General features: G+C 46.9%; 1 protein-coding gene across 1 annotated transcript; it reads left to right on the top strand.

Moving 5' to 3' along the window:
- The first annotated feature begins 233 nt into the window (after positions 1-233).
- LOC138766243 (protein Wnt-7a-like) lies at positions 234-24,639 on the top strand. Its single transcript, XM_069943687.1, has 5 exons — positions 234-341; positions 582-738; positions 14,277-14,503; positions 20,437-20,708; positions 23,682-24,639. Exons 2-5 carry the CDS (start codon positions 665-667, stop codon positions 24,159-24,161), a joined length of 1,053 nt encoding a protein of 350 aa, XP_069799788.1. The 5' UTR covers positions 234-341; positions 582-664; the 3' UTR covers positions 24,162-24,639.
- Positions 24,640-55,896: the final 31,257 nt, after the last annotated feature.

Consider the following 55,896-nt stretch of genomic DNA (forward strand, 5'->3'; position numbering starts at 1 on the left):
GTATGTCCCACCCAGCGAGCGATCCCCCCCCCCCCCCTTCCTAGTCCTCTAGCTCTTTCTAAAGGAGGGGGCAGGTGCCGCAGGAATGAATAGGAGAGAATATTTTTTGGCAGGAGTAAGTGAATTGTTCCCCCCCCCCCCTTCTCCTTCACACCCCCCACCCTATAACTACCACACGCCTCCAAACATTTAAGGTAAAATCCGTCCGGGGCAGGCAGCAGTGCGAGGTGCCGCTCATCTGAAGGCATGGAGACTGATCCCACCTGTCCGCAGGTGACAGCTTCCACCTATCCATCAATGAGGCTGAAGGACAGATGTGTGCCCGCTGCGCCCAGGAGAAGGTATACAATGGATATTATTACCCTGGTGGAGGTGGGCATGGAGTTCCTTAGAGATTTCGAAGGCGTTCATGAACCCATCGGGGAGGGAAGCAGTGCCAGACACCAGTCGCATTGTGTGGCACTTGGCATCTGGAAGGAACAGTGACAGCTCTGTAGCCTGGCTCCCATTTTCATCCAGAGCCTCCTTGTGCTCCTCCCTATAACACATGCATCTTCTTGTTCTTCTTCCAACTCCTGCAGGTAGAATGAGCTCGGCAACTTGCGAAGAAGCCAAATCTCCTACAGATTGACAAGCGGAGGGTAAGGACCGGCCTGAGAACAGTATGAGACTGAAGCTGAGCGGCCTGGACCTGTGTCACACTGTGCTTTGCATTGGGTTGATGCTCTGCGGAGAAGGGTGAGTGTCTCTTATTATTATGGGATCATGAGAGATTCTTATATGGAGGGGGTCAGCTTAAGGATCCCGATCCAATAGTTAGACTGAAGAGTAAGCTGGCATAGAGCGTGGTAGGGTGTGCCAACGTCTGCTCACAATGGGCACTGTCGCCACAAGTGATGTTTTCGTGACAAAATACCACCTGGCGCCTCCCCCAGAGCGGCCAAACAAACACACCTGTTCCTACAGCAACCTGCACGCTCAGATTTTCCCTTCTTCCTATGTGCTATGAGTCTAGAGCAGATTGTTCTCAAAGAATGCAGCAGTCTGGCAGCTGTAGGGCTCTCCTCCTGGCACTACTGGTCCCCCCACCCTCCCCTGTCCATCACTCCCCCGGCAGGTTCCTTAGGATGATGCGGGGAGGTCCTCTTCCGGGTGCCCCCGTGTGATCTCTGTCTGCGCCCGGGCTATACAGCTCTGCTACATGTGAAATGCCGTCTTCATGCCATGTACAATGCTGATCTATTCATATATAAGATAGGTTCCAGGTGAAGGAGTAATCGTCTGATACCGAAAGGTCAGATTCTTTCAAATCAACTGGTGCCAGAAATTTGTAATTTACTTCTATTAAAAATATTCTTCCAGTAGTTATCAGCTGCTACATGTCCTGCAGGAAGTGGTGTATTCTTTTCAGTTTGGAGAGCAGGAAAGGTTTTCTATGGGGATTTGCTACTGCTCTGGACAGTTCCCGACATGGACAGAGGTGGCAGCAAAGAGCATTGTGTCAGGCTGGAGAGAATACACCACTTCCTGCAGGACATACAGCAGGTGATAAGTACTGGAAGACTGGAGATTTTTTAACAGAAGTAAATTACAAATTTCTGGCACCAGTTGATCACAAAGAATTTTTTTCTTTAAGCAATAAGCAGAAAAGTGCCTCTTGCCGCTAAAGGGGGCTATCACTATAGTAAGATTCATTTAGGGAATTGCAGTGCATGTGAATCTCTGAAATACTGCTGTATGTTCATCCAATAGGTGTGTATGGAGAAAGATGCAGACTGGTAGTAAGGTTATAGAATTAATGTAATGTCCAAAACTCAACTCAAAGGGTTAATACTGAAAACCTTAAAGGGCACTATCGTCAGTCAGTAAAATATATTTTTAGTTGACATTTACTTAAAATAGTGGACGTCCTGTTATTTCCATTTTTCAGACATGAATCTAGTTTTGTAGCAATATTGGAGGGTGGATGATGGCTACAGAGGGTGGATGATGGCTACAGAGGGTGGATGATGGCTACAGAGGGTGGATGATGGCTGAAGAGGATGGATGATGGCTACAGAGGGTGGATGATGGCTACAGAGGATGGATGATGGCTACAGAGGGTGGATGATGACTACAGAGGGTGGATGATGGCTACAGAGGGCAGATGATGGCTACAGAGGATGGATGATGGCTACAGAGGGTGGATGATGGCTGAAGAGGGTGGATGATGACTACAGAGAGTGGATGATGACTACAGAGGGTGGATGATGGCTACAGAGGATGGATGATGGCTACAGAGGGTGGATGATGGCTACAGAGGGTGGATGATGGCTGAAGAGGGGTGATGATGGCTACAGAGAGTGTATGATGGCTACAGAGGATGGATTATGGCTACAGAGGATGGATGATGGCTACAGAGGATGGATTATGGCTACAGAGGATGGATGATGGCTACAGAGGATGGATGAAGTCTACAGAGGGTGGATGATGGCTACAGAGGGTGGATGATGGCTACAGAGAGTGTATGATGGCTACAGAGGGTGGATGATGGCTACAGAGGGTGGATGATGGCTACAGAGGATGGATGATGGCTACAGAGAATGGATGATGGCTACAGAGGGTGGATGATGCTACAGAGGGTGGATGATGCTACAGAGGGTGGATGATGGCTACAGAGGGTGGATGATGGCTACAGAGGGTGGATGATGGCTACAGAGAGTGTATGATGGCTACAGAGGGTGGATGATGGCTACAGAGGGTGGATGATGGCTACAGAGGGTGGATGATGCTACAGAGGGTGGATGATGGCTACAGAGGGTGGATGATGGCTACAGAGGGTGGATGATGGCTACAGAGAGTGTATGATGGCTACAGAGGGTGGATGATGGCTACAGAGGGTGGATGATGGCTATAGAGGGTGGATGATGGCTGAAGAGGATGGATGATGGCTACAGAGGGTGGATGATGGCTACAGAGGGTGGATGATGGCTACAGAGGGTGGATGATGGCTGAAGAGGATGGATGATGGCTACAGAGAGTGTATGATGGCTACAGAGGATGGATGAAGTCTACAGAGGGTGGATGATGGCTACAGAGGATGGATGATGGCTACAGAGGGTGGATGATGGCTACAGAGGATGGATGAAGTCTACAGAGGGTGGATGATGACTACAGAGGGTGGATGATGGCTACAGAGGGTGGATGATGGCTACAGAGAGTGGATGATGACTACAGGGGGTGGATGATGGCTACAGAGGGTGGATGATGGCTACAGAGAGTGGATGATGACTACAGAGGGTGGATGATGGCTACAGAGGGTGGATGATGGCTACAGAGGGTGGATGATGACTACAGAGGGTGGATGATGGCTACAGAGGGTGGATGATGACTACAGAGGGTGGATGATGGCTACAGAGGGTGGATGATGACTACAGAGGGTGGATGATGGCTACAGAGGATGGATGATGGCTGAAGAGGATGGATGATGGCTACAGAGAGTGTATGATGGCTACAGAGGGTGGATGATGGCTACAGAAGGTGAATGATGGCTACAGAGGATGGATGAAGTCTACAGAGGGTGGATGATGACTACAGAGGGTGGATGATGGCTACAGAGGATGGATGATGGCTGAAGAGGATGGATGATGGCTACAGAGAGTGTATGATGGCTACAGAGGGTGGATGATGGCTACAGAAGGTGAATGATGGCTACAGAGGATGGATGATGGCTACAGAGAGTGGATGATGACTAAAGAGGGTGGATGATGGCTACAGAGGATGGATGATGGCTACAGAGAGTGGATGATGGCTACAGAGGGTGGATGATGACTACAGAGGGTGGATGATGGCTACAGAGGGTGGATGATGACTACAGAGGGTGGATGATGGCTACAGAGGGTGGATGATGGCTACAGAAGGTGGATGATGACTACAGAGGGTGGATGATGGCTACAGAGGATGGATGAAGTCTACAGAGGGTGGATGATGGCTACAGAGGATGGATGAAGTCTACAGAGGATGGATGAAGTCTACAGAGGATGGATGATGACTACAGAGGATGGATGAAGTCTACAGAGGATGGATGAAGTCTACAGATGGTGACTTAAAGGAACTTGTCACCATTCCTGACCTGTCTATTTTAGCAAATACATGTAATAACCATTTTAGAACATCTCTTCTTCTAGCTCTGTGATGTGTCATTCCTCTAGATACATATGACTCAATAACCAACCAATAATTATTATTGAACCATAGATATCTAGTAAGAATAATATTAGAACGGACCATCACACAGCTATATGTATTTTATTACTTGGTGAATTTTATTACTTGGCCATAACACATATTTTTAAAGGTGGACAGGTAAGGAGTGGTGACAGGTCAAGGGCGGTGACAGGTCAGGAGTGGTGACAGGTCAGGAGGGGTGACAGGCCAAGTTTAAAGGGAACCCATCACAGTGAAAATGCAGTCCAGTCTTCAGGCACCATATTTTAGAGAAAAATTAGCTAATCAGATTAATAAACATATATGTGGGGAAAATATTCAGTTGAATCGGAAATGTATTCATTGAAATGTCTGCTTAGTCTGAGCTTAGGAGTCCAGTGGGTGGAGCTAATCAGTAGCTGACAGCAATCTCTTTGTGTACACCTATATTGTTAAGGCTGTCAATATAGGTGACCACCCACTGGACTCCTAAGTAGAGATGATCGAAACTTGGAAAATCCTTGGTTCGATAGAACTCGAACATACCCGAACCTTCTGCATTAGATTGCTGATGCCTTTCCGGTCTGTGGGGAAGTAGGAGACAGCCCGGGTACCGGCTGAAATTCCGTGATACAGCCTATTACCTAGGCTGAATCCCAGAATTCCAGGTGGTACCTGGGCTGTCTCCTCCTTCCCCATGGACAGGGAAGGCATCGGGAATCAAATGCGGCAGGTTCGACAAGGTTCGAGTTCTATAGAACCTAAGATTTTCCGCTGTTCGATCATCTCTACTCCTAAGACCCAGACTGAGCAGAGATTTAAATAAATAAATTTTAAATTTATATATATATATCTTACCCTGCTCTATGATATGCTGATTACAGATTAGGTTTTCAATGTGAGGGTACGTGCACACTACGGAATCGTGACGGAAAACTCATTGTGGATCCCGCCGCTCGCACCGCTCAGGGACTCTGTCGGCTGCACGTGTCTCCGCCCGGGTCATTGACTCCATTCTATGCACGGGCGGATTCCAACGTTTGTCCAAAGAATTAACCTGTTCACCCGCCTATAGAATTGAGTTTATGGGACAGGTGAAGTTGTGCGCCACCGCCAGAGTCCGCGACGGAATCCACAATTGGTTTTCCGTTGTGTGCACGTAACCTAAGGAAGCTGCTTCCAGCCTTATGCAATGCACTCACAAAACCTTACGTTTTGTTATGTTGCTCATTGCGGTCAAATGAAATCATCCCCTGAATTCAGGGACTTTCTGCCATTCTTCTCTGCAGATCTTCTCAGCTCTGTCAGGTTGGATGGGGACTATCGGTGGTGGATGCCATTGTCAGGTCTCTCTAGAGATGTTCCATTGAGTTCAGGTCAGGGCTCTGGCTCGGCCACTCAAGGACCTTCACAGAGTTGTCCCTAACCAGGTTCTGTGTTGTCTTGGCTGTGTGCTTAGTCCTTCTCTTGTTGGAAGATGAAGCTTTAGCCCAATCTGAGGTCCAGGGTGCTCTGGCGCTCTTGTTCCTCACAGTCTCAGACTCCTTTAGGTGCTTTATGCAAACTCCCAGCAGCTTTCATGTACCTGTTGCTAAGGAACAACTTCTTTTTGGCGACTGTGCCATAAAGACCAGCTTTGTAGCTGCAGTGATACTGACCTTCTGGAACTTTCTAGAGATGATCGAACAGCGCTAATGTTCAGGTTTGTACAAACTCGAACTATCGGCATTTGACTTCTGCAGTCTTCCAGCCCGAGTCCCGCCTGGAAAACAGGAATACAACCTATGGCCCAGGCTGTATGTTTTCCAGGCGGGACTTGGGCTGTCTCCACCTTCCCCACGGAACGGGAAGACTGTGGGAGTCAAATACCGATGGCTTGAGTTCGTACGAGCCTGAACATCAGCGCTGTTTGATCATCTCTAGGAGTTTCTCCCATCTGCGTACTCAGCCAGAGTGACCATTGGGTTATTGGTCATCTCTCTTACCAAGGTTCTTCTCCACAGATTAATCTGTTTAATGGTTTAGCTGGCTTTTGAAAAAGTCTTGGTTCTTCCATATAAGAATTATAGAGGCTGCTGTTTTCTTGCAGCAGATGTCCGTCCCCCCTTCTCCCAATATGCTTCTCCACACAGTTCTGTCTCTGAGCTCTATAGGCAGTTTTTCCTCCTCCATGCAATCCTGTCTCTGAGCTCTACAGGCAACTCTTTCCTCCTCCATACAATCCTGTCTCTGAGCTCTACAGGCAGTTCTTTCCTCCTCATGACTTGGTGTTTGCTCAAACATACATTGTCAGCTGTGACACCTTATATAGACAGGGGGCGTGTCTCTCCTAATCCTGTCCAATCAGCTGAGTCTACCACATGTGATCAAGAGAAATGGGAGGAGCCAGAGTTAAATATCAAGTGTCATAGTAAAGAGTCTGATTACTTATGTCCATGTAAAATTCTAATGTCTCCATTTTGGTTGCTTTCGTGCTGTAATGTAGTTTATATTATACAATGTAGTTATAGTGGTTATAGGATAGCATTATGATATCAGGCCACATAGCTGCCGCTTATTCATATATTTTGGCAAATGTGCCCAGGACAGACATGGCTGTGATATCTAGACATGTTCCAGACACGTTATACCAGACCAGACAGAAAAGCAAATCAATCTTAATTAAACAAGCGACTACATGGGAGATGGGTGAGGCTATCGCTCCTATTGTTGTGTGAGGGTAGAAGAAGGCAGAGGAGCTGCAGACGTATGGGGCTATATTTATAACCAGTGTAGGAGATGACTACGATCTGTGGCCGACATCCGCTTTATAGATGGTAATAAAGAGGAACAATCCAAATATGCTACGTTTACCCATTTTTTCCAGTATTCATTATATATATCAATTCTTGACTGTTTTCAAGATCTCTGCTTGCTGTCACTATAAGGGATCAGACATGCAATGGACATATAGATGATGCAGGTACACTATAGTTATAGAACATATGTGTATCTCATGTAACCAGGACAGATTCTTATCCTCTGGCTTTTTATAAAGTTAAGGCTTCTATGACAACAAGCAGAGATCTTGAAAGTATTGATATATAACATATATTGGAGGGTCTCATAACTTTTCTGTGTGTGTGTGTGTGTGTGTAAAGTGTAAAAACTTTTACAAATTTTACAGTCCAATTCACTCAAATCAGCCATTGGATTAAGCTAGGATTCTGAATCGGAATTGGCAGTGCCAGTAGAAGAGCAGGTATGGCTATCAAAGGCAGAAGCAGGGATGCCTATCAAAGGCAGGAACAGGGACACCTATTAATGGCAGGAGCAGGAATGCCTTTCAAAGGCAGGAACAGGGACACCTATTAATGGCAGGAGCAGGGATGCCTATCAAAGGCAGGAACAGGGACACCTATCAAAGGCAGGAGCAGGGACTCCTAACAAAGACACTAAACAGCCATACATATTCGCAGAGATAGGTCCATGGTGTCAAGTACAGCAAATGAGGTAAGTGTAAATGACACTGCATACAGCACAGCCACTAGCAGGGACAGGGACGCCTATCAAAGACAGGAGTCCCTGTTGCTGTACTGTACACTAAGCAGCCTACGCATAAACTAAGACTGATTAATAGAGCTTGTGTCAGCAGCAAAGCATGCAGCACAGCCACTAGCCTTCAGGATGCTTTTCATACAGGAGCAGGGACGTCTGCCTATAATAGGCGTCCCTACTCCTAATGTAATGTAAGTGGCGCCCATGCTATTGATGTAGGGCACCAAGGACATCCGACCATTTGCCAGAAATTAATACCAAAAGAATCTAGATTTATTTTTGGGGGGAAATTTGTAATGACCCCCCCCCCCAAGTTCCTGAGCAACAGGGAACATCCCCCCCCTCCCCGCTGTGACATCCCTGTACCCCATCTAAGCTGTAATACTGAATAATAATAAAAGCTATGACTGAGCTATGAGTCAAATGATTTTTATGGGCTTGTTGAGAAATGGCCGCTGATACGTCTGATCTTGCAAGTAGATCTGTGAGCGCTCGGGCCCGAGCTCCCTGCGTTGTGGGGGGTGAAGAGGTAGAAGACACATGTAAATATATCACACTAGGTTATCTATTATGAATATATGCACATGGATGAATTGTAACGCTGGACTCTTCCTTCATTATGGGAGATAACTTTTAGTGTATTTTTGGAATATTTTTCTTTCTTTCTAGACTCCTCCTATGAGGAGACCATTACCGTAAAGTTTATAATACTGCACTGTATAATACTTAATTTTGAAGGGATTATCTGGGATAAGAAAGGGCACAACTACTTTCTGGCAAAAACAGTGCCACCCCTGTCCTCAGGTTGTGTGTGGTATTACAATTCAATGGAACTGAGTTGCAAAATTACACCCAAACTGATGACAGGAAAGGTGGCCAAGTTTTTTCTAAGATTGGGAAATTTCTTTTTAACTATATAACCTAGTTGGGCCTCTAACTATACACACACATATATATATATATATATATATATATATATGTATATATCAGACAGCATTTTCGATCCTCTATCAATGCAATGTGCAGTTTACAGAAAAGCCGCCATGCCTAAGCTGACAGCCCCCTCCCTCCCTGCTGCATCAGTCTCTGGCTCTCACGAGGCGCAGTGAGCATCCCCTTTTATTCCCTGATAAATAAATAAATAACAATGTGACTTTAGTGTTAAGTGACAGAACGCTTGATCTGTTAGCGGGACACACAGGCGTTTTGTTCGGGCAGGCTGGCAGAGAAAGGCCCCTTGTGTTGTTTGGGGCAGTTCAGTTACAGGCTGTGGAGAGATCGATAGAGGATTTCATGACCTGTTATCTGCCACCATTCCCCCCCCCCCTCCCTTCTTCACATCTTTGCCCAGCTTGGCAAAATAGAGAGCAAGGTTCCTCCTGTTAACCCGTTCCTGACCGAACACTGCTGGGTGAAGCTGGTATCAGTACCCACAGCGGATGGTAAGGAGAGGGGTCTTACAAGTCATCAGAATAAGATTATAAAGAAGCCCCCCTCTTAGCTATCACACCTCTCTGTGACACATACACTTAAAGGGGTTGTCCAGTTTGTAAAACATATAGTAGGAGGGGATTCTTAGTTTATTGGGGAGGGTCTCTATTAAGTCACTCATCTTTTGACCAGAATACACAAAAACAGAAACAAAGAGTGTCTCTCACCCTGGAGGACCCGACCTGTCCCACCTTATACAGACAGTCCATTGATTTAAATGAACACTATGTAATGCACAGTTTCCCCTGTGGTGGCGCTGCAAGGAACTTAATCACTTACTGCCGGGATTCATTACAGGTCACAGGAGGTGATGGTCTCATGATCTTTTAAGAGTCTTAGGAAGATATTTGTTTTCTTTACAGTGAATGTACCACTATGCTTACTGAAAAAGATTTTTGTATACTATCTGGTCAGCTCCAGCGCTGACATGTAGATCCCAGGGGCACGGTGGATTTTTTAAATCACCACCTATCTGCACCAGTTTCTTCATCTGCAGTCTGGCCCACTGTATGCACTGGAGGTCGCCCCAGCATCCCCAGTACACAAATATCTCCTCCCCTGGGTGACGCATCTCCATCAGAATCAGTTCTGGCTGCGTCACCCAGGGGAGGGGATATAGGTGAACTGGGGGGCGCGAAACAGGCGCAGATGTTTGCGGTTACCCCCTGCAGTGGTATGGCGGAGGTACGGCCGGTCACTTGCCAAATGATAAAGTGTGACGCCAGTTCTATGGTGGTTGGCCGTGATATAGCCGGGCCCAATGATGTTACGTCGTGACGCCAGTGCAGGTTGGGCACACAGGTATGGTGGCGCACCTGCTTTTAGTTTGAAGGGCCGGTTATACCTTGTTCCCCTGAGGTCAGTTAACTGCCGAGCTGTTGCGGGGTCCCTTGGGCTGTTGTCACGGTGGTCTGGAGTGGAATAATGACCTACCCGGACTATATGCACTACCACCCACAGAAAGGGGAGATGACCCAAGGAATGTTTGTGTGTGTTGGTGTGGGGTGAGGAATCACAGAGTCTCTTTATCATAAATAAGGTCTGCTTTACTTGGAAAATACTGGTGTACAGCAAGTCATACAGCTTTGCTTTGAAATGATACTTCACACTTAATAAGACACTTAATAAGTTAGAATCCAGATCTGTAGTGAGTGGATAGGGAGAAGTACAGTCGTACGGACTAAGTTGCGTGCTGAGAGTAGATGATCAGAAGAAAAGAGAGGAGGATGTCGTGAGAGTCCCAACCCAATTAGTACTGTGCTCTGCCGGGATGTTGGAGGATGAGGTAGAACAATACTTGAGAAGAAAGAGAGAATACCTGTGCCTGTGTTTTGACTCTTGGGTCTTTGCATCACCTATTGCCCTACCAGTGTCAGGGATCCTGTTCTAGTGGGTGACAGAAGCCCCAGGCCTTGTTACCTGGGATGAGCGGAATGCTGAGGGTTCCCTGCTGACACCCGCCCTGTGAGATAGAGTTCATAGACTTCTAGCAACTTTGCTCTATCCGGATCAGTTCCTAACCTTCTGCTTTGTGACTCTCCTAGTCCACGGCGTGGGTTGAGATGATCTCTGACTTGTCCTATACCTCCCAACTTTTGCAAAGAGCAAAGAGGGACATGTGTGCCGCGGCCCCCATAGCCACACCCCCATAGCGACCCTCCATAGCCATGCCCCCATAGCAACCCTCCATAGCCACTACCCTACAGTCACCACATGCTGCTGACTGAATAGTGCCCTATACAGTATCTAATCCCCCCAAAATGCCCTATGTAGTATCCAATCCCCCATTATAGTGCCCCACATAGTATCCAATCCCCCCAATAGTGCCACACATAGTATCCAATCCCCCACATAGTGCCCCACATAGTATCCAATGCCCCCATATAGTGCCCCACATAGTATCCAATGCCCCATATAGTGCCCCACATAGTAGCCAATGCCCCATATAGTGCCCCACATAGTAGCCAATGCCCCCATATAGTGCCCCACATAGTAGCCAATCCCCATATAGTGCCCCACATAGTAGCCAATCCCCCCATATAGTGCCCCACATAGTAGCCAATTCCCATATAGTGCCCCACATAGTAGCCAATCCCCCCATATAGTGCCCCACATAGTAGCCAATCCCCATATAGTGCCCCACATAGTAGCCAATCCCCATATAGTGCCCCACATAGTAGCCAATCCCTCCATATAGTGCCCCACATAGTAGCCAATCCCCCATAGAGTGCCCCACATAATAGCCAATGCCCCCATATATGCCCCACATAGTAGCCAATCCCCCATATAGTGCCCACATAGTAGCCAATGCCCCCATATATGCCCCACATAGTATCCAATCCCCCAATAGTGCCCCACATAGTAGCCAATCACCCCATATAGTGCCCCACATAGTAGCCAATGCCCCCATATAGTGCCCACATAGTAGCCAATGCCTCATATATGCCCCACATAGTAGCCAATGCCCCCATATAGTGCCCCACATAGTAGCCAATCCCCCATATAGTGCCCCACATAGTAGCCAATCCCCCCATATAGTGCCCCACATAATAGCCGATCCCCCATATAGTGCCCACATAGTAGCCAATGCCCCCATATATGCCCCACATAGTAGCCAATCCCTCATATAGTGCCCCACATAGTAGCTAATCCCCCATATAGTGCCCCACATAGTAGCCAATCCCCATATAGTGCCCCACATAGTAGCCAATTCCCCATATAGTGCCCCACATAGTAGCCAATGCCCCCATATAGTACCTACATAGTAGCCAATGCCTCCATATAGTACCCACATAGTAGCCAATGCCCCCATATAGTGCCCCACATAGTAGCCAATGCCCCCATATATGCCCCACATAGTAGCCAATTCCCCCATATAGTGCCCCACATATTATCCAATCCCCCATATAGTGCCCCACATAGTATCCAATGCCCCCATATATGCCCCACATAGTAGCCAATGCCCCCATATAGTGCCCCACATATTATCCAATCCCCCATATATGCCCCACATAGTAGCCAATGCCCCCATATAGTGCCCCACATATTATCCAATGCCCCCATATATGCCCCACATAGTAGCCAATGCCCCCATATATGCCCCACATAGTAGCCAATGCCCCCATATAGTGCCCCACATATTATCCAATCCCCCATATAGTGCCCCACATAGTAGCCAATCCTCCCATTTGTGTGACCCGACCAGAAAAACAATAAACCAGTAACTCACCTGTCCCCCCACAGGTCCCAGCAGCTCCTCTCCCGGCAGAGCGCGCACTTCTGTCATCCTCCGGGGCGGGCAGCGGGGTATACAGACACTGACTGTGCCGGAAGTAATTCATGATAGAGGCTGCAGGTCACTTCCGGCACAGTCAGTGTCTGTATACCCCGCTGCCCGCCCCGGAGGATGATGGGAGTGAGCGCTCTGCCGGGAGAGGAGCTGCTGGGACCGGCGGACAGGTGAGTTACTGGTTTATTGTTTTTTTTGGTGGGGCCACATATAATGTAGGACACTGGGTGCCGTTCCGGGACCGCGGGACAGCGCCCCGAAAAGGGGACTGTCCCACGGAATCCGGGACAGTTGGGAGCTATGCTTGTCCTCTCTAGTGAAGGGTTTAACACTGCATAGTGCTGAGTGGAGTTACTGAAGAAGAACCGGTTAACTTCATGTGCCTGGGTCTGCATCTAGACTGCACACTGAGACTGGGGATCTGGCAGGGGCCAGTGCCCAACTGGACTGCTATAAAAAGTGTTCTGGCTTGTGACCTTTCTCTACAGAGTCTAGTGACAAAAGACTTCCTCTACCCATGTGACTTCCTCTGTACAGCCCCTGTAAGGTGTGCTGTAAATGGGTGAGGAGTGTATATGTGAAAAGAAAAGAGAGAAATGATAGGACAGAAGAAGAAAACACGCTCATTGGTCTACAGATCAATGTGACATACAAACAAACAATAACCCTATCAGTTCTACAGCTGTGCAATACCTAAGGGCATATACTTACAATAGCGACATCTTGTGGCGAAACTTTATCACTACTAAATAACCACTTACATACAAAAGTACAGGCTTTTGCGAGGTGTGTAACCAATAGCAAAACCCATGGTGGGACATCACATGTTGGGATGCGGTCGGCGGCAGTTTGGTCTAATTGGGGTCCCATGCACCCACCATAGAATGTGGTTCTAAGGCGCCATCCCCCATCTGTACGAAACATGTGATCATCTGGTTATGTCATGTGAAGTTGTATAGGCCACATATAGCAGCCTTATATTAAGGGATGTGTCTAGGTCACAGTCTTCATTAACCAAAGACTGGGACCACATATCCTACCAGATGCAAAATGCTGGATTTGTTCCTTCCAAAATTGTTCCATTTCACCCCATGGCAACTATGCCGGATTACCAGATGACTGGGAGAGACCCCTCTGCCCAGGGCTTTTCTGGTTCCCATCTCTTAGTCCGTCCATGCTTTTCCTCACACCATCAGAACAGAAGTCCTCCCCATTCCTAGAATAGGCTGCTAATAGTAATGTATTGTGTGGTCAGTGTGTTACATTCTGTGAATGACTCTCAGTCCTCTGCTGTATCAATATTCATGAGGTTGTATCGTCTCAATGCAGCGGAAACTGGGAACATTGAGAAGATGGCGAGTGGGTGGGGGAAGCTTTATCTGGCATTGTAGCCCTCGAAAAGAGCAGGTGCAGGGCCGTCCTCACACTGTATATGTCCTCACTTCATCTAGACTGACCTGTGCCTCAGACAATATATATATATACAGTATACAAGTCACACAAAATATTGGTGACTTGGATTAAACTTGCTGTTGCAGGACAAGCAAGAAAAAGATGACGGAAGAAAACAGCTTTGGCTGTCCAGGCATGATGGGAATTGGAGTTTTGCATTATCTGAGGGGCTGCTTAAGTGTATAGGAATCAGCCGCAATACCAGACATAGCCCAAAGACAAGAGTGGCGCTGTTTTCTCCGGTCACCTTTTTAATTCAGAGGTCATTTTATACATTTTTTGTATTCACATTGAATGCGCTGTTCTCCGTTCTCTTTTTTAGAGGTGTGTCTTCTGTGCTAGCTCTTGGGGCCAGTATTATCTGCCGAAAAATGCCAGGCCTTTCGCCAAGACAGAGGGACTTCTGTGAAGCTCGTCCAGATGCCATGGTAGCCATAGGTACGGGTGCGCGACTAGGAACCGAAGAATGCCGCTACCAGTTTCAGAACAGCCGGTGGAATTGCAGCTCCTTGGCGGAACCAAGTCTCTTTGGACCGGAGCTAAAAGTAGGTACGTGTGAGGTGCCCGACCTATACAGAGGCCTGATACCTGACTACATACATATAATGGCATTCAATGGCCAACAGGACCAGAATGTCTTCCTTAGTGGCCATACACCTTAGAGAGCTGACAGCTAATCCTCCTGTCCTCCGCACACATGCAGTATAACCACCACTGACTGATCCCAGCATATTCCACTAGACCACCAGGGACTAACCCCAGCATATTCCAGTAGGCCACCAGGGACTAACCCCAGCATATTCCACAAGACCACCAGGGACTAACCACAGCATATTTCACTAGGCCACCAGGGACTAACCACAGCATATTCCACTAGGCCACCAGGGACTAACCCCAGCTTATTCCACTAGGCCACCAGGGACTCATCTGAGTATATTGGTCCCTTTTTCTTTGCATTGTGTAGTTCAGCAGGTGAGATAAAATATACATCTGGCAGAACTGATATCTGCAAATCCTCCCTTCTCATACATAGCTCCCTTGTGCCCTGGGAAAATACCTGCACACTTGGGTAAGTGGAGTGTCAATGTACAGTATATATAAGAAATGATAAGAGATCTAATGTGTATGGCTTTATGCTACTCATTGCTGCTATGATTTCCATTATTACTTGAATGGCATTATCCTGAATGGAATGGTTGGGGGGCCTGCTACACAATTACATTGGGGTCCCCCTGGGTACTACATTTTGTAAATAAGTAATTCCATATAATGGAGCTCACCAACTGTATTACAGCTGGAACATATATAATAATAAGAAATGTACACAGTCCCATCCTGTGATCGTAATTCATGTCTAGTATAAATACTGATACTTGGTAACACATTGTGCGTTTCCAAATTCCTTTGTCTCCCGGCAGTAAATCCACAGTGTTTGCATTAGATGTTGTCTTATCATTTCTATCATTCTTCATTATTTAGGTGATTTTGTACACTAGGGATGGTGTGGTGTCCCACCATGGGTGTTTCTACTTAAAACACATCTCCTAAAAGCCTGGTGCCTCAAAAGCAAAAGTGGTGATGAAGTATTGTATAGGTTTGCCACTAGGTGTCAGTATTATATGTATCCGTGTATATATATGTTGCAAAGCTGTAGTCATGTAAGGGTTATTGTTTTTTTGCGATCTGTACACCAATAATAGCTATTTTTTTCTTCTTCCTATCTCTGTCCTTTCTTCTCGCACTTTCTTCTCCACCACTCACAGGAGCTGTTGCATACACCCTGTAGGAAGTTGTGACATGGTGAGAGGAAGTGTAGACCCACACTTAGTTCAGTTTCTTTCTGTTTCTAAGTGGAGAAAGACACACAGATCAGGCATCCCTGCTGAGCTTAGCCAGGAGCCTGGCTCTGCCAGGTTCCCTGTCCTGGACAAACCAGCTGTAGTGTATCCCTATGAAGAACACAGAGACTTTCCTTCTTAAAGCAACACTTATCCTCACAATGCAGTGCTAAACACCTACAGAGAGGACAAGTCAGAGATCACACCAACCCACACTGTGACCATCTCAACACAGTGCAGGACAGTATCTTAAAAGTAGAGGAACTGTTCCTGGATAGAGTAAAGAAGCTAAGAGCCTACGTACTCTATCTTGCAATGCAGGTGACACCGGGACACCCTCGGACACTTTGCTTAACTCAAGTAACCAAGACTGGGGCTTGTGTCACCCTGATAGGACAGGTAACTTGACACTGCAGGGCAAAAGGTGGTATAGCGACAAAGGTCGACACACGGGCACAAGTGTTCTTCTTCTAAGGTTCCGGCAGAGCACAGTACTACATTGGGTTGGGACTCTCACAACCTACTCCTCTCCACTCCTCCTAACTCTCTCTACTCTTCTCAGCATGCAACCAAGTCAGCACTGCTACTATACCTCATCAGCTCTCAGTTTAGATCTAGTGAAGTCAAGTCTGTATCAGTCAAGTATTATTCATCTGCATCACAGAAGATTTATTATTAAAAAAGAAAGTTTATTTCTTCTACTGGGACTCAGTGATCATTGCACCAGCACCTACACACCAGCCACACTTGGGTCATTTCCGCTTTCAGTGGGTGGGGGTACCAACAGCCCAGGTGGGTCATAAATCCACTCTAGACCACCGTGATAAGCGCCCAAGAGACCCATCACAACTCGGCAGGTCACCGACCATTGGGGAAAAGTATAGCTAGCCACAAAAAACTGAAAAACTGAAAGAATACAGAGTTATGTGGGGGCTCAGTGTGTGGAAGTGACCCCAGAACAGCACTAATATATATATTATCACCATACTGTACCTCTCAACATACCATCACACTGTTACTGACCATATCATCCATCATCATACTACTACCCCTTCATCCTCCTGCACCTCCATCATCATACTACTACCCTTCATCCTCCTGCTCCTCCATCATCATACTACTACCCCTCTCATCCTCCTGCTCATCCATCATCTTACTACTACCCCTCTCATCCTCCTGCCCTTCCATCATCATAGTAGTACCCCACTCATCCTCCTGCCCTTCCATCATCATAGTAGTACCCCCCTCATCCTCCTGCCCCTCCATCATCATAGTAGTACCCCCCTCATCCTCCTGCCCCTCCATCATCATAGTAGTACCCCTCTCATCCTTTTGCCCCTCATCAGCATACCAGTACCTCCCTTATCATTCTCCAGCTCGTCCATCTGTATTTAAAACAAAAAAAACAGCTGTACTTGCCTCACCTGTCAGGTTCCTCTAGTGCCCCAGAGACTCCTCTCCCTGCTCTGCTTGAGTGAGATCGCCAACGCCGGAAGGGGGCGGGGCTTTCTGCTGCGGGGTGGGGCTTCCCGAGACTACCCAGGACATGGTTTTGCCGGGGCTGTCTCCTCAGAGTCCGGCAGACCCAGCAAAACCATGTATTTATCCTGCTGCAGCTGGGGCCCACTGAGGACAGGCAGCATCATCCTATGGCTGTCTGGGGGCCCCAGCTGCTGGACAGGCAGTGGGAGTGGGGGAGGGGCCCACCGGAGGATCCTCCGGTCCTCTGGTGGCCCAGTCCGACACTGTTCATACCCCCCACTAGAACCAGCAGGGAGAAGTGCATGGCTGAGCGCTTCTCTCCCTTTCTCCATTTTTTAGCTGCAGGAGATGGTCCCATAGACTTCTATAGAAGTGATGAGACAGGGCAGACTGGGGAGAGAAAGCATTTCCACTAGTTCTCATGATCTATGCAGGTCTGCACACCCAGACCATCACCAAACAAAACTTTTGACATGTTTCTAGGACCTATCCAATTTTTATTTTAAAAGTGACGGTACCCATGTAAAAGAAATGTGTCATCAGAAAATGTACATGTTTAAAGTGTCACTGTCGTTATAACTTTGATGTGATATAAAGCAAGCTTGCAATTTACATTCATTATTTGTTTTGTTGTTATCATGCTGTAAAACAAAGCTGAACTTACCAGAAATCCAGGTCCAGTCTCCTAAAGGCAGATTTTCTGATTTGTGCTGGTTGTAGAAAAACAGACTAAACACAGGAATTCCGGCCAGTACAGAGAGTCATGGCTCAATGTGTCCATCAGTCACATGACTGTCTTCTCTCTTTGAGCGCTCAGATGGCTTGGGACACACAGGACTTCCTGTTTTCTGACTGTTTCCTGTTTTTTGAGAAAATAAAAAACTGTCATAAAACAGGAAGTGCTGTGTTTTCCATGATAAATAAAATTAGGAATGTAAATTGCTAATTTGCTTTATATGACCTCCACTGTTTTTCAAAGTTATAACGACAGTGATACGTTAAAGAGAACCTGTCACCCCCCCCCCCCCCCCCCATGGCGGGGTGAAGGCCGCCCAACGCCCCGCTAGAGCCCCAGATACTTACCCCATCCCGCCAAGTCCCGCTCCTGGAGATGGTCCTGGGACGGAGATATCCTTGTCGGAAGCCCAGCGCACAAGCTGCAGAGGTGAGTCCGACGCCCATAGAGAATGACGGCTCCATTCATTCTCTATGGGCATTGGACTCATCTATGCAGCACGCGCGCCGGGCTTCCGACTAGGATATCTCCTTCTTGGGGCCGGCTCCAGGAGCGGGACTTGGCGGGATGGGGGTAAGTATCCGGGGCTCTAGTGGGGGGTCGGGCGGCCTTCACCCCGACACAGGGGTGACAGGTTCCCTTTAAACGTTTTTATGTTAAACATATTTTTTGTGATTTGTTGGTAATTTTTTTTCTTTCAATTTTGCATTATACTACCTATGTTTCTCGTCCTGGCTCTCATTAATAAAAGAAAATATAGGCAATATATGGTTTTTTGAGCTGTATGCTGGTTTGCAAATTGCACTTGCTGTAACCACTGCAGAATCTCAAAGCAAGTCTCAAAATATAGGGGGAGATTTATCAAACATGCTGTAAAGTGAAACTGTCTCAGTTGCCCCTAGCAACCAATCAGATTCCACCTTTCATTTTCCAAAGAGTCTGTGAGGAATGAAAAATGGAATCTGATTGGTTGCTAGGGGCAACTGAGCCAGTTTCACTTTACACCGTGTTTGATAAATCTCCCCGATAGTGTGTGAATATATCCTTACTGTGTGCAAACACCTTCCATAGCTAGATATCTCACTGGGCTGGTTTCGCTATACACATGGATGGTGGCTTTGGCCTGAATGTGCATGTTCTTTGCAGCAGGAAGAGACAAGTAAGCTGCCTCCAGACACCTCCATCCCTCACACTCACCTTCCCCGCTCTCTCACTTCTATTTCTGTCAAGTCTTTTGGTCTCCGCTGCAGTATCTTTTCTCCTTCCACTAAACATCTTCAGAATGAGAGGTCTACAATGGGGTCAAAAGGCTTAACAATGGAAGCAGCAGGGGAGCCGGAAAGGTGAGTATGGGGACTTCTTTATTTTAAGTGTTCAGAAAGGAGTATACTGTGCTTCTCCTAAAACAAAACAGGGTCTTATATGCTTTTTTTTCTCAGTAAAAAGTACTAGGGCTTATTTTCAGGGTAGGTCTTACAGTATGATCCCACTCTGTAAGGTAATTGGCCGCCATACTGTCTCCATACTGTATACTTCCATCCCCCCTCTGCAGGTACTGTATACATCCTCCTCTCTGCAGTAAGCCCCCCCCCCTACTGTATACCTCCCTCCCCCCTTTGTAGTTCTTCCCCATACTATATATATCCCCCTCTGCAGGTATTCCCCATACTGGATATATATATATATATATATATATATATATATATATATACATACCTTCCCATCTTCCTTCATCGCCCCATATTCAATGTCCCCTACTGTGCATCTTCTTACCCCTCATCCCTCCCCTACAGCTTGTGTTGCGCAGATGAGGGCGGAGCATAACAAGTCGGGCCCTGATTGGCTGATGTTCAACCACCCAGTGTCAGGGATCTGGTCAGCTGACTGTAACTAGCGCATATATTTTTTTGGTAGGTCTTATTTTTGGAGAAACACGGTAGCAAAACTTGATTTTAAATTGGAAAGCCCCTTTAAGCACTGATACCCAATCCTCACTGCACGCAAACACAATAATGAATTCTATTTCTATTAATTACATTGCGTTTCGTCTTTCATGAATGAAGTCTTAAGGGGATAATAAGATAAGCTGAATCTTGCTGATGGCTGCATTCTCTGATAAGTGTTATCTCAGTGAGATGCTCCACCTGCACAGACATGTCCGATATAGTCATCTCCTTGTATTAATCTCCAGAACCCAATTACACTTCAGGCAATAATAAATGGAACCTAAAAAATTTCATACTGCTTATATAGCACTGCCATATACTGCAGAGCGGTACAGAAATTGCAGCCAGACACCTAGAGAATGTAGAGGCTCCATGCAGATCTTCTCTTTAGTCGGTTTGAACCCAGGTCCCCAGCGTTACAATGCAATGGTGCTGACCCCTGGGTGACTGCTGTTAATAATTCTTCATTTTGCTTTACAGGCAGCCGAGAAACAGCCTTTTACTATGCCATCCTGTCAGCTGGTATTGCCCATGCCATCACCAATGCCTGCAGTCACGGGAACCTCACCTACTGCGGTTGCGATCGGGATAAACATGGAAACCAGGACCCCGATAAAGGCTGGAGATGGGGGGGCTGCTCCGCTGATGTGAGACATGGGATACGCTTGTCCAAAGAGTTCCTGGATGCCAGGGAAGTGAAGCGCAATGCCCGCACCCTCATGAACCTGCACAATAACCTGGTGGGGAGAAAGGTATTATAAAAAATCGAATTAACATTTTCATGGTCCTAAGGGATGTTCCATTCCTTAAAGGGATAATCCCATCATAACTAATATAGTTATACTTTCCCTCTCATTGTTGACAGCTCATTGTCTAGGTTACCAACCACCACTCTGCTCTAAAAGCAGTGGTCTGGCTAGTATATATATCTCTAATGTACATGTTAGCTCATTGTCTAGGTTACCAACCACCACTCTGCTCTAAAAGCAGAGGTCTGGCTAGTATATATAGTTATAATATACATGCTAGCTCATTGTCTAGGTTACCAACCACCACTCTGCTCTAAAAGCAGTGGTCTGGCTAGTATATATCTATAATGTACATGTTAGCTCATTGTCTAGGTTACTAACCACCACTCTGCTCTAAAAGCAGTGGTCTGGCTAGTATATATAGCTATAATGTACATGCTAGCTCATTGTCTAGGTTACCAACCACCAATCTGCTCTTAAAGCAGTGGTCTGGATAGTATATATCTATAATGTACATATTAGCTCATTGTCTAGGTTACCAACCACCACTCTGCTCTAAAAGCAGTGGTCTGGATAGTATATATCTATAATGTACATGTTAGCTCATTGTCTAGGTTACCAACCACCACTCTGCTCTAAAAGCAGTGGTCTGGATAGTATATATTTATAATGTACATGTTAGCTCAATGTCTAGGTTACCAACCACCACTCTGCTCTAAAAGCAGTGGTCTGGCTAGTATATATAGCTATAATGTAAATGTTAGCTCATTGTCTAGGTTACCAACCACCACTCTGCTCTAAAAGCAGTGGTCTGGCTAGTATATATAGCTATAATGTAGATGTTTAGCTATAAAGGGGGGGATATATCACTGTGCGCTCATATGTACCTTGGAGAAAAGGAGCTTCTTTCCTCCGACATACGCCCCACTCGCCTGATGGGAGGGCAGGGGGCATGGCAAAGCGGGGAGGAGGCATGTCCTCCTCCTGCGCCTGATTTATCATGATTTGCACCTGTGAGCAGGCGTAAATAATCCCAGGAAATGTACACCAGCTCCGGAGCAGGCATAGATTTCTGCTCCTTCCACCTTAGGCCATATTCACATGTTCCGTGAAATTGTCAGTGGTCGCGGATCCGCAGCCATGGACAATTTTAGGGACCATCGAAGTAAATGTGGCCATTCACATCATCTGTGCCGCGACCCACACTGAAAAAATACGACATAGTAGTGCGCATTGCAGCACGGATCCCCCCCGCCGCAGAGATGACAGGAGAGCATGATGTGCTCCCCTATCATATCATCTACTTCTCACCTAATCCCCACACTGACTGGCTTCATCTTCACCAGAAGTGGCCTGGACTGTGCTACCTTCTCCTGGCAGCATAGTCCAGGTCACTTTCAGTAAGTGCTTGTAGTAGGTGAGTAGTAGATGAGATTACAGGAGAGCACTTCATGCTTCATGGGATGGGGGGGATCTGTGCCGGGAGGTGGTGGAGGGGGCTCCGGCTAGGGGATCCATGCCGTGTGAATAAGGGGGGTGCACGGGGTTGGAGCTTTAATATATAAATGCCCTCCATTATAGGGAGCAAAATGGAAGAACTCCCAAGAACTTGGGGACCCAAAAGATCCAACATTAGCTCTTACTTGGGCTACAACCGTATATAAAACTGAATTGTAGAATAAATTAAAGGGAAAACATATATTATAGATATATTTTTAAAAATTCTTTTTTTTTTTTCTATTTAAAATGTCTATGTAAATTTAAATAACAAGCAGAGATCTTGAAAACTTTTCTTCTTACAAAGTACGTGATAATTACCAGAATGCCAACAAGATTTCCCACTCAACAATGACATGGCAATGTCTGCTTATACCGCTTCTCGCCTTTTGACAATGTTCACAGATTTACTGTGGGTTTATTGTGGATTTTCTCAAGTCAAAAATTGCACAACAAATCTGCAAAACCCTCACGTGTGAACATAGCCTTAACATGTACCTATCATCTCCTGCAATGAGTTGGAGAGACCAATAAGCTGGGGAGGGAAGAGCTCAGCTTTGTGCTTTTTCTGGCTCTAACATCCGGTAGGGGACACTACACACAGACCCTGACCGATCAAAATTTTTGACACCTGTGTTGTTTAAATTAAATCCTTTAAATTAGTCCATTGAAAATACCACTCAGCTGGATGCGTCTGCTCCTTTTGTGCAAACAAACCTGCTAATATCCCCCCTGTTGCTATGTACCTGATGTTTGTGGCACCACTCTTCTTTTTGATTAAAGGGGTTATCCAGCGCTACAAAAACATGGCCACTTTCCCCCTACTGTTGTCTCCAGATTGGGTGGGGTTTTGAAACTCAGTTCCATTGAAGTAAATGGAGCTTAATTGCACCTGAAGACAACAGTAGGGGGAAAAGTGGCCATGTTTTTGTAGCGCTGGATAACCCCTTTAAGATCACATATGGTAATCAACTTCATAGGAGCACTGGGGGGGCGTTCCTCTGTCCCACAGAGTACCCCCCTTGGCTAGCCCGCCACCTCTTTCGGTAATACCTACTATACATATTCATCAGGGTGCTGAGGAAGTCCCGCCAGTCACATGCTAGATCTGTGAGCGGAGTGAGCAGAGGCTGCCAGGGGAGGTGTCCGCGAGCTGGGGCAGAATGGCAGTGTCCCCCCGTGGCGGACTCCCACCCCTGGACTCCCACCAATCAAAATTTATGACATGTCAACATTAAACTGGTTTACGCGACAATTTTTTAACCATTAAATAAGGAAATAACAGAAAATAATCCTCAATTTTGGATTCTGTTAGCTGGAATGGCTCCATTGATTCCAGTGAGAACAGTGTAATTCCTTGTTCCCCCTGTGGTGGCGCTGCCATGAAAAAAAAAACACCGGGGGGTACCCCAGTAACATAAATGGCTGCACTTTTTTAGAAGTTTCTTTCTCAGTCATTTCTTTCTTCTTCTTTTCCAGCTCCTAGAGAAGAACGTCCGCTTGGAGTGTAAGTGTCATGGCGTCTCGGGTTCTTGTACGGTGAAAACTTGCTGGGTGACTTTGCCTCATTTCAGAGAGGTGGGCTTCATGCTGAAGGACAGGTACAAGGAAGCCGTGATGGTGGAACCTATGAGGGCAAGACGACAACAACTTCCAACATTCCTTAAACTAAAAAATCCTCAAAGCTACAATAAGCCAGCGGAGATAGACCTGGTGTATATAGACAACTCTCCCAACTTCTGCGAGAAAGACAATACCACGGGAAGTATGGGAACGCATGGGCGTCTGTGTAACCGAACGTCCTCCGTGTCTGACAGCTGTGAGCTCCTGTGCTGTGGTCGGGGATATAAGACCTTTCAGTATACACACACATGGCAGTGCCACTGCAAGTTCCATTGGTGCTGCCACGTCACCTGCAATACATGCAGTGAAAGGACGCAAGCCTACACCTGCAACTGAGAAAGAGGCCACTGGAGCCCATCTTGTGGATGTTGGATTGCTTTATGATGCTGCAAATATTCTTTTATACAGTCAAGTCACTGAATGGAGAAGAAAATGAACAGACATGAACTGCTGGAATTATATAAGTATCAATGACTCAACCGTCCATGATCAGAGGGAATGGACTTCCATGGTCAGCGGCCCTAACCCATTGGGCCTTCCCCTATATTCTATAACCAGAAGACCCATGTAAGCCCCCAATACTTGTGTTTTAGCTGTAAATGAGTAGTGGTCATTGCATCTTGGAAGATAGAGTAACACTTTAAATCCTGACATGGTGTGGTTTGTATGGATTTATTCAGATGCAAGGAGTAAATACCTGACATGGAATGATTTGTGCACATTGGAGCCATCTCTAGTATCAATATGAAATATATAAAGGCATATAAAGGTTTCAGTACCCAGTATGAAAGAACCCATATCTTATTCAGTTAAATGGTCAGAGTGTAATACTGCTTTTCTCCAGCAGTGGCCACTACAGGACAAAAGTAACAGCTGATCGCTGGAGATTTCAGGAGCCAAACCCCTGACAACCTATCGATAGAGAAGGGGATCAGGCCAGTGTCATATATTCCTGGTATTAGAGACTATCTGATTGCCTTTTTACAAGAATACATGCTGTAGTGCAAACAGTTGGAGGCACTTCTGACTCGTTTCTGAAATTTAATTGGGAATCCGACTCTTGAGACCCTTGCTGGGTTACTGCAGCGTTTCCAGTGACCCGCTGTGTGTCCAAACAAATTGAAGCGTTGTTTGTGTAATGCAGGACAGGATAGGTCCTTGAGAGACCCTCCAACTCTTAAGACCCTCTAAGGGTTACCTCAGCGCTGCCAGTCATACTGTGCAAGAAACTGCAGCACCATCCTGTTCAAGTGAACCTAGAACATGTGAAGAATATGCATCTCTTCTTCACGTATTCCTAGTTCACTTCAACAGGATGGTGCTGCAGTTTTTTTGCCCAGCGTTTGACTGGAAGCGCTGGAGAAACTCATCAAGAGTCTCAAGAGTTGGAGTGAACACTGGCAACAAAGAGCGTCTCTCTTGGGAGGACCCGTCCTGTCCTGCAATATACAGATAACGCTTTAATTTGAATGGACCTTGTGCAATACTTTATTTCCCCTGGGGTGGCGCTGCAAGGAAATCTAACACTTAGGGCTCTTATTACATGAGGTGATGTGTGCTGTAAATGTGTGTGGATCTGGTAGTCTATTACAAGGCTCAAGCGTGTGAAGAGATATGTGGCCGACAAACAATGATGCAAAATGAAGCAATCGGTATAAGAATGAGCTCAGATTGATGTACTAGGGCCCTTACTGCCAAATTTCCATACAATTGGTGGTGTCAATCGACCCTTTTAACAGATAGGGTCTGTACAAAATGGACAACTCCTTTATATTGGTTAAAAAACAAAAAACAAAAACATGGCCGCTTCCTTCTAAAAACAGCGCCACACCTGTTTCTAGGTTTTATGTTGTATTACAACTTAGCTCCATTCGCTGAGTTTCAATGAGGACAAGAGTGGTGCTGTTTCTGGAAGAAAGAGGCCATGTTTTTCTAATCCTGAATATCTACTGATCTCTAATGGTGGACAACCAGGGGTCTGGGGATCACACCCATATGATGCCCATGTAAAGCTGTCCTAAGATTGGGACTAAAGTGATATAATTCTGTGATGGGTTGGATTATAAATACACAGGTATAGTAAGGTACAGTGCCCTCTAGGGAGAATTTTAAGGATTATTCCACTTTTAACATATATAATGTTCAAAGGATGTGTTAAAGTGTTGTATTATAACTTTATTGGGATTCTGTCCCCGTGTGCTGAGTTTCGAGACCATGTGTGGAGGAGGTTGCATTGTTTGAGATCAATACAGCCACCATAATATTCTTATATGTTGTAGATACAGTTCATGTGATCTTATTGGTGAAAACAGTTATGTAGAGGACTTCACTTTGCTGTACATAACACTACACAGAGTGCCAGCTAAATTTAATTGAGTAGCAGGCAATTCTTTATTTGTCCTCTGGGAGTGCTGTGGGGAAATTAAACACTTGCTACCATGTTCCCCTGCAGATTCTGTTTGCTGCGTCCACACAATTTCCTATGTATCCTGATTTACATAATTGGAGGCTAATTTCGTCTATATTAATTGGAATTTGCATTTGAACAGCATTACCAGGCTTCATCATGTGATCAGCATTATCAGGCTTCATCATGTGATCAGCATTACCACGCTTCATCATGTGATCAGCATTACCAGGCTTCATCATGTGATCAGCATTACCAGGCCTCATCATGTGCTCAGCATTACCAGGCTTCATCACAGGAGTTTTACCTATGTGATAAAGCATAGTAATTACATAATCACTTAGGTTCTAGTTATGTTAAAGGGGTTATCCAGCGCTACAAAAACATGGCCACTTTCCCCCTCTCTTGTCTCCAGATTGGGTGGAGTTTTGAAACTCAGTTCCATTGAAGTAAATGGAGCTTAATTGCAAACCGCACCTGAACTGGAGACAACAGTAGGGGGAAAAGTGGCCATGTTTTTGTAGCGCTGGATAACCCCTTTAATAAGCAAAGACTGTGATCAGCTACTTATCTAGGAACTGTTTGAATGAAAAGGGATTTTCAAAACTGGAAAAACCCCTTTAAAGGTTGTCGTAGCCATGCCTTTGTTAAAACCTCCCATTACTGTTATTAAAAACAGAACTGTTTTCTAACAAAAACAGCACCACTCCTGTGTGTGGTATTAAAATTCAGGTCCATTAACTTCAATGGAACTTAGCTGCAAAACCCACATCCAAACTGATCCCAATTGTTTCAGCCTGGTGCCATGATCTTGACTTCATTTCAATGCAGCCGATTTGCAATTCTGGGCACAACCCATGGCAGCCATGTTTTTCTAACCTCCATTAACGTCTTCAGGCATGAATGTATAAGTGTAATTATATCAGAAATTGGCAATCAGCTATTTCTTCAGGGTAATTGAACTCTATGGCTTCTTGGCCTTACAGCCTTAGCTTTTTTTTTTTTGGGGGGGGGGGGGGGAGTCTGAGTCTGGGTGACGCCTGCTTACTATGAATCCCGCAGGGAAAACACAAAAACACAGCGCACCTGGGAGAGGAGCTCAGCAGCTGCTTTTATTCACATGAGGAGGATGATATGTGGAATAGTGTGGAGCGGCAGAAAGCTGGCTGTCATTCATACAGATCGACTTGATGAACAAGCCCAAGCAGACCCAGCGTTCTGCAGCCAAGGACTTGAAACAAGACGGGGCGTCTGCTTCCCAGTGCACCCTCGGGGGCAAAAACTCAGACACAGAAAGGAGGACGCATGCTGGAGCATTGGCTCTCCCATTGACTCACTCTTCAGTCCTTGGAAGGATATGTTTGCTGTGACAGCTTTCCTTTTCTTTGTCAGAGCCAATAAAAACACAGGGGTAGCTGCCGATTTTGCCTAGCAAATAGGTTATGATAGAGTTGTATAAAGAACGGCCTTATACAGTGTTATTATTGTCCGTATTAAGACGAGGACTAGAGATGAGAAAACCTAAAGCATGCTTAGGTTTGGACTCATTTGATAACTGGTGGCTAAAAAAGTTGGATATAGCCCTAGGGAGTCCTGGAAAATATGGATACAGACTATGGCTGATATGTCTCTCCAGGAGATAGGCTTTAGCCCCCCCTTTATAATGTATACACCTGCTGTGTCATCTGTTTCACCCCAGCTCAGCTGTATCCACAAATTTTATTACAGTAGCTGGGTCATGTGACCTCTGAGCTGCATCCTCTCCCTTGTAGATCTGCTATCAATCCTTTGATACATCAGCACAACACCAGCTCTATCAGTGTAATAGTCCTTATCTCTATATATCGCTAAATAAACTAAGAGACCACAAGTATATAGTCTGAGCTGTCTATTATAACTGTGTGACAGGATCTGCGTAATCATCTTCAGTGCTTCTAATGGGAGTTTCTGTCTCCCCCTATGGACAGCTTTTGTGGAACAATCCTTAATCATATAGGTAGTTCTAGATGACATGGTGACCCGACCCGAGAGCACAGAAACACATCTATTTTCTTGGGGGGTAATTGGCTATTTGCATGATGACTAGTAAACAAAAAAAAATAAAAATTCAGGAGTGTTTCTTTAACTATAGTTATATTTTATATATTTATTAATCTTATTTTATTTATATATATATATATTTTGTGAGAAACTGTCAATAACTTAAAGGTTTTTTTTTTTTTTTTTTTTGTATTGACGACCTATCCTCAGGATAAGCCATTATTATCTGGTCAGTACCAGAGCTGCAGCACCTACATATACATAATGCACTGAGCCAGAAGCAGACAGCTCCATGCATTGTGTAGTGGCCATGAAGGTTTATTGCATCTCAGATCCAATTGAAGTGTACTAAGTTTGTATGGAAGGCCATGGCGAAGTGTGTCTGCAGGCACACTTTCCCTGATTGCAGAAAGTGCCACCATGCACGGAAACATAAGTACAGCTTGTGCCAATTGTGACCACCAGGTGGCAGTATACCCAAACAATTACACTATTTCCCTGATTATTCCGTACTTGTGTATTCTAAAGTGAAGCTAGAGATGACCCAAAAGAATACCACCATATAGTTTTTACTTTATGGCTCTGTATATTGTCCTGTGGAGTGACGAATCACACTTCTCTATCTGGCGGTCTGATGGATGAGTCCGGATTTGGCCAGACCATCTCCATATTAATACTTAGTGGCGTAGCTACCATAGAGGCAGGGTAGGCAGCTGCTATGGGGCCCGTGGGGGTGGGGGGCCCAGGGATACACAAGGAAGATAAGAGCGGTCCTGTGTCCTTCTGCTTAACCCCTTATGTACTGCAGTGTGTAAGTGACCCAATGTTTACTTACATGCTGCAACACAAAAAAGGGTTAACAAGCAAAAGACAATGGGATCTCTGCTGCATTGCACTGATAACCCTTGACCTATCTGACCTCTGTTGGTGCTGCCACAATCAAGTAGAAAAACTTGCAGAGCTCTGTGCAGAGCTCAAGGGTTATCAGTGCACTAGCAGTAAAGCAGAGAGCTCCTTGTCTTCTGGACATTGGGTCACTTACACACTGCAGTACATAAGGGGTTAAGCAGAAGGTAGTCTGCTTCTGCATCTATGTATTTAACCATAACAGCTCCTAATGGGCCCTTATTCAAACAAAAACAGTGGACTGACAGAGCAAGCAGCCATTGGCTCTTTGCTCTACCGGTCACTCTTGTACAGTGCAGTGCATGTGCAGTGCTTTGTGTTGTGTGTAGGGGAGGGGGGCCCTCACAATTTTTTTGCTATGGGGCCTCGTGAATCCTAGCTATGCCCCTGTTAATACCTATGGATTAGGAAAAGGATGTCCTCTAAGCTCCTGTAGGTGTTATGTGTATGTACATACCATATGGTGTATGTACATAATATAAACACCAAATATACACAAAGGTAAGCTATATCCCCCATATATTAATTTGCAGAATCCCACTAAATGTTTCTTCCATTTATTGGTTTAGTGTTAGGACCATGAGCATTATACACATACATTATTATAGAGAGTCTAGTGTAGCTAGCAAAGAGCCAGGAGTTGGAGAAGCAGCCAGCTACCTCTTCTATAGAACCGGCTTCAAGACCTCCTCTTTTCCTCCTCCTTCTAAGGGGATACAGAGGAGGAAAAGAGAGTTTTGTATCCATTGGGAATAAGCTAAACAGAAGCCATTGCCAATCCAGGACCCAGTGGGCTTCAGGCCAGGCCTAGTCACCTGTGTAGCTGAGAGAAATACACTTCGAATGGCATGCAGCCTGCGGATTTAGTATTACCGAAAAAAAATGAGCATAGATGTGCAATGTTTCCATTCTAATCTGCTAGGAGAGCAAGGATGAGAGGAAGCCCCATCTTACACAACAGTGTTACGTCTATGGGTGCTCCACTGCTCTGGGCATTGGTTGCCAATGTGTTGGTATTGTTTATTGCCCTATTTCCAGAGACTATGATTTATCTCTGCTATGATGAGCCAACTAAAGGAAGAATGTCTTTATTTATCCGATACCCTGGTGGTTGCCAAGAAAGCCTTCCAGCCTAGTAAGGAATACAGCATACAGTCACAGGCTAGAGACTTATATATTTGCATAACCATTGGTATGGAATGCTACAATGAGATGAGCCAGGATTTAAAAAAAAAATAAAAAAAAATTCAGGGCCGCACCTGTCCTTTAATTGTATGTGGTATAACAACTTATTTATTTTAATGGAACGGAGCAGCCCCAATAAACCTCCACAGCCTCTGTCTCCGAAGACCTTCAAGACCACCGTCTTTCTCCCCTTTTTCCTGTCCTCCACAGCATCCCTACCTCCTTCTGTGCCTCCCTACCCCAATATATCCTCTTCTACCATTTCTCATTCCTGACCCTTACAGAGCCCCTGGAACCCTCTAAGTCTAGTCACCTTACTCACAATACACTGTCCACCACAGTGCACCAACCATCTTCTGGCCCCTCCATCTTTTGGCTTCTATTTCATCCTCTGACCCCAAACCCACCGCTCCTTGGTCCCTGATACCTTCAAAGTATATGCTGTGGCCCAGGCTGCAGGTGGGCTTCTGGTGTTTTAGGGTTGGTTTTGTCAAGGTGGCCAGAATGGCGATACCCATGGGGGACACACAGGTACTGCGCTCGACAATTAGGACAGTTGTGTTGTGTGAGGGTGCAGGTGCACCGCAAGGAAGGTGATAGAGTCCAGCACCAGTAGTTCAGTTCAGTGCAATACAAAAGATATACAGAAAGGAACTGCACACAGGTGCTAACGCAAAATAATACAACTGTTTAGGTAGAGGTGAGGAGGTAGAGAAAGACTTGGTGTAGCGAGGGTAGTGTAGGGGCCGTGTAGGGGCCCTTGTCTAATTAGTGCAGTACTCTGTACTGGGATTGGGGTGTAGATTAGGGATGAGCAAACCGACCGAGGTTCGGGTTCATATGAACCTGAACTATTGGCTTCTGATTCCCGCTGTCTGCCCGCTCCGTGGAGAGGGTGGATACAACCTGAGGACCACCTAGAAAACTGGGATACAGCCTATGGCTATGGCTGCATCTCAGTTTTCCAGGCGGTCCTCAACGTTGTATCCACCCTCTCCACGGAGTGGTCAGACAGCGGGAATCAAAAGCCGATAGTTTAGGTTCATACGAAATTGAACCTCGGCCGGTTTCGCTCATCCCTAGTGTAGATACTAGAAAGATGAACTTTTCATACTCACGTATACATATGGACTTGGCCTATATGACCACCTTCTGCCCCACCAGCTCAGAGACCGCCAGAGTCTTAGGTCTCTGTCACTAGGTCGAGCTCCCACTGAAGTGGACGAGCATTGTCAGTAAGATACTTCGGCACTTAGCAACTTTGTCTTACTGTGGATCAGTCCCTCTTCCTTTCCTTTTGGTGGTGACTGTCCTGACGTTTAAGAAGGATCCAAGGCGTAGACAAGGGTTTACCAAGCTCACAGTTACCCCACTTCTAAAGCTTAGCACTGCATACTGTGGCCTCACTCTCTCATAAGAAGAATCTCAGTCCCTGTCAAGGGCTGTGGCCTAACCCAGGCCGGCTTAGTCACTGCAGCAGGAACCTGTCTCTTGTCTCTGTCTCTCATACACACTGACTAAAGGACTACCTAGAACAGGAAACTACCTCAGCCTGTATAGGGTTGTGTGACAGGAAGAAAGAAGAAGAGAGACAGGATAAAGGAGATTGTCTGCACCTGTGATTGGAAAACACATAGCAAACAGGGTAAACCTTTTACACACTGCAGCTGTGCACAGGGAAGAGTGAGACACCTAGTGGCTAAAGTGGAAAATCACAGCTCACAGCTCTTTGTGTGACACCTAAAAAGAGTTACTTGGTAAACAAGTTCGTGACTCCTGTACTGGGACACTACATATATGGGGAATGGGGTGGCTGGGAAATAGCGAACAGAGGACCAGTTGATAACTACATGTAGCTGTAGACCAGGATCCCAGAATCAATGTTATTGGTCACGTCACCCCAATCCAACACTGCCTACCAGGGGGTCCTTCAGTGGTTGCATATTGAGGGATATAGAACTATATTGACCATTATCTTGATAATGAAGAATTATTGGGAGCCTTGTGGAGCTGGACCGATGATTTTACTTTCAAGACCTTCCAAAATTCCTTTGAGAAGAATAGGCTTCCATGTTCTCTATAGTTTCCTCAGGGGATTCTTGAGTTTTTCTTTACATTCCAGGAATATCTGTAGGACAGCCAGAAATAGTCTGCAGGGAGGCAAGTCCTTACATGTGAGTGATCAAGAAACGGCACTTGTCTTATCTCCGGAGGAAGACGATGATATAATGGACTGTAAATCTATTCCTTAATACCCTAGAGGAGTGTTTCTCAACCTTCTCAAGTCAGGTACCCCCATGTGATGAGATGCTCCAGCCAAGTACCCCCAAAAATGTGATCAAAAAGTTTCTTTAATAAGGCTGAGATCACACTGCAGCCATAAATTTTGTATAAAGTCTCTCAGATTACATCAACCATAACAATGTGACTGACCTGTAGGACCTAGTAATAATGCTCAAGTAATGACAAATAATAAATCCCCCTTCCCTAGCAATAATGCCCCCTGTACCCCTTATTAATGCCTCCTTCCCAATAATACCAGCCCCTGTGGCCAGTAATAATGCCAACCCTATAGCGAGACGCAATGCTTCCTGTAGCCAGGTATGACATACATCCAGGTACGCCCACTGCAGCCAGATGCAGTATGCCACTTTTTGACAGATATGCCCCTTTCAGCTAGGTTTGCCCCTGCAGTCACATATTAGCCTTGCAGCCAGATATGTTCTGTGGAGCCACATACGCTCTCTGCAGCCGGATATGTTCCTAGCCAGGTATGCCCCTTGCCAGGTATGCCCCTTGCAGACAGATATGTCCCCTAGCCAGGTATTCCCCCTAAGTGTGCCTTCACACCTACCGGATCCGCAGCGGATTTCACACTGCAGATTTGTTAAAGCACATACTCACAGCGGGATGCCTCATGTAGTATACCCACCTCCATGTACAGCAGCCCCATGTACTATACCCCTCCCTGTACAGCAGCCTATGTAGTATATCTCCCCAGTGTAGCAGCCCCATGTAGTATACCCACCTCCATGTACAGCAGCCCCATGTACTATACCCCTCCCTGTACAGCAGCCCCATGTAGTATACTCCTCTCCCTGAACAGCAGCCTATGTAGTATATCTCCCCAGTGTAGCAGCCCCATGTAGTATACCCCCATTCCTGAATAGCAGCCCCATGCAGTATACCCCCCCCCACCCTGTACAGCAGCCTCATGTAGTATACCCGCCTCCTTGTAAAGCAGCCCCATGTAGTATCCCTCCTGTACAGCAGCCCCATGCAGTATACCCCCCCACCTTGTACAGCAGCCTCATGAAGTATACCCGCCTCCTTGTACAGCAGCCCCATGTAGTATACCCGCCTCCTTGTAAAGCAGCCCCATGTAGTATCCCTCCTGTACAGCAGCCCCATGTAGTATAAATCCCTCCTCTATCCCTGTGCAGCAGCCCCATGTATTATACCTCCTCCCTGTACAGCAGCCCCATGTAGTATAAATCCCTCCTCTCTCCCTGTACAGCAGCCCCATGTATTATACCTCCTCCCTGTACAGCAGTCCCATGTAATATACCAGCAGCCTCATGTAGTACATACCTTCCAACTTTTGCTGGGAAGAAAGAGGGACAGTATCGGCAATGCACCATGCCCCCTATAGTCACGTCCTCCCATCCATGTCACCTATTACCATTATATAAAAAACAAATATTATCAGCACATAGTGATACCCCCATACAATTACTACATAATATCCACTATACAAAGACCAGTATCTCCTCTACACTGACCCATATGGAGGTAGATACAAATGGTGCACAGGCCCTTTACACCACATACATGATTACAGTACAGCTACATTCAGTGACTCAGGGGGGGGGGGGCTTCTTCTCTGATCTGAATTGCTCACTTTTTCTTTTCTTCTCCATCTGGTACAGTCCATCATGAAAAACAATTCTGGCAATACCTCGTCCCTGAACAATCTGTCAGACAAATATTTTAGGCTTTTTGCTTTTGCACCATCCTCACCATCTGTACAAAGTCCCGATCTATATTGCTCCATTCTGTAACCGTGCTCACTCTATGCCACCCTGTGGTGTTTAAGCCTACTGTGGACCCTTAAATAGTGCTTAGGCCCCTCTGTGCCCTCATATAGTAGATACACCACCTCTGTGCCCTAATATAGTAGATAAGCCACCTCTGTGCCCTAATATAGTAGATACACCACCTCTGTGCCCTCTTATAGTACATAAGCCACCTCTGTGCCCTCAAATAGTAGATACACAACCTCTTTGCCCTCAAATAGTAGATACACCACCTCTGTGCCCTAATATAGTAGATACACCACCTCTGTGCCCTCTTATAGTAGTAAGAGCCCTCTGTGCCCTCATATAGTGGATAAGCCACCTCTGTGCCCTCTTATAGTAGATAAGCCATGGAGCAGTATAAAGCTGTCAGGACATGCTGTGGGTTGTAGCTGTGGAGCAGTATGGAGCTGTCAGGACATGATGGGGGTTGTAGTTGAGCAGTATGCAGCTGTCAGGACATGCTGGGGGATGTAGTTGTAGAGCAGTATGCAGCTGTCAGGACATGCTGTGGGTTGTAGTTGTGGAGCAGCATGCAGCTTTCAGGACATGATGGGGGTTGTAGTTGAGCAGTATGCAGCTGTCAGGACATGCTGGGGGTTGTAGCTGTGGAGCAGTATGCAGCTGCCAGGATATGTTGGGGGGTTGTAGTTGAGCAGAATGCAGCTGTCAGGACATGATGGGGGTTGTAGTTGTGGAGCAGTATACAGCTGTCAGGACAAGTTGGGGGTTGAAGTTGTGGAGCAGTATGCAGCTGTCAGGAATGATGGGGGTTGTAGTTGAGCAGTATGCAGCTGTCAGGACATGATGGGGGTTGTAGCTGAGAAGTACGCAGCTATGAGGACATGCTGGGAGTTGTAGTTGTGGAGCAGTATGCAGCTGTCAGGACATGCTGGGGTTGTAGTTGTGGAGCAGTATGCAGCTATCAGGACATGCTGTGGGTTGTAGTTGAGCAGTATGCAGCTGTCAGGACATGCTGGGGGTTGTAGTTGTGCAGTATGCAGCTGTCAGGACATGCTGGGGGTTGTAGCTGTGGAGCAGTATGCAGCTGTCAGGACATGCTGGAAGTTGTAGTTGTGGAGCAGTATGCAGCTGTCAGGACATGCTGGAGGTTGTAGTTGTGGAGCAGTATGCAGCTATCAGGACATGCTGTTTTTTTTGTTGTGAAGCAGTGTGCAGCTGTGAGGACATGATGGGGGTTGTAGTTGAGCAGTATGCAGCTGTCAGGACATGCTGGGGGTTGTAGTTGTGGAGCAGGATGCAGCTGTCAGGACATGATGGGGGTTGTAGTTGAGAAGTATGCAGCTGTCAGGACATGCTGGGGGTTGTAGCTGTGGAGCAGTATGCAGCTGTCAGGACATGCTGGGGGTTGTAGTTGTGGAGCAGTATGCAGCTGTCAGGACATGCTGGGAATTGTAGTTGTGGAGCAGTATGCAGCTTTCAGGACATGACAGGGGTTGTAGTTGAGCAGTATGCAGCTGTCAGGACATGCTGGGGGTTGTAGTGGTGGAGCAGTATACAGCTGTCAGGACATGCTGGGGGTTGTAGTTGTGGAGCAGTATGCAGCTGTCAGGACATGCTGGGGGTTGTAGTTGTGGAGCAGTATACAGCTGTCAGGACATGCTTGGGGTTGTAGTTGTGGAGCAGTATGCACCTTTCAGGACATGATGGGGGTTGTAGTTGAGCAGTATGCAGCTCTCAGGACATGCTGGGTGTTTTAGCTGTGGAGCAGTATCCAGCTGTCAGGACATGCTGGAGGATGTAGTTGTGGAGCAGTATTCAGCTGCCATTGCCACCTGGTAGTAAGCCCCCCCCCCCAAGTAGCCATTGCCCCCTGGTAGGCAGTCCTTCTCTCTCCCATGTGGACAATGCCCCCTGTACAGTAAAAAACAAAAAAAAACAATATACTCACCTCTGTAGCTGGGCTCCTCTTTCCTCCAGCGTCTCTTCTCTGCTCTGACAGTGGAGTGCAGTGGAGTGCAGTGCAGTGGAGCTATGGGGAGAGAGCGGCCTCTTGTGGCTGGAGGCAGAATAATGCCTTCGGCCACAAGAGTTTTGGCAGAGCAGCAAGCCAATGTCTCCTGCTCTGGCTCTGCCAGTATAACTAGGGTGCAGGGGCTAGGCTTGAGGGGGCGGGGGCGCTAGAGGGACCGCAGTGGGACTGCGGGACATGACCCCAAAATCAGGACTGTCTCGCCGGATCCGGGACAGTTGGGAGGTATGGTAGTATACCCCCCCCCCCCCCCCCGCCCGTACTGCAGCCTCATGTAGTATACCATCCAGTGCAGCAGCCCCATGTAGTATACCCTGCTGGTGGGTTCTGGTGTTTGGAGGCTACTTGTCACAGTGGCCAGGAAACACGGCAACCGGACTTTGGTTAGGACTAAGGTGCGTCCCACTTTAAGGTCAAAGCCAATTTTCGTTTTTGCGCTTTTGCTTTTTCCATTTTATGTTTAAAAGTCCATAGCGCTTGCATTTTTTCACCCAGAGACGTATATGAGCGCTTATTTTTTGCGACACCAATTGTACTTTGTAATGACAGGCATTATTTTTCCATAAAATATGCAGCGAAACCGGAAAAAAATCATTTGCACTGTCAAATTGAAAAAAAAAAACGAATTTGTTTTGATTTCGGGGAGTTTTGCATTTACGCCGTTCGCCCTATGGTAAAACTGACTTGTTATGCATGTTCCTCAAGTCGTTACGATTACTGTGATATATAATATGTATAACTTATATTGTATCTGATGGCTTGTAAAAAATTCAAACCATTGTTAACAAATATATGTTCCTTAAAATCGCTCCATTCCCAGGCTTATAGCGCTTTTATACTTTGGTCTATGGGGCTGTGTCAGGTGTCATTTTTTGCGCCATGATGCGTTCTTTCTATTGGTACCTTGATTGCGCAAATACGACTTTTTGATCGCTTTTTATTAAATTTTTTCTGGATTTGATGCGACCAAAAATGCGCAATTTTGCACTTTGGGATTTTTTTGCGCTGACGCCGTTTACTGTGCGAGATCAGTAATGTGATTATTTAATAGTTCGGGTGATTACGTGCGCGGCGATACCAAATATGTTTATTTATTTGTTTATTTATTAATTTATATTTATAAAATGGGAAAAGGGGGGTGATTTGGACTTTTAATAGGGGAGGGGATTTTTTATTAATTAAAACACATTTTTACTTTTTTTTTTTACATAAACTAGAAGCCCCCCTGAGGGACTTGTATATAGACAGCACTGATCTCTCATAGAGATCAATGCTGTGTATATACACAGCAAAGATCATTGTAATCGGTGATAGATTGCTATGGCCTGCTGCAGGCAGTCTTAACTGCCTTCTGCCCCACAGTGTCGGGTTTCCGTCCTAATGGGGGAGTACAAGTCCCAGGTCTCTGCTCTGGGTAGAGCTGGCTAGTAGAATCCTTCCTACAAAGCTAAGCGTCAGTCAGTAGAGAGTGGCTTTATGGCACTGTGCTCTACTGCAGGTCCAGTCTTGATAAATCCTTCCCTTTCTCTAGAAGGTCGACTGTCCTGTGTTTCAGGTATAATCCACAGTGTAGGCAAGGGGTGAGACTCACTTGTCTCCGGCTCCCCTGGAGGTCTGGTCTAGCAATCCATAGTGGTTGGGTAGCTAGTTGCTGGAATAAACTATATACATGACCTGCCTGGCCTGTAGCCAGTCACTAACTAACCAGCTAAAGGGAAGTTGTTACAAGGGAGGGGAAAGTGTGTGTAGCTGAGGAGCTGAACCTAGTGTTATCTGCAGCTGTGCTGTGAGAGTGTGACATCTAGTGGTTGGAGTAAGGTACAGCAGCCTTGTGTGAGAGTGAGAGACTTTTACCAGCGTGTAAGAAGAGAAAAGAGAACAGGTAGTGGGACACTACATCCATATAGTAAATTCTCCTAACTGTGTAGCAGACCCATGTAGTATAACCTTCTCCTCTGTCTATGTGCAGCAGCCCCATGTAGTATGCCCCCCTACCTGTGCAGCAGCCCCTTATGGTAAACGGCCGCTGCAGCCCATAAGTATTTTGACTGTCAGCACACAGTGTTTCTTAGTGTCAGGGCAGTGACAGACAGTGAGCATTCTTCTGAAGATGCTGGGGTCCCACCAGAGAATCCAGAGGAGCAGTTGTCGTTGGAACATTGCGGGCGCCAAAAGCAAAAGATTCTTTCCCTTTTTTGCATTGTTTTTTTTCTTTACCCTTCCCGTGTACCCGCTCAACCTGCTGAGCGTTGAAAACCCCTGTCATAATACTTCAGCTGCTGCAGAACTTCATACTAGAAACCTCAGATGCTGCACAACCTCATAATAGGTGTGAGGTGTGCTCAGCTGCTGAAGAACCTCATTATAAACCTCAGCTGCAGCAGAACATCATTTCACACTTTAAGCACTGCTGAACCTCATAATAGGTGTGAGGTGTGCTCAGCTGCTGAAGAACCTCATAATAAACCTCAGCTGCAGCAGAACATCATTTCACACTTTAAGCACTGCTGAACCTCATAATACACCTCAGCTCCTGCAGAACATCATACTACACCACATCTGCGGCAAAACCTCATAATACACATTTACTACACAACGTCATATTACACACCTCAGCTGCTGCAGAACCTCATAATACAAATCTTCGCTGCTCCAGAACTTCATAATACACCTCATCTGCAGCAGAACGTCATAACACACCTCAGCTGCTGCAGAACCTCAGAATATACCTCAACTTCTGCAGAACCTCATAATACAAACCTAAGCTGCTGCAGAACCTCATTTCACACCTCAGCTGCTGCATTACATAATAACTCAGCTGCTGCAGAACCTCATAATACACCTCAGCTGCTGCAGAACCTCATGACACACTTCAGTTACTGCAGAACCTCATAATATACCTGAGCTGCTGCAGAACCTCAAAATACACCTGAGCTGCTGCAGAACCTCATAATACACACCTCAGCTGCTGCATAACCTTATAATACACTCTTCAGCTGCTGCAGAACATCATAATAACTCAGCTGCTGCAGAACATCATAATACACACCTCGGCTGCTGCAGAGCATCATAATAACTCAGCTGCTGCAGAACATCATAATACACACCTCAGCTGCTGCAGAGCATCATAACTCAGCTGCTGCAGAACCTCATAATACACACCTCATCTGCTGCAGCACATCATATTAAACACTTCAGGCGCTGAAGAACCTCATAAAACACACCTCAGCTGCTGCAGAACTTCATAATACAAATCTCATCTGCTGCAGAATCTCTTAATGCATTACAACTGCTGCAGAACATCATACTACACACTACACATAATAACTCAGCTGCTGCAGAACCTCATAATACACCTCAGCTGCTGCAGAACCTCATAATACAAACCTCAGCTGCTGCAAACTTTCATTTCACACATCAGCTGCTGCAGAACATCATAACATACTTCAGCTGCTGCAGAACATCATAATACATCTCAGCTGCTGTAGAACATCACATGAAAATAACTTTATAGTTTAAATAAGATTTATTATCTCTTGGATCTAGAATAATGAGGGGAGATTTATCAAACTGGTGTAAAGTAGAACTGACTTAGTTGCCCCTAGCAACCAATCAGATTCCACTTTTCATTCCTCACAGACTTTTTGGAAAATGAAAGGTGGAATCTGATTGGTTGCTAGGGGCAACTGAGCCAGTTCTACTTTACACCAGTTTGATAAATCTCCCCCTTTGTGCCTAAATTCCTCCACATCACGACTATACTGGAATAAAAATAAAGTTTTTTAAGCTCATGGTGAGTGCCACAGTTTCCTTTCTATGAACTTGATTCTTAATGTAAATATTGTTCATAGTGTAACATGATCCCTGCATACACTGCCTGTCACTCAGGCCCCGCCCACCAAGGCAGTGACATCACAGTATCGTGTCATCATAGAACCGGTGACCTCACAGAGCAGCTGCCCCTATACAAAGCAGAGTATGTGCTGGAGACCTCACTTTGTCTTAGGATGAAGAGAGAGATGGAGAGGAGACTGGTGATTCTAGGGATTTTGTTTCTTGCTTTATTTGCTGATGTGGAGGGAAGACACAGAAAGACGACGACGCCTGGAGGTGAGTGATGGTATAGTAATACTCACAGTATGTCAGTACTATTATTTACTACAATATAATAATTACTATTATATTATATATTAGTATTATTCACCATTCTCATAATATTATGGAGGATGATATATATATATATATATATATATATATATATATATATATATATATACTGTATATATATATATATATATAGTATATAGAGAGAGATAGGATAGGACTATGGGGGACGGGCGGTGGATTATCAGGGCGGGGTCTTGTATTATATAATGTCTCACCATTGTTTCTTATTTCTTTCTGGACAGTGCGCCCCCCCGCCACCACAAGATACACGGCCACACGGGAGGATAAAAGTGAGTAGTGACATCATCATTCTATATAAAGTACATGCATACCTCCCAACTTTTGCAAAGAGCAAAGAGGGACATGTGCGCCGCGGTCCCCATAGCCACACCCCCATAGCGACCCTCCATAGCCACGCCCCCATAGCAACCCTCCATAGACACTCCCCTACAGTCACCACATGCTGCTGACTGAATAGTGCCATATATAGTATCCAATTCCCTTAAAAAATGCCCTATATAGTATCCAATCCCCAATTATAGTGCCCCACATAGTATCCAATGCCCCCATATATGCCCCACATAGTATCCAATCCCCCACATAGTGCCCCACATAGAATCCAATCCCCCACATAGTGCCCCACATAGTAGCCAATGCCCCCATATAGTGCCCCACATAGTAGCCAATGCCTCCATATAGTGCCCGACATAGTAGCCAATCCCCATATAGTACCCCACATAGTAGCCAATCCCCCCATATAGTGCCCCACATAGTAGCCAATCCCCCCATATAGTGCCCACATAGTAGCCAATCCCCACATAGTGCCCCACATAGTAGCTAATGCCCCCATATAGTGCCCCACATAGTAGCCAATCCCCACATAGTGCCCCACATAGTAGCTAATGCCCCCATATAGTGCCCCACATATTATCCAATCCCCCATATAGTGCCCCACATAGTAGCCAATGCCCCCATATAGTGCCCCACATAGTAGCCAATCCCCCATATAGTGCCCACATAGTAGACAATCCCCCCATATAGTGCCCCACATAGTAGCCAATCCCCATATAGTGCCCCACATAGTAGCCAATGCCCCCATAGAGTGCCCCACATAGTAGCCAATCCCCCATATAGTGCCCCACATAGTAGCCAATGCCCCCAAATATGCCCCACATAGTAGCCAATGCCCCCATATATACCCCACATAGTAGCCAATCCCCCATATATGCCCCACATAGTAGCCAATCCCCCATATATGCCCCACATAGTAGCCAATCCCCCATATAGTGCCCCACATAGTAGCCAATCCCCCATATATGCCCCACATAGTAGCCAATCCCCCATATAGTGCCCCACATAGTAGCCAATGCCCCCATATAGCGCCCCACAGAGTAGTCAATCCCCCCATTAGTGTGGCCCCAGCGGAAAAAAACAGTAACTCACCTGTCCGCCGGTCCCAGCAGCTCCTCTCCCGGCAGAGCGCGCACTCCCGTCATCCTCCGGGGCGGACAGCAGGGTACAGAGACACTGACTGTGCCGGAAGTGACCTGCAGCCTCTATATGAATTACTTCCGGTACAGTCAGTGACTCTGTACTCCGCTGCCCGCCCCGGAGGATGACGGGAGTGCGCGCTTTGCCGGGAGAGGAGCTGCTGGGACCGGAGGACAGGTGAGTTACTGGTTTATTGTTTTTTTCGCTGGGGCCACATATATTGCGGGACGCGGGGGGCCGTTCCGGGACCGCGGGACAGAACCCCGAAAACGGGACTGTCCCGCGAAATCCGGGACGGTTGGGAGGTATGTACATGTACATGATACATGAGTGCGTAGTGTAAGATATAGAGGAACCTTCAGATAACATGACTTCTTATCATCCATCTTGTCTCTTTTCTTACAGTCCTCAGCTATACGGCTATAGTCGCCTGTGGCGCCTGCCTATTCGGAAGTGTCATTGCCGCCATTTGTTATAGGTGAGTATCCAGCATCTTTTACAGTAATACACAATTATATAGGTGTATTGTCCCCATTATCAGTAGATGGGGAGGGGTATATAAGGGTATTATACTGAGCGCCATATCATGTCTGGGATATCTAGTTGCCTTGTATATCCTGCCGCCTGTAGCCGTATATATGGTGGGGGGATTGTCACCTGTATTGCTTTATCTAATGATATTTTCTTACAATTATAGCTGCAAATGTTGTATCCTAATGTGCAAGCGGCCTGAGGAGGAAGAGGAGGAACCACTGATGGAGGTTGTTGTGGAGAAGCCAGGTAAGAATTACTCCTCAGTATCTAATCATTCCAATGCCAGGTCTATATGGTGGCACCTGTATCCTCTGCACCCCCCTATAGTTAACCCCCTGGTTCCAGCCTCTTATATAGTCCCACACATATACTGTAGTGTAAGAATCACTGATCAATATACAGAGCAGAACGGCTCAAGTTATAGAATAATCTTCTAAGAATGTTAGAGAATATGTGAGATTCTTCTACTGATGGATTTTATTCTTTGGTTTTAGCTATAAAAGATGACATCGCCTTCTCATACAGGAGAGGAATGGATCAAGGCCGGACTGTCATCCAAGTTATTCTGGAAGAAAAGGAGAAGTGCGGAGATTTTTAGAAAAGGAGGCAGCGGCGGCGGCGGAGGAGGATAATTAACATCTGGCAGAGGAGGAGGAGGATAATACCATCTGGCAAAGGAGGAGGCGGCTACATAACATCTGGCAAAGGAGGAGGATAATAACATCTGGCGGAGGAGGAGGCGGCTACATAACATCTGGCAAAGGAGGAGGATAATAACATCTGGCGGAGGAGGAGGCGGCTACATAAAATCTGGTGGAGGAGGAGGAGGCGGCTACATAAGATCTGGCGGAGGAGGAGGCGGCTACATAACATCTGGCAGAGGAGGAGGAGGCGGCTACATAAGATCTGGCAGAGGAGGAGGAGGCGGCTACATAAGATCTGGTGGAGGAGGAGGAGGCGGCTAAATAAAATCTGGCATCTTTCACTGCAATAATCCCTTATCTCAGGTCTCTGCAGATTACACCAACCTGTGGCCCTCCAGCTGTTGCACAACTACAATTCCCATTATGCCTGGACAGAAAAAGCTGTCACACGCCTGGATTAGACCATAACAATTATTTGACCTCTATATTTTATTTTTAATCTATATAAATAAAGTATTTTAATGATCCAATAGAGTTTGACTTTTTCTTTCTTTAATTTTTTTTTTGTTTGCTCCCTCTGTACCATTAGCAGAGGACTAGTCTAGGGGATGTCTGGGTGTATTTTGCACAGCCCTGTGTCCACCCAGTTACCTTAATGTACATGTTCTGTACTCTGCAGCAGTATGCTCTGCTCACAGGTTATAAAAATACCCATATATATTATCACTAGAGGTGAACCGCTGCAGAACCTCATAATACATCTCAGCGGCTGCAGAACCTCATAATACACCTCAGCTGCTGCAGAACCTCATAATACAGTGCTTTCAAACCCTTTCAAGTCAGGTACCCTCATGTGATGAGATGCTATAGCCGAGGACCCCCAAGAATCGATTAGAAAAAAATTGCCTTAAAGGGGTTGTCCGGCGATAAAAAATTATTCACAGAATAACACACATTACAAAGTTATACAACTTTGTAATGTATGTTATGTCTGTGAATGGCCCCCTTCCCCGTGTTTCCCCCCACCCACGCTAGACCCGGAAGTGTGGTGCATTATACTCACCGCATCTCGTGTCGTCCACGGTCTCCGATCGTCAGCAGTGACGTCTTCTTCGGGAGGCCGGCGGATCTTCCCGAGTGCCGGCCACCCTCTGCAGCGTCATCCGAAGCTCAGCCGCGATTGGCTGAACATAACTGTGCTCAGCCAATCGCGGCTGAGCGGCTGATGACACGGCCACGTCATCAGCTGCTCAGCCGCGATTGGCTGAGCACAGTTATGCTCAGCCAATCGCGGCTGAGCTTCGGATGACGCTGCAGAGGGCGGCCGGCACTCGGGAAGATCCGCTGGCCTCCCGAAGAAGACTTCACTGCTGAGGATCGGAGACCGTGGTCGGCACGTGACAGGTAATGTATAGCGCACCACACTTCCGGGTACACGGGTGGGGGTGGTGGGACACGGGGAAGGGGGCCATTCACAGACATAACATACATTACAAAGTTGTATAACTTTGTAATGTGTGTTATTCTGTGAATAATTTTTTATCGCCGGACAACCCCTTTAATAAGGCTGAGATCACACTGCCACTATAGGCTCTGTATAAAGTCTCTGTCAGCAATTGATTCCTTTATCAGATCCCCCCATAACAATGTGACTGACCTGTAGGACCTAGTAATAATGCTCAAGTAATGACAGATATGACAGGGGTCAGTTGTCAGATTCAATGTCAGAAGCTCTAATAACTCGAAGCCAGGAAAGGATAGGCTAGAATGTGAATCATATACTGTAGGCTGATTTTTTTGATTAATACCGATACAAAAAAAATTTCAAAGATATTAGCTAGTTGTCTTAGTCAAGTTATGGCAGAATTGTTGCATATAGACAAAACAGGCTTCATTCCTGGCCGGGTGGCCAAATGTAATAGAAGGAGAGTTTTTGAGAATATGCAACTGGTAGAGGATCCATGGTCCGACTCCATCCTGTTTTTAGACGCAGCTAAGGCGTGGACTATTTGGATGGACTATTTGTGGGCAGTACTGGAGAAATTCGGGTTTGGGTCACAATTTATTGGCATGATAAAAGTTCTTTATAAAGATCCAAGAGCAGTGGTGACAGTGAATGGAAGTAATTCTGAAAGTTTCTTGCTTGAAAGAGGTACTAGGCAGGGGTGTCCCCCTCCCCTCTAATTTTCGTTCGCCCTTTGTATGGAACCTCTAGCAGCCTTAATAAGAAAGGACTCGAAGATTGAAGGCTTTGGGGCGAGAAGTGGAGGGGACTCTACACATATGACATCTTATTATTCCTTAAGGACCCAGTAAGAGCTGTCCCAAGAGTAATGGAACTGATTCAAGGGAATGGTAGATTCTCAGGACTCCTAATAAATTGGAGCAAGTCTATCTTAAAATGAGTCTGTACCCACAATCTGACCCCCCCAAACCACTTGTACCTTCGGATAGCTGCTTATAATCCAAGATCTGCCCTGGGGTCTATTCAGCAGGTGATGCAGTTATTGTCCTAAAAAAAAAAACTTTTAAACTGGAAGCCCCGTGCCCAACGGGAGTGGCTTAGAGTATCTGTGTCCTAACTTTGCACCACCCCTCCGTCCCTCCTCCCCACCCTCCTCATTATTAGGAATGCCACTGGAACATTTTCTCCTGTCCGAACATTGCACAGGTGCCTTAACGATCCAGCCCATGTTCCGGGTTGACACAGGTGGGGAATAGGAGGCAATCTGCCTGGAGCATTCCTAATGATGAGGGGGGGGGACAGAGAGGTTGTGCCAGCCTAATGCATACACAATCTAAGCCACGGCCGTTGGGCACAGGGCTGCCAGTGTAAAAGTTGTTTTTTAGGAGAATAACTGCATCACCTGCCGAACCGACCCCAAGACAGATCTTGGATTAAAAGCAGCTATCTGACAGTACAAGCGATTGGGGGGGTCAGATTGTGGGTACAGAGTCGCTTTAATGCCATTAGGAGGTTACTCTTTCAGAGCCGCTTCTGGTTAAAATTTTAGTGGACGGAATGGACTTTAGGTATCTGGGGATTCAAGTAGCGAGAAATTTAACGAATTAAACCTGGTGAGGGTGACAAAAGAATTAGAACGAAAAGTAGCAATCTGGCAGAAACTTCTGATCTCAAAAGCAGATGGAGTGGTATTGTTAAGATCTATTTGCCTGCCTGAATTGCTATATGTATTTGCCATAGCCCCCATATGGATTGGGGATAAATATTTTAGAAGAATTAGGGGGAGACTAGTGAATAAATTCATTTGGGGGAGGAAGAGGGTTTGGCTAAAACTGGAGGTTCTTTCTTTGCCACCAGAAAGAGGTGGAATGGGGATTCCAGACTGTAAACTGTACGATGTTGCTGTACAGACAACTGAGCAATAAGCAAAGTATACATGGGTTGGATGTGTTTCAGATGCTGGAAATGTATTGGAGCATGGCAACTTTAGAAAACTGGCTATAATAGATGCTATGGTGAGGGTCTGGAAGGCCCTGAAGAAAACTCCTAAAATACAATGGCAATTTGGATTTACTGTACTCTGGTCGAATCATGCAGTGCAGCAGCCCCAGGTAGTAAACCCTCCTGTACAGCAGCCCCATGTAGTATACCCCCCCGTACAGAAGCCCCATGTAGTCACTGGCGTAGCTACCATGGGGGCAGGGTACGCCGTGGCTATGGGGCCCCCAAGGTAAAACTTCCATGGTGGGTGCTAATAGTATTCCCCCCCCCCCCGCGGGTGGGACAGCCTGCAGTGTGACATCGCATCCCTCCCGCGCATCACACGTCACCTCACCCGACCCGACCAGCAGCTTTCCTCCATAACAGTCTGCCTTCAGCCCGGTACAACGGCTCCCCTCCTGATCTCGTGTACAGGGCCGCCGATAGGGCAGTACAAGTGGTACTGCCGTATGGGGCCCGGACCCTAAGAGACACGGGGGGGGGGGCCCGCCGGGCCCGCCGGCCGCCGCCCCCCGCCCGCTACGCTAGGGGGGTCCGCACGGCCCCCCTTGCCACCTGTTTTTGAGCATCCCGAGAAGCTGCGGCCACGCAGCTTCTCGGGATGCACTGATCGCTTTAATGTTCCGCCCGCACAGCGGGCGGAACATTAAAGCGATCAGAATACAGGAGAAGGACCTGTCAGCGTCCTCCTCCTGTATTCTCTCCCATAGGCTGCCGGCACTTCATACCAGCAGCCTATGGGAGGCCGGGCCGTGATCATGTGCCCCTCCAGCAGGCGTGACGTTGTGACGTCATCACGTCTGCCGGAAGTCCCGTCCCTGCGGCTCGCAAGATGGAGCCCGAAGAGGAGGAGGAAGAGCTGCTGCCTGCACAGCGTGGATTAGGTGAGTAAGATGTTTTTTTTTTTTTTAGGGGCACCTCTGGGGGCGTTATTAGTATATGGGGGCACCTCTGGGGGCATTATTAGTATATGGGGGCACCTCTGGGGGCATTATTAGTATATGGGGGGCACCTCTGGGGGCATTATTAGTGTATGGGGGCACCTCTGGGGGCATTATTAGTATATGGGGGCACCTCTGGGGGCATTATTAGTATATGGGGGCACCTCTGGGGGCATTATTAGTATATGGGGGCACCTATGGGGGCACCTCTGGGGGCATTATTAGTATATGGGGGCACCTCTGGGGGCATTATTAGCGTATGAAGGCACCTCTGGGGGCATTATTAGTATATGGGGGCACCTCTGGGGGCATTATTAGTGTATGGGGGCACCTCTGGGGGCATTATTAGTATATGGGGGCACCTCTGGGGGCATTATTAGTGTATGGGGGCACCTCTGGGGGCGTTATTAGTGTATGGGGGCACCTCTGGGGGCATTATTAGTATATGGGGGGCACCTCTGGGGGCATTATTAGTGTATGGGGGCACCTCTGGGGGCATTATTAGTATATTGTGGCACCTCTGGGGGCATTATTAGCATATGGGGGCACCTCTGGGGGCATTATTAGTTCATGGGGGCACCTCTGGGGGCATTATTAGTTCATGGGGGCACCTCTGGGGGCATTATTAGTTCATGGGGGCACCTCTGGGGGCATTATTAGTGTATGGGGGCACCTCTGGGGGCATTATTAGTATATGGGGGCACCTCTGGGGGCATTATTAGTATATGGGGGCACCTCTGGGGGCATTATTAGTATATGGGGGCATTATTAGTTCATGGGGGCACCTCTGGGGGCATTATTAACTCATGGGGGCATCTCTGGGGGCATTATTAGTGCATGGGGGTACCTCTGGGGGCATTATTAGTGCATGGGGGTACCTCTGGGGGCATTATTAGTTCATGGGGGCCACCTCTAGGGGCATTATTAGCTCATGGGGGCACAGCTGGGAATCCTACATACAGGGGGCACAGCAGGGGATCCTACATACAGGGGGCATCCCACACAGCGCAGTTACTATGGGAGCCTACAGGGGGGAGAAAGGAAAGGAAGTTGCTAGAATGTGCGGAGCCTAAATTGTTTGTCTCGCAGGTTCTAAGGGGATGAAACGTATCTGGAAGGAATCATCATGGAGGTCTGGGCCGGATGGAGAGGAAAAGGGAAAGTGACGCCTCAGATCAAAGAAGACGTCACCGGTGAGTCCCTGTATGACACTTTTCTTATTTTGTAGAACATCATTTAGTAGGGGCGCCCCGAGGTGACAGCTACTACATTATCTGTATTTAGAGATATCACTGTGTTATCTGTTGTGTTACATAGGACTGCAGGTGACATCTACATTATCTGTACTCAGAGATATCGCTGTGTTATCTGTGGTGTTACATAGGACTGCAGGTGACATCTACTACATGATCTATACTCAGAGATATCACTGTGTTATCTGTGCTGTTACATAGGACTGCAGGTGAAATCTACTACATCTGTACTCAGGGATATCACTGTGTTATCTGTGCTGTTACATAGGACTGCAGGTGACATCTACTACATGATCTATACTCAGAGATATCACTGTGTTATCTGTGCTGTTACATAGGACTGCAGGTGAAATCTACTACATTATCTGTACTCAGAGATACCACTGTGTTATGTGGTGTTACATAGGACTGCAGGTGATATCAGGTGATTTCTCCAGGTTGCAGAAGTTCAAACTTCATCGTGCCCTGGTGTGCTGGTGTCTGTATGTCTGTATACATGTGTGCTGGTGTCTGTATGTCTGTATACATGTGTGCTGGTGTCTGTATACATGTGTGCTGGTGTCTGTATGTCTGTATACATGTGTGCTGGTGTCTGTATGTCTGTATACATGTGTGCTGGTGTCTGTATGTCTGTATACATGTGTGCTGGTGTCTGTATGTCTGTATACATGTGTGCTGGTGTCTGTGTGTGAGATCAATTCTAGAGAACTGGCTCATATATCCCATTTTCCCCAGTGGCTTAAAATGTAACCTCTGTTATACAGTTATAAAATTGTAGAACCTAAATGTGAACAAGGTGCAATTTAAATAGACACTTACTTGTATAGCTGTCTCTTGTGCTCTGTATGCAGTGCATTATATTCACCCTTGCAATGTACAATTTATAGCGTGTCTACAAGCCCAGCGGGGCTCATTATGATGGAGACTAAAACTTACACAAGAGTGGGGTAGGGGTTCCCCTGTATTCAGAATGCTGTTGAGTGCTAGGCAATGCCCCGTCTGGGATTATTGAATTTCGAGGGTCTATGCAGAGCAGGATAAAGACACCTCTGCTGCACAAACAGGATCTCCTAGAAAGCGTTCTCACCGCCATGTATTCGCTATCACTGGCTTGGGTGAGCTAAACTAGTCTGCCTGGGGGTGGGTAGGATTTGTATATGCTCACTAACATGGAACAGCCTCATTATATTAGCCTTATCAACATATTCTATGTTAGTGAGCATACCGGGGAGGGGATATTGGTGAACATATACAAATCAAACAGCCCCCCAGACCCTCGAAATTCAATAACCCCAAACGGGGCATTGCCTAGTACTCACCAGCATTCTGAATACAGGGGAACCCCTACCCCACTCTTGTATAAGTTTTAGTCTCCATCATAATGAGCCCCGCTGGGCTTGTAGACACGCTATAAATTGTACGTTGCAAGGGTGAATATAATGCACTGCATACAGAGCACAAGAGGCAGCTATACAAGTAAGTGTCTGTTTGAATTGCACCTTGTTCACATTTAATTTCTACAATTTTATAACTGTATAACAGAGGTTACATTTTAAGCCACTGGGGAAAATGGGGAATATGAGCCATTTCTCTAGAATTGATCTGAACCAAATTATACCTCCCAGCAAGGCGTGGGGCGAACACACAATTGTTTTTTTATTAATGTGGGGGGCCCAGACACTTTGGTTGTATGGGGCCCCGAAATTCCTGATGGCGGCCCTGCTCGTGTACCGGAGGTCCTAGGTCTCCGGAGGAGGAGGCGGCGGCAGCCACTGAAGGAGCTACGTTCGGTGCTGAAGTTGCAGTTGATGGAGATGTACAGCGGGATCGGGGGTCTGCACTGCGCCCCTCTATCCTGCTGTACATCTCCAGCAACTGCAACTCCAGCACCGAACGTAGCTCCTTCAGCGGCTGCCGCCGCCTCCTCCTCCGGACAACAGGGACCTCCGGTGCACGTGCACAAGACCAGGAGGGGAGCCTGTGTTCTCAGGGAGGAGATGCCAGGTGTGTGCCCGGGCCGATCCCTCTGCCCCAGCCCCCACCCCAGCTCTCCCTCTGCCCCAGCCCCCACCTCTCCCTCTGCACCCACCCCAGCTCTCCCTCTACCCCCACCTCTCCCTCTGCCCCCACCCCAGCTCTCCCTCTGCCCCAGTCCCCACCCAGCTCTCCCTCTGCCCCAGTCCCCACCACAGCCCCCACCCCAGCTCTCCCTCTGCCCCAGCCCCCACCACAGCCCCCACCCCAGCTCTCCCTCTGCCCCAGCCCCCACCCCAGCTCTCCCTCTGCACCCACCCCCACCCCAGCTCTCCCTCTGCCCCCACCCCAATTCTCCCTCTACCCCCACCTCTCCCTCTGCCCCCACCCCAGCTCTCCCTCTGCCCCAGTCCCCACCCAGCTCTCCCTCTGCCCCAGCCCCCACCACAGCCCCCACCCCAGCTCTCCCTCTGCCCCAGCCCCCACCACAGCCCCCACCCCAGCTCTCCCTCTGCCCCAGCCCCCACCCCAGCTCTCCCTCTGCACCCACCCCCACCCCAGCTCTCCCTCTGCCCCCACCCCAGCTCTCCCTCTGCACCCACCCCAGCTCTCCCTCTGCACCCACCCCAGCTCTCCCTCTGCCCCAGCCCCCACCCCACCTCTCCCTCTGCCCCCACCTCTCCCTCTGCCCCAGCCCCCACCCCACCTCTGCCCCAGCCCCAGCCCCCACCCCAGCTCTCTCTCTGCCCCAGCCCCCACCCCACCTCTCCCTCTGCACCCACCCCAGCTCTCCCTCTGCCCCAGCCCAGCTCTCCCTCTGCTCTCCCTCTGCACTCCACCCCATTCAAGGTTTCATGGGGCCCCATGCAGTTTTTTGCTGTGGGACCCCATTACTCCTAGCTACGCCCCTGCATGTAGTATACCCTCCTGTGCAGCAACTCCATGTAGTATACCTCCCCAGTGAAGCAGCCCCATGTAGTATACCCCCTCCAAATGCAGCAGCCCCATGTAGTAAAACCTTCTCCACTTTCCATGTGCAGCAGCTCCATGTAGTATACCCCCCTGTACTGCAGCCCGATGTAGTATATCCCCCTGTACAGCAGCCCCATGTAGTATACCCCCTCCACATGCAGCAGCCTGATGTAGTATACCCCCCTTTACAGCAGCCCCATGTAGTATACCCCCTGTACTGCAGCCCCATGTAGTACACCCCCTCCACATGCAGCAGCCTAATGTAATATACCCCCCTGTACAGCAGCCCCATGTAGTATACCCCCTGTACAGCAGCCCCATGTAGTATACCCCCCTGTACAGCAGCCCCATGTAGTATACCCCCTCCATATGCAGCAGCCTAATGTAGTATACCCCCCTGTACTGCAGCCCCATGTAGTATACCCCCCTGTACAGCAGCCCCATGTAGTATACCCCCCAGTACAGCAGCCCCATGTAGTATACCCCCTCCATATGCAGCAGCCTAATGTAGTATACCCCCTGTACTGCAGTCCCATGTAGTATACCCCCCTGTACAGCAGCCCCATGTAGTATAACACCCCCCCCCCCGGTACAGCAGACCCATGTATTGTACCCCCCTGTACTGCAGCCCCATGTAGTATACCCCCTCCATATGAAGCAGCCTAATGTAGTATACCCCCCTGTACAGCAGCCCCATGTAGTATACCCCCCTGTACTGCAGCCCCATGTAGTATACCCCCTCCATATGAAGCAGCCTAATGTAGTATACCCCCCTGTACAGCAGCCCCATGTAGTATACCCCCCTGTACTGCAGCCCCATGTAGTATACCCCCTCCACATGCAGCAGCCTAATGTAATATACCCCCCTGTACAGCAGCCCCATGTAGTATACCCTCCTGTACAGCAGCCCCATGTAGTATACCCCCCCTGTACTGCAGCCCCATGTAGTATACCCCCTCCATATGCAGCAGCCTAATGTAGTATACCCCCCTGTACTGCAGCCCCATGTAGTATACCCCCTGTACTGCAGCCCCATGTAGTATACCCCCTGTACAGCAGCCCCATGTAGTATACCCCCCTGTACTGCAGCCCCATGTAGTATACCCCCTCCATATGAAGCAGCCTAATGTAGTATACCCCCTGTACAGCAGCCCCTTGTAGTATACCCCCCTGTACTGCAGCCCCATGTAGTACACCAACACCACATGCAGCAGCCTAATGTAATATACCCCCCTGTAATACAGCCCCATGTAGTATACCCCCCTGTACAGCAGCCCCATGTAGTATACCCCCTCCATATGCAGCAGCCTAATGTAGTATCCCTCCCTGTACTGCAGCCCCATGTAGTATACCCCCCTGTACTGCAGCCCCATGTAGTATACCCCCCTGTATAGCAGCTCCATGTAGTATACCCCCCTGTACAGCAGCCCCATTTAGTATACCCCCTCCATATACAGAAGCCCCATGTAGTACACCAGCCCCCCCCCCCCCCATATATAGTATTGGCCTCCATGTGTGGGGAAAAAAAGCATACTCACCTATGACAATGTTCCCAGCAGCGTCTCCCGTGTACCACCACCACCACAAGGGGTATGTGACGCAGGTTGAGAAACCCTGCCCTAGAGCTCTCGCTCTGAATGTTAGCGTGCTGCATGGTTGTTGTTTAGGTAGAGACAGGTCATGTAGCTGTGCACACTAGCAACGCGTCATAACAATCAGAAAGATGTTAAAACATATATATGTACACACACACACACACAATATATATTGCCAGAGCACCCCTGAGTGGGGCCCAAGCCTGTCCATATGTTTACATCCCATAATGACAATCCCATAATCCTGATGTATACATGCCTAAGATGGCACAATCATAATGTGAATCCAGCCTGAGATGGGAATCCCCATTAAAGGGTATCTGCCACTTTGCCCCTCTCCACAGTTTAATGTGAAGCTCCATCTTGCGTCAGGAGCATTGGCTTACAGAGGCATGTGCCTGCCCTGTTCTAGTTAAAGGAGTACTCTGGAGGAAAAATAAGGTTTTAAACCAACTGGGTGACAAAAAGTTAAACAGATTTGTAAATTACTTCTATTTAAAAATCTTTAGTCTTCCAGTACTTATTAGCTGCTGTATGTCCTGCAGGAAGTGGTGTATTCTTTCCAGTCTGACACAGTGCTCTCTGCTGCCACCTACTACTGCTACTGATCTAATAATAATAAGCCAGTGAGCCAGTCGAAGCGCAGTAACACGAAATGATCGTCGCACTTACTTTTGGAATGCACTTGTTTGTTGCTCTAATCTGACCTGAAATAAAGCATCGTATTTTAAGGATCCGGTGAGTGCCATTGTACTTTCTACATTGCTGAATAATAATAATAATAATAATAATAATATTAATAATATTTGTATAGCCCCAACAGATTCCGCAGCACTTTTTATTTATTTTTTTTATACACAGTACTGATCTGGCCAGTTCCTGACATGGACAGAGGTGGCAGCAGAGAGCACTGTGTCAGACTGGAAAAAAATACACCACTTCCTGCAGGACATACAGCAGCTGGTAAGTACTGGAAGGCTTAAGATTTTTAAGTAGAAGTAACATACAAATCTCCTAAACTTTCTGACATCAGTTAATTTTGGAGTATAGGTGCCTGAATAGGGATAAGCTGCAATATCAGACACAGCCCATACACATATTATTATATAACCATAAAAATAGTCAGACCTCTTCTCTAATTTTGGACAACCCCTTTAACCTTCTCTACCCTTGAATGTGCATCGGACACCTAGGGTCTTGGTTACTTACTATACCAGTAATGGTTATGAGACGCATCCTGTACTTCTTGATGCCTTTGAGTCAAAGTATCAAATATTCCCAAAAAGCCATTTGTAATGAAATACAGTAAAGTGTTCCTGGCTGCTGCGCCACATCTGATCCCCTCTGGGTGGTGTGCGGGAGCATCCTATTACTACTATTACTCTTATCACATGGATTGCTGTTGGCATTCATTATTTGTCTGTATTTATTCATGCATTGTGCTTAGTCTACTGGGGATGAGCGTTAGTGAGGATGAGTATGAAAGTAGTCCCTAAAGCGGGTTACTTAAAGGGATTGTATCGCAAAGATTTGTTTTTACTAATTCAGACTGAGGGCGGATACAGGAACATGTTATTTTTTTCTACAATCTGTTTCTATTTTCAAATTGTATTTTTTTTTGTATATTTTATTTTTAGTATGATGTTATGGGGGCGGCCATCTTGCCCGAGCTGTTTTTCTGAGGATGAATCGGGTTTTTCCTAAATTTGTTCCTCAGTAGTTAGATATCTAGGTGTAAGCAGAAGGAGTGCAATTCCCATCTGTGGGGTGCAGACCTGAAAATAGTCTTCAGGGTGCTAAACCAGACCTAAGGCCTAGTCCAGGACTGTCAGGTCCTTGGCTGGATCTTTCCATAGGCTTCTGGTGCTTGCTTCCATAGACAGACACTCCTCAGCTCCCCACACCGCCCTTCTCTCCACTACTGACTACCCCATGAAGAGAGGACTGAACTTAGCCAATCTCCGACACCCTTCCAGAAGGTTCTAAAATTTAAGTGTATCTCTTTAAAACTGAATCTACACAAAATACTTAAAGGCACAGTGTCAAACATTCCACGGTTTTCAGTATTATATGTTAAGATATGCTAAGACACCTAAACCTTAACCATTATCCTAATGTAGTGACCCAGCTGAACTCTACACATACAGCGTGTCCTATCACCCATAAGGATATGTACTTACAGGTGGCATATGTGTAGTTGTACATAGTAAAAATTGTGGAAAGCAGCAAAAGACAACCAAAATCAATACTTTATTTTAACAACGCATTTCTGCATGTCCGGACTTATCAGGGGACAATAGCCGGTGTTGGTTAAAGGAGAAGTTTGGCAAAATTAACGTATTGTATTGCCCCGCAAAAGTTATACAAATCCCCAATATAAACTTATTGAGGTAAATGCTTATAAAGTGTTTTTTTTCCCTGCACTTA

Source organism: Dendropsophus ebraccatus, chromosome 10 (assembly GCF_027789765.1).
Source record: "Dendropsophus ebraccatus isolate aDenEbr1 chromosome 10, aDenEbr1.pat, whole genome shotgun sequence".
NCBI lineage: Eukaryota > Metazoa > Chordata > Amphibia > Anura > Hylidae > Dendropsophus > Dendropsophus ebraccatus.

Bases quoted from the DNA above. Each gene is read 5' to 3' on its own strand.
- LOC138766243 (XM_069943687.1), top strand. From the start codon at position 665: ATGAGACTGAAGCTGAGCGGCCTGGACCTGTGTCACACTGTGCTTTGC. The intron at 14,504-20,436 runs GTACGTGTGAGG...TTTGCTTTACAG, and splicing joins TGGACCGGAGCTAAAAGTAG to GCAGCCGAGAAACAGCCTTT. The intron at 20,709-23,681 runs GTATTATAAAAA...CTTCTTTTCCAG, and splicing joins ATAACCTGGTGGGGAGAAAG to CTCCTAGAGAAGAACGTCCG.